General features: G+C 41.9%; 3 protein-coding genes across 3 annotated transcripts in view; all 3 read right to left on the bottom strand.

Annotated features, from left to right (window-relative positions):
- Window positions 1-10,447: 10,447 nt before the first annotated feature.
- On the bottom strand, window positions 10,448-27,690 carry WBP2 (WW domain binding protein 2). Its single transcript, XM_042453697.1, is given in 9 exon segments — window positions 10,448-12,816; window positions 13,607-13,683; window positions 15,616-15,738; window positions 16,743-16,880; window positions 17,586-17,678; window positions 21,458-21,593; window positions 22,614-22,646; window positions 22,648-22,723; window positions 27,535-27,690. Coding segments are annotated over 9 exon segments (789 nt in total). The 5' UTR covers window positions 27,594-27,690; the 3' UTR covers window positions 10,448-12,762.
- Window positions 27,691-31,010: 3,320 nt separating this feature from the next.
- On the bottom strand, window positions 31,011-65,118 carry TRIM47 (tripartite motif containing 47). Its single transcript, XM_042453700.1, is given in 7 exon segments — window positions 31,011-35,953; window positions 40,159-40,233; window positions 44,523-44,718; window positions 48,505-48,735; window positions 51,109-51,204; window positions 64,241-64,402; window positions 64,404-65,118. Coding segments are annotated over 7 exon segments (1,917 nt in total). The 5' UTR covers window positions 64,935-65,118; the 3' UTR covers window positions 31,011-35,327.
- A 2,793-nt stretch (window positions 65,119-67,911) lies between these two features.
- The window catches only part of TRIM65 (tripartite motif containing 65), a 16,381-nt gene continuing 13,410 nt past the window's right edge, over window positions 67,912-70,882 (bottom strand). The window contains exon 6 of the mRNA XM_042452376.1: window positions 67,912-69,476. Within this exon, the coding sequence (XP_042308310.1) occupies window positions 68,839-69,476 (638 nt within the window). The 3' untranslated portion in view covers window positions 67,912-68,838. The remainder of the gene's footprint in view (window positions 69,477-70,882) is intronic.

Genomic DNA, 70,882 nt, shown 5'->3' with positions numbered 1-70,882 from the left:
ATTTTTATTTATATACCGCCCTATGGCGAACCAATCCGGCCGGTTTACAACATTAAAATAACATACAGCATAATTAATACATCTCTTTTCTTCTTTAGTCATTCAAATTGTTGCCATCACTATGAGCTTATCTACATGTCAGCTTTTGCTACTCAAAGTAGATGGATCCTACAGTCAGGGTGACCATGTGTCATAACCACAAAGGAGGATAAGACACTACAAAATGTAGGACATTGAAAAACAAATGTCTGACATTGCCAAATAAAAGTTAGAAACATGATTACTAATTCATTTCATATGGTTTATTTGCAGCTGTATTACATATAGTGTGTTTTATTATGTACTCAACCATATTTTTCTGATGAACTTAGCTTCGTTAAAATGCGTTAGTGGCTTGGAATATACTTACAGAACTCTGAGCAAGACAAAGGCTTAAAATGGTACTTTCCTAACAACAATCCCTTGACTGAAACTACATTTAAATTATTCCTTTCATGTGTCCATTGTGCTGAAATTAAGGAAAAAACCTTTCGACATTTGCATTGTGCTGCTTAGTCATGCTCAAAATTGAAGACATTTGGGAATGCCTCCTGGACAGAAAGTTGAAATGTAGGCTGTGTACAGGAAAAGAAGGATGTCTGGTCACCCTTAACTATGAGCTGGGTAGAAGAGTAGTTCCTTTTAACTGTTCTGAATCACCCACTATTCAGTTTCACTTGCCTTTTTTCCCTTCCAAGCTAAAAAGCTCCAGTGATTGTCACCTTTCTCTAGGGAGTTGCTGCAGTCCCTCCATCATGTTGCTTCTCCCTTTTCTGCTGGGCAGTATGTACTGTCAAATGGCTGCTTCTCTCACAATGGAGAAAACTTTATTCATTCCCCCTCCCTTTGTCCAGCTGAAAACATTTAGCTGAAAGGAGAACCACTAAAATTACCATTCCTGTTGAATGGGAAGGAAAAAGACCTTTGAACAGAACTTGGTTTCACCACCCAAGAGGAAAGATGAGGATTTCCTCTTAATAGGGAATGAATCATGCCTAAATTCCAAATTATCTGATAACACAAAGAGCAATGGTGTCACCCCCCCCCCCCCCCGACTGACCTCCTCCCATTACCATACCATACAAAATCCTTAGTAATGTTTTTTGTACTAATGTTATTCATATATCATAATTCCCAAAAATCACTGAATGTAATGGTAATAGTTGTGACATAAACAGCTAGCAAAATTAAAACTATACCTTTAAATTACAATATCATTTAATAATAATAATAATAATAATAATAATAATAATAATATTTATTCATTCACTTATACCCCGCTCTTCAGCCAAAAGGCTATCAGAGCAGCATTAGGCATGCCTGAACACATTTACATATATATAGTTTCATGTGGTTACAATAAAAAATTGGTAATGTGATTTTTTATAGAAGTTTTAAAATAATATTTTTTAAAAAATAAAAAATTAAGAAAATTAAAATTCTGGCATTTGAATTTATTTTTTGTAAAAATTGGGGCCTCTCTTTTCTCCTCTCACTTTGTCTTGCTTCACTCAAACTATCTCTTACAGCATTTGAAATGGAAACAGGTGAATGCCACAGCCTATTCCTGCTGAAACATAGATATTTGAAGAACAGTGGTGTCACCCCTTTTAGTGTGTCACCTGGTGTGGGCTGCATCCCCCACACTCTGACACCACTGACAGAGAGCACTGCCATGATCAACAGAATATGATGGTCACCAACCATTATTGACATGGAGTGTGCATCAATGCTGCCCAAGGGGTTGGTTTGTTGATTGCAAGTTATTGGCTCTTGGTCCAAGAAAAGTTCCCAGGAAGAAAGAAACAATTGTAGTCACTGGGCACAAATATGATTCTGGTCACTAGCACATGGGAGGTGGGTGGGAAGTTGCTGGTTCCTCACATCAGCAAATTTAGGAATTATTGGTCTATAGAATTATATAAACAACTCAAACAGAACCATATCGTAGAACTGTTTCAATTTCAACCATATCGTAGAACTGTTTCTTTCTTCCAGGCCAGTATAAAGAAGCAGCAGTTCTCGCAATTTAGCTCTTTAGGTTTGCCAGGTTTTGCTGGTGGTTGTCGCCTCCATGAGTACATGTTCCATTCTTTTCAGGGGATGTTTGTAGCAATTCCTTTGAATCTGCATTAGGGCCTTTCAAATACAACTGGGATATGATTTGCTGAAGTGGTCATATGGTTGATGGGCAAATGTTCTCCTCTCTGAATTTAAAAAAAAAATACTGAATTATGGTGCATAATGCTTTTTCGCTATGACAAATACTTCCATCTCCTGAGACATTTGTCCCACATGGAGGAGCTCTTTGATGCAGAATATAAACTACTGTATATACTCGACTATAAGTCGACCTCATGTATAAGTCGAGGGCAGGTTTTGGGGCCAAAATTATGGATTTTGATATGACCCAAGGATAAGTCGAGGGTAAAATGTAGGGGCATGTAACAAAGGATGTAAAGGATGATGCAAAGGAAAATGATCCCAAAGAACTTAGAAAATTCTGGCAGGCATAACTGGATAGATGGGAAAGTAGAGGGGACCCATGCTTCTTTTTGGTGATACCAGGATGGACTAAGCTTTTGTCTTTTATTCAGAGAAAGGGGATGGCTCCTTTTTTATATATATAAGAGTTAAAGTGCAGTACTTACGTTGACTCATGAATAAGTCAACCCAGGTTTTTTGGGTCAATTTTTTGACTAAAACTTCTAGACTTATACATGAATATTTACAGTAGACAGCTTCTACAGACGCTTAAGAATGAAAGCCAAAGAGATGACTGTGGATGATCAGCATCCAGCCATTCCTTCCCTCCTTCTCCTTAGCTCCATGTCTCATATGCTCCAGCTTTCTCTTTTAGTACCCCAGGCAGCTTCATAAAAACAAATCCAGGGGGAAGCTACTATTTCCAAACAGAATAATGTATGCAAATAGAATAATTTTATACTGTCACCATTGTATAAATCAAGGGTGGGCAAAGAGTGGCCTATGGGCAGCATGTGGCTCCCGGAGCTCATTTGGGATCAATTTGTTTTGTTCCAAAATTCCTAAAAATGATATCTTGGGGATGTGATGGGCATTGCCATCATGTCTGGAGCCCCCCAGGTAACAAAATGAAATCTTGAATAAATATTTCCAACAAGAAATTGGCTCAATTTTGGGCCCCCAAAAACATGCCTTCATGATTTTAAAATGGGAGTTAAACATTTATTTTATTTTATTTTATTTTATTTTATTTTATTTTATTTTATTTTATTGTGGGAACAGGTGCAGTCAGAGGGTGCCGCCCTCCAAAGTCTACTGGAGGGCTAATGCACCACCTAGACTTCCACAGTTGCCCATCCCTGGTATAAATTCATCAGGTTGCACATTCCTAGGATGTAGTATAGAAAACTCTACATGCTATGTGCAGCTGAAGTAGGCTTGACATATATGCTGTCCACTGCAAGAAATGCTTATCTTCCAGTGTTTATCTTCAGAAGCCAATTATCATCACCATTGCAATTTCTGTCTTTACTCTGTGTTCTTTTGATGATAAAATAGCATTGTCAATATGTTTTCTTTCACCTTTTCTATTAGAACTCAATTAAGTAATCCTCTTATCACATAAATAAATATGTCATGGCTTAAATCCTATACAAACGTATCCAGGAGTAGCTACTAAATGCACATGGGCGGAACATTTGTTTTTAAACAAACATACACAAAACCATACTATTTGCATTAAGTAATTTGACTTGCAGAATACTGTATTCAAGTCCAAAGACTTACAGCAAGTAATAACTAATGTTGGCGGCTAAATATAGAGAAAAGGAGTGTTTGGTGTATCAGGAATATGATTTATTGACCACCTCACTTCTCTCCCCCCCCCCAATTGTTGTATACTTGTGTTCCTATACATTAAGTCAAAATACATATCATTTAGTTTTGGATTCTGGGTGAATAGTTGAAGGTTTCTTTATTTGGTTTAAAGGAGCCAGATCAGTTGTATAAAAGCAGTGAGGAATATACCACAGGTGTTCTGACTGAAATAAGACTGGTCCCACAATCTTCTAGGGAGCTAAGTCATCACAGAACCTATTTCAGGTAAAATATCTTACACCTGCAAATTTAACTTGGGGAAGCACAAAATATCCCTTTTATACCTGCAAACCATTTAGACCCTACACCTACCTACAGTCATTCAAGCCTTATTCAGCACAATGGGATGTACTCCCATGTAAACATGCAATAGGATTCCTCAGCCAGCCAGTCAGATTTAGCAGAATCAAAGAGACTAGGAAGTGGCAAAAGGTGTGTTTTTGTTTGTGGGTGAGGAAAGCTTTCAGAGCATTTTAATTAAAAAGCAAATAGAAGATTCCTTAGAGAAGAAAGAGGATTCCTGAATTAAGGAATAAACATGCTGGGGGACTCCCTAACCTGCATATAGCAGTGAATTCAGATGATTTTAAGCATTGTAGAAATCTGTGGTCTTATCTAACTAGCCATTATCACCTTGGGAAAAACAACATCTTTATTTCATGGCCCAGAGTAAGCTAAGACATAACAAACTCTGCAGAAAGCCACATGTAAACACACAGTCAGCCCTCTTTATTCATGGATCCTTTAGCCACAGATTGAAGCATCCACAGCTTGAAAATATTAAAAAAATATAAATTCCAAAAAACAAACCTTTTTACTATGGACTTTATCACATGGGGAAAATTGGGGGTTTAAACAGGCATTTTCCTGGGACAGTCGTGCGATTGTGGCAAAGACTTTCACATAACATTGTGATTAGGGAGGACCTATCCCAGAAATAATCAAGAATGTTCCAGCAACTCCCTTGAATGATTTGTTGCTGGATCATTCCTGGTTATTCCCGGGATAAGTCCGCTTTAATGTGTATATGAAAATCTTTGCCACAATCATGTGATTGTCCCAGGAAAATGCCTGTTTAAACCCCTGATTTTCTCCTGTGTGATAGTCTCCTATGCTGCTGTATTTAATGGGACTAGAACATCCATGGATTTTGGTATCCACAGGGGGTCTTGGAACCAAACCCCAGCAGATACCAAGGGTTCACTATACTTTAAAATGCTGCAACACTCTCCCTAGATATATATGCAATACCCAACATTAATTATGCAATGCAATTCTTTCCTAGATATATATATTTAGCACTTACCTAGGAAGACAACAGCAATGCTCCATCTGGCAACTGCTGGCAGTCTGATATACAAAACTAAATTTTGTCCCCACTGATTGTATTTCTCTCAGGGAGTCTGCTCTGTTGGTAGTGGTACCTCCCCATGAACGATATAATTTCATTCCACACAGAGAGGAAACATAAATCAATCTCTTATTTGATTATCTGTTGTGTATAGTAAAGCAGACAGTAACCCCGTCATTGCTGATAGGAAGTATGAGCTTTGGCCATGCCAGCTGCCTGTAGCTAATACCCGCATGTGCTCTTTCTCTGCTTTAATTGGGTGCTCTGCCCCCTTCTAATGAATTAATACAAATCACTAGATTTGCTTTTGGCTTTTTTTTGAGTCCCAATATGATGAAAGATAGGACAAGCCTGCCCCTGTGAGTTCAGCAAGACTGTTTATACAGTTCTAGGCAAAACAGCTCTGGTTTGCTTCCTGTATGAGCAAATGTTTTCAGAAGAGCCAAATCCCCAAAGAGCCATGAAACCCACTCGGTGACTTTGGGCAAGTCACACTCTCTCAGCCTCAGAGGAAGGCCATGGCAAATCCCCTCTGAAGAAACTTGCCAAGAAAACCCCATGATAGGTTTGCCTTAGGGTTGATGTAAGTCAGAAACGACTTGAAGGCACAACAGCAGCAGCAACAACAACAGCAGCAGCAGCAAAGGAGAGATGGAGAAAACTTCTGAGTTAAAAGTATGAACCTAAGAAAGGAGAGGTCCTTTTGCTTCCATGCAGATAAGCAAAATTAAGTTTTGGTTTTTCCCCCCAGTCTATGCCACAAATACTGAGAAATGTTGCTTAATTTTCCTAGGCCCCTTTCATCATGCTATGATTCCATTTTAACTACCATGGGCACATTCCTATAGAATCCTGAGATTTGCAGTTTAGCAAGAGGTATTTAGAATTCTCAGACAGAGAGCTCTTCTAGTTTTTCACCAAACTACAAATCCCAGCTATACAGCTATGGCAGGTACTGTGGAATCATAGTGCTATAATTGTATAGTATGAAAGGGCACTTGGGACTCTCCTTATACACAGGATAATTTTTTTCATTAGGAGTCTCATGGCTGCTGGCAGTATCATGATGTCCTAGAATTTCCAGAACTCTCAATTTAAAGAGAGAAGAACCTTCTTCTCCTGTGAAAGTACAGAAGCATTCTAGAAGTGACCTCCCTCAAGATATTGTTGGACTACAAGCGCCCAAATTCTTTACTATCGGCCATACAGGTTAGGGCTGTTGGGAATTGTATTTCAGTAACATCTGGACTATCACATAGTTCTCACATCTTTCTCCACAACTGAATTGCTGCACCCTCTCAGTCAAGAAACATGGGTCTGCAAAAATCAGAGAGCGACCTCTACGATAATAAAAATCCAACAGCCAGCCCATTAAAGCATAGGGATAATCTCTGCATTCATCGGGCAATCTAAAACATTAGACCATATTGGTGGAAATCTAATAATTTAACGTCAGTTACCTTCCACACACTGGCTGAGCTTTATTTCAACATTAATACTGAATAGGATCCTTCATCATATCTGTGGGCAACAGACTATTTGGGCAGGGGATGAGAGTGAAGACTACACTATGTGGGACACTGAGCTTTGTCTTCCAGTAGAAAAGGGTTGAGGAAGCATGGAATGAAAGAGCAGCAGTGCATCCTGACCCACCAAATTCTACGCTGGCACTAATCTTACCCCTTCCCCAGGTGTAGTCTTGGCTTGACAGGTACCATCAAGGTTTTGGTTTAACTCTACCAGCAATTTTAAAATTAAATTTCATTTATCCCAGTCATATTCACAAAAACCATTTACAGTCTAGTGTAAAATTCTCCTTCTCCCAGTGAAAAGAACTGCTGGAGCGCAAAAAGAATTTTCACAATCAGTAGTTGTTTCGATAACATTTTTTTGCTAAGGATCCTAAATATTTGAAGGGATGTCATATTGAGGATGGAACAAGCTTGTTTTCTGCTGCTCCAGAGAATAGCACCTGAAGTAAAGGATGCAAGATACAGGAAAAGAGATTCCACCCAAACATTAGGAGGAACTTCCTGACAGTAAGAACTGTTTGACAGTGGAACACATTCCCTTGGAGAGCAATGGAATCTCCTTCATTGGGGGTCTTTAAACAAAGGCTGGATGGCCATCTGTTGAGGGTGCTTTGATGGTGAGTTCTTGCATGGCAGGGGGTTGGAGTGGATGGCCCCTGTGGCCTCTTCCAACTCTATGATTCTATGATCAACAGAAGCACTCTCTCAAGGTCCCAATTATGATTCTTTCATGGTCCCTGGATGAACTAGAGAGCTCTTAGATGGGGAAATAGAAAGTCAATGTGGCACAGTGGTTTGATTAGAACTAGAACTTTGGGAAACCAAGATTCAAATGCCTGATTTACCCTGGAATACAAATACAAAGCTCTTTCCCAGTCTTTTCACAGTAATCACAGTAGCTACACTAACAATGCATGAACTCTAGTGTTTAATTCATTCTTTTCTACTTGTACTACTGCTACAAACTCCATCCTGAAATAAAGAACTTTGGACTGCATGTATGGGATGGGGATTGTGCATTAATCCGAAGGGAGAAGCGGGAGATATAAATAAAAAAAATTATTATTATTATTATTATTGAGCAAACTTTCTTTCCAATTTTAGTATATGTCCTGCCAAAGCGAGCACAGCAAGCATTCTGAGTAGTTTGCTGATTGTAAAATATCTTTGCAGGGTGCCTGTTAACAACCACAGTCTAGTCTGGGTTGTGTAAATGATTGGTGATGGTAGTTCTAACCTGTTGAAGATCATCAGGCATTGGGCAGGATAAGGCAACCCACCTCAGATTCAACTTTTGGAGCACCATTAAAAGCTTACAAAATATTATTATAACAGTGTCCCCCAGCCTGGTGACTTCTATGTGTCTTTGACTACAACAACCATCTTCCTCTTTCAATTGTCATATGGACTGGTATGATGGGAGTTGTAGTCAAACACTTTTGGGGGATGCCAGTTTAGCAGGGGCTGTTCCACTATATGGAAGGGCATAGTTTGGATTTCCAGCCTGAAGGAACCAAAATTGCCTGGGCTGTCTGTGATACCAACTTAAACTTCCCTTTCAGTTCAGCAATCTGACATACACTTGTCACGTTGAAACTTGTCCTGCCCACTGCTAGCTGTCTTGCATTCTTTCACACAAGAGGCATTTTCCCCTTTCAGATTTTTCAACCCATCCATTGTTTTCATTCTGCCAAAATGTGCAAAACTATCAAGCATATGTGCTGGTGGTTGTGGTGGGGAGCCCATGGCAGCAATAAAGAGAAGGCCATAACTCACCTTGGCCAGCATGTCGAATTTCTGTTTTACCTGTGCCTTTATCTCCGAGGCAGGGGAGTTTCACAGTTCTGTACTGACTCATTTTCTTGCAAAGGGATGGGCAAAAACTCTATCAGGCAGGACTCCACCAATCATAAAACCTAAGATTATTAAGAGGGCGGAGACATGTTTATGTTGTGTGTGTAAATACGATCTTTGGAACCCAGCAACATGAGACATTCAAAGCCCAAACTCTAAATTTTCTTAAGCTAGTTACAATGGGATTATTATGTGATCTATAGTTTTCTTGGCCAAGATGTTCCTTAATACTAGGTCCTATCAATATTGACACTGATGTCATCACCAGAAGGAAGGTCAGGTGGATGTCAGAACCCAAGTGTTGTTTCTACAGTTGTGCTCTACATGAGGTAGAAATACAGGGGGAAACAGTCTGAATTGTGCCAACTGTGACTTGGTTCAAGGAAGATGTGCCTGGATCCAAAGTATGGGACATGGCAAGCTATCTACATCTCTGGGTACTGGAGTCAAGTGTCACACAGCGAGTCAAACCAGGAAACAAAGTCCACTTGGTATATGACAAGCAATTTCATGTCAGGATGTAGTAACATACAAGGAAAAGTTCCACTGGATCGAACGTCCTTCAAAAATGTTGTTTGTATTTCAATTATTCCCTCATCGGAGAGTAAGAAATGGGAGCTCTTGCCTTCCTTTGAAGTAGACTTGATCACTTCATGAGTGCATGGAAGCTGCTGTGAAATCAGGTCACTGATATGGAAGCCTTCCATACGATTGAGCAACTAGTTCCTCATGTTATGGTCACTCTACAAAACTGTGATGTGGAAGTGTTACTAGCACTTTCCATGGGCTGGCTACCTGAATACTTGAAGCAGTCATGAGTTTTGAAGATGGAGGGAAAAGCTAGAGGGAATAAGGATAAAAACAAGCCATATTCTGTTAGGACTGTTAACACGAGAAGTCCAGCTCCTGTTGGGATGTCTACTTACCTTTAACTCTCATTGGCCTCAGTGGGGCTTACTGTCAGGTAAGCAGACACAGGACTGCAGCTTATGCCATTGAACGACTGAAAGCTTAGGCTGAGAACCTTTCCTCTTATCACAAGCAGACCAATAATTGCTTAGAGCAAAATATTTCCTTCAGTTGTATCCAAATGTCTTGACAACTCTTGAGAGCTGCCAGCAAGTTGCAGTAGGCATAGCTGGACAGAGCTATACCTGGGTTTTCCTGCGCATTAAAAACTCAGGTTGAGAACTCTGTCAAGCTGTATGGCAAACAAGTTGATGTTGACTTATGGTAACCCCATAAATAAAAGTCCTCTGAGTCACCCTGTCATCAACAGCCCTGCCCAGGTCTTGCAGACTCAGAGTCAAGGCTTCCTTAATTGTCCATCCATCTGTAATACTGTTTTCTCCTTTTTCTAGTGTCTTCTATCTTGTGAAGCATTATTATCTTTTCTATTCAGTCATGCTTTCTCATAATATAGCCAAAATACAACAGTCTCAGTTTCATCATCTTGTATTCTAGAGAGAATTCAGACTTGATTTGCTCTAGGACCTCTTTGTTTGTCTTTTTAGTAGTCCACAGTGTCCATAGAACTTTTCAAATGAGTTGATTTTCCTCCTATCCGCTTTCTTCACTGTCCAGTTTTCACAATAATATTTTTAACATTTAATGTTTTTTAATTTCATAAATGGTTTAATTGTTTTTAAATCTTATATACTTTTATTTATACTTTTGTATTATTTTAAACATGTTGTTAGCTGACTTGAGTAACATTATTGAGAGAAAGGTGGGATAAAAATGAATAGTAGTAGTAGCAGAAGAACTACAACAGCCCACCCAAAAATGTACATAAACTGAGCCAGAGAGATTTGATGTATGTTATCTTTACTTCACAGTCTCAGCAAATCAAAAGACAGCCTTGAAGTCAAATTAACCATTTCACATTCATAATATATTATTAGAATTTCTCCAAAATACATACCTATTTTTAAAATATGTTTCTTTACATCACTGCAGTTTAAAATGCAAATCGGGGGGGGGGGGGGGAATAGTGCACTAGACAGAGACGGGGTGTGCACCAGTATCAAGACCACTGGTCAGGTAGATAGCATTTGGGAAAACAAACTAAGGCCTTAGTGGGACCTTGCCTATCAGTAAAATGATACTTACACTGCTATTAGTACAGGGTTGTTTTAAAAGCTCCTGCTGGAAAAGCCTCTGCAGAGAAGTACGTGAACTGAATTTGCATGCTGCACAAATTCAAGGTCCTCACCTATTTGGCTGTCAATTGACCCTGCAGCAAAACAGCAAGGTGACTGCTACTGAGAATGCAAATGGAGATGTTTTTTCAGCAAACAAACCAGCTTGCACTTCCATCTCATGAAAATTCAGAAGGTCTATAATTTTACTTAAAATTAAATATAGTGATGGCAGGGAAGTAAAAATCAAGCATTGCAGAGGCATGCAGTTAAACTACCCCAATTCACCATGTTCTTGGCAACTGAACCTATCTGCATCTTTCCTTGGGATCTCTGCAACCACCACAGAAAAACGTTGACTTCCACTGCTGAGAAGAATGGAGTCATAATGTAGCCAAAGCTGGAATTAACTAGTGTTGCCTCAAACACTAGCAGGGACCTAGGTTCAAAGCAAATAAGAAAGGAGGTTGAAGCTTCCAGCGCTGGCTTCAAATGTTAACTTTCCAGAGAGCCCCAATTTCAAAAACAAACTTCAGGAACACATGGATTTCTGTACATATCAGACTTTCAATTTATTTGTATGTGACTCTGAAGCAATGCTAATGAAATAATGGATTTTCAATTTCTAGGCACACTGGAACACTCCAGCTATCTAAGTAAATATTGAATTTCAGGTGGGTTGTTGTAGAACTTTGGGGGCTGTGTGTGCTCATGCATGCCTAGGACTACTGGCATATACATGCAATTCCTATTATCTCTCATTGCTTCCTCTTCATATTTTGAGTCAAAAAACAAAAACAAAAGCACTATATTATAGTAGTTCTGTCGTGCATGGCATTTCACTGATGTTAATTCTTCTAGAGTGTGAGTAATGCAGTCCTCCTCCAGATATTAAGCTGCAGCTCCCAGGATCCTCACTACTGACTATGCTGCTTAGAACTGCTGGGAGCTGCAGACCAAAAACATCTGGAAAACCATACAATTCCCAACCCTTACCACAGGTTGGTGCAGGAACCTCCAAGAAGATGCAGGAATTCCCAAAAAGATTTTGCTTTTTGTCAGTTTAGACCCCATCTGAATAATCACTACTCTTGAAGATGATGCTTACCAAACATCTGAACATCATGCAACAAAAAGGGGAAGTGCCTTGCATCAGATTATGATATTCTAACACTAAAATCTGAGCAATAAATAAATAAATATAAACAAAAATAAATTAATATGTCAGCCATATTCCACAGAAATTTGTTTAGCTGCTAGAAATGAAAATTAGACAAATCAACTACCAAGTTAGCTGTGATGATACTATGCATCATGGGCCAGATCCATGCAGCCATTATTTTACTGTTGTACAAAATAAATTAAGAAAGATGCATAACCGGACAGGAATGTTTTAAAATCAATTCATGATGCATACATGCCACTGTATTACCTTCTGTAAAAGAAGTGGCAGAACATGCTAGTGTCCAAACAAAACCAAACTTCTAAGAATGTGCCATTAGATTTGTCAGAAGATCAGTGCATTTCCTTGGTCAAAACATGGCAGGGTTCATGCAATGAAGAATTGACTGAGAGATCACAATGCTGAACATCTTCCAAAGCTTTGCCACACACGACAGCTGGACATTAAGAGATCCACACCTACCAAATTCAACCTTCGTTTCTGTTTAAGGAGTCTTTGTTCAGGGAGGTATGTTCTCCAGGATGCTTCAAAGATGGGATGAGAGAAGAAGAAGAAAGCTTTTCCTTCATTTTATCATTGACAAGGAGAAAGAATAATATTGAAGAGAAAAATATATTCTTAAGTTAGGTGCATGTGATAATCCAGGAAAGTGTTAGATGCTTTTCTAATGAAACACGCATCTCCCCCTGCTGCCTGTGGGGGTTACGTGCACTGGAAGGAGATTAGACAGTCCTTATCATTGTCATATCGCTTATCAATATTAAACCGAATGGGAATAAAGAAGCAATGTGTGGTGACTCTCTATTGGGTTTTCTTATCCTCTGGAGGAAAATAGGGAGGTGGAGGTGGCTGATCCTAAAATGAGAAACAGAAAATGAGATAAAGAGAAAAAATTAACAATTTTACATTGACACACTTTAACTGCATAAGCAACCAAGTTTGCTAGATCAGATCCACTACAACAAGTATGTGAAACAACATTTTAAAACTCTCTTAAGAGTTGCTTCCTCGTTATTCACTTAGGCCCTTCTAATTAAGCTGGAACCTGGAAGCCAAAGTATTGCTCTATTATGAACTCACCTCCTTAGTTAAGCCACTAACTGTAAATGGGGATTACCTACATCACAAAGTGAATACTATGATGATGCTAGTAGATTTCTGCATCAGCAAGCACTTGTTTCAGTTACTCTTACATCATGCTCCTGAACTTACATCTTACTTACATCATGTATTCTTGCTTTTTGTCATCAGTATCTACTTTATAAAACAAAATTCTCATGCTATAGACTCTGTTTATTTCTTGCCTTCCTCTGCTGTTGGCCATACTAACAGCAATATGGCTTACTTATAAGCATTATTCTTCTAGTTGATATCATCTCGTAACATATGGATGTGAAAGATTTTGGAGAACATGCTGGAAGGCTATTTGTACCTTCCCCCCTTAATTTATAAGACTTTAGTGCCAAAGAAACCAGAAACAGAGTCTAAGGGTATATGATGCAGCCATCTTCATGACACAAAGAGGCTCTGGATCTAGTCAGTGCCTGAGTGAGAATCCCAAATAAGGCTCCTTCAATACTATAATGCAGGCAGGGAGGGGACCAATGCTATAAATACACTAAATACATAAATATTCAGAGCTTACCATTGGCATATAGACATTATGAGGGTTGCCAGGGTTGTAATAAGCACTTGCAGCAGCTTCTGCAGCCTTGGCTTCAGCTGTAGGGGGGGGGAAAGCAAGTTAAATAGGAACTGCTTTGGGAACTGCAGCATATTGATGGGATAAGTTCAAAGGGGGAAATGTGGCAAGGGGAGAGCAACTTCAGTCTTCACATTAAAAGAATAGACGAGCACAAACACAGTGTGTTGCAATCCTTTGTCAATTAATCCAGGAACAAGTTCTGGACCAGAATGCTTTCCACTAGCTCTCTTCTCATTGCTCGGATCTCTTTGAAACCTCTTTTCCATTACATCTGAAATTGGGTTTAATGTTGCTTTACAGTAAATCAGGAGCAAAGTAGGAATGAGAGCAATGATCCTAACACTGTTTAAATAAAGGCAAACAAAATGGAATTGCTTTTTCTAGGTGTCTATGACAAACGACACTGTATTTGCAGGTTTCTGCAAATATTTTCCCCTCTTAGTGCTTTTAAACATTTGCTTCTCTAACACTTTTAAAGAGGCTTGGAGAGAGAGCCTTCAACAACTGCACTACATGTGGATAAATACAGGTATATAACTACCCCCCCACACACACACACATCTAGCTAGCTGCTTTCTTAATGATATTCTGCCCCTTCTTGATAAATCACTCAGATGTCATAGAATTTTTCCAAGTTTCTTGTTAAAGGGGTTAAAAGAAAGGTAGCCAATGTTCCCCCACAATGGTCATCCTGGAAATATAATGGTAGACCTCATAGTTCTTATTCTAAGACTAGCCAACATCTTACATGCGACTACTGTTGTTCCTTTGTCCCATGACAATAGAATGCCTTTGGCATTCAGGTTATTTTGGCACCTAAGTAGAATGTATATAAACATATGACCTGTCCTTCATAATAAACAGGCAACAGCAGCAAAACAAAACAGGCTATTCAAAGCTCTCTCATATCAAAAACCTGCTGTCCATCTGCTTAAAGGTTATAGAGCTGGCCTTGTACATAAGATCAGGGCTGCCCTTTTCTCTCTGTTCTTGCTCACCTCCGGTAAAAACATAGAGCCATCCCATCACTTTTGCTACGCACTGTTCAATTTCATGGTTAGACATATTGTAGAGATCTGCTGCATGATTAGTGGGAATAACAGTTCTACATGAAAGATAAACTTAGACATTTCCAGAGGAATTCCTTTTAGAAAACTGGACCACTGCTCTAAACAGAAGCAGAGGAGTGCAATTTGATGTGGGGGACAGGCAGAACAGAGCACTAAAGTCTTCTCTAACAACCCTCTTTCCTAGTCAGGGTTCCAAAAGTGTTTCTAGCCCATCAGGGAAGAGTAAGCAAATAGGGGAGAGGGTGGAAGAAACTGCAAGAAAAATTCATTGGGTAGGGAAAAGATTAAATACTTGCTTTCTATCTTGACAAACAGGACCCTCTGCTGTTTTGCAACTGTTTGGGGCAATCCAGGTCTGTTGGCAAGCACCTAGTCACCCCTCAATAAGTGCTTATAGAACCTTCTCTTTCTGTAATTCTGTTCTATAAAATGAATTTAAACCAAGCAAATTGTCATCCCCATGGAAAACTTGCATGACTCGTTTCTTGAGGAACTGGAGTCTTCTTTTCTCTTTGCTGATTATGTAATGGAAGAAAATGTGTGTTTTGCTTTCTATATGAATTGCAATTGCAAAACTGGCAGTGAAGAAACAATTACTTCTTTGTAAATGAGTGAGTTAGCTTTGGAGCTAAGAAGAGATGATTTAATATGAACCTCAATAGTACCATTTTTAGAAACCTGCCTTCTCGGTTGAAACTGCACTACTGTGTTATGAGTTTCCAGAACACAAGTTTCACTAACAAAAGGCTAAATAATTACTGTCAAGATCTACTTAGATTTTCATGAATCCTGCTGAAAACAGAATAGACTCAAAGGCCTTGTTTAGTTCTACTGCATTTCAGAGTATTTGAGATTTGTCCCTCTGGCCTCAGCCATTACCTGCTGGAGTGGAGGGAAGATCTGGGCCAGCAGCAGGTGGCTCCATGGGCCCAGGATAGGGAGGAGGGGGAAGTTGCATGTACCCCATATCTCCATCCAGTGGTGGACCAGGATACAATTCAGCTGCAACAGAGAATGACAGAATAAAATATTGGAAAAACAAGACTTCCGGTTACGGTGGGAAGACGAGAGGACTAGTTGGGTCCCGAATCGCCCCCCCCCCCGGCGTTTGTGAGGCCAGGGTTGCCCTTGGCGGAGAGGAGTGAAGCGGAGCCGGCAACAACGCCAGTGGTTAGCGGTGAAGTTGGCCAGAGGAGAGGAGAAGACTGGGTTGCCAGGGTGAAGCGGAAAAGCAAGCGCTTCATGGGAGGAGTAGGAAGGGACCCAGAACAGACTGCAGACTGCCCCCACCACAATTTTGGTGCCTTAGGCTTTAGTCTTCAAGACAGCCCCTCTAATGTTTTACTGAAATATCTGCTTTTAAGATGACACAGTAGTTTTTTAAAAAATATGTTTTTTATTCAATTGAACTTTCTGCCTTTTGCTCTTCTCCTTTCTCCCCTCCCCAATTTGTTTATGGAGCAGACTTTGAGAGTTATAGAAGGAAGTGGAAATTTACCCCTATCTGGTTTACTGGCAGAAGCAGTTGCATCAGAAGAAAAACTTAACTGGATTTCATCCAGGATTTTTTGAGAGAATGAATGTATCATACTAAACCCCTCCGTCAAGTATAGTATTATGTTGCTTCTGGGAAGTTACAACAAATAAGATGCCAAGTTCTAAGCTACCTCAGAGATAACTACTTCTTGTCAATCCAACTGCTTATCAGTCTCCAGATTAGCTCCCATCTGATTTCATGGTAATAGGAAAAACTAATCATTGTCAAAGGATACATATTGAAAGGTACTGGAAAAAGAAACAACTGTTTGTCATGCTTTATTCTGAGGGAACTCTAGTTATTAAAAACAAAAATTAGCCTCTATTTAATAAGGGAGTTGACAGTTTGTTGACATCTGAAAGTGACTCACTGTCACAACAAAGCAAGTGAGGTTTTCCCTTCATTTTATATAACATTTTAAAATTAAAGAGGAATTTCAGGGTTTCCCTCTTTCACTTCCATAACTCACCAGGAGGTGGTGGTGGGTATGGGTATCCTGAAGGAGGTGCTGGGTACATTCCATTGGCAGCAAGGGGTGGAAAGGTATAACCCCCATTCGGCATGTATGAGTAACCATACGCTCCATTGGGGACCTCACCCCGTGAAGCTGTAAAACAAAGGGTCAGTACATTCTATCAAGCCAAGCAGATCCATTTCAGTAATACAAATATAGTCAGAACCACAACAGCACAACAATTCTAAAAGACTTGAAACCCCTTGCTTTAATAAGACCAAGCAAATCTGCAGCTGGTGAGATAAATAATTACAGGGTTCTTCACCATATCTTATAACACCATCATGCAACATTAATTGGTTCTGAGTGTTTCCTGTATGCTGTTCAGAGTTGGCAGAAGCACTGTGGGGTCTGGTGGAGTAGAAAAGGGGCCTGGTGTAGGAGAAAAGGGAAAAAACCCTTTAGTAGAATAATATATCTGGCTTGGTATCTAATTCCCCTGCAGCACACTGGCTGGGAATGTAGAAAGACAACATGTACAACTGCTTGAGGCCCAATGCTGAAAAAATAAGCTGGAGAAGGAGATATAAGAAACTGCAAAGGCTGCAAGGTGCCAATTAAAAGCTATAGCTTAGCCAAGTAATTTCACTCTAGGCTTCATGTCTAGTATCAGAAGACAACATTAATATTAAACGTTATTCAATTAACCAAATAAAAATGTTACTTTTTACTACAGACACTTACAATCCTTTAATACGTTAAGTCTTCTAGATGTTACAGTCTCATTACCCACAAAGTACCTACAGTTCCAGATCTGTCTCTGGCTGAATTAGCTTCCCTATGAAAAACTATCAGTACCTTGAGATGCTACTTGTAGCATACGCTGTCCAAATTCAATGGCACCTCCAGCTGAGAATGACATTTTGAATGTTGCAGATCCCTCCCAACCTCCTAGAAAGAAAATAAAAGATAATATGCATTGAGCTGGCCTACTATCAAACTCCATAAAAGGCTGTTGCTGAGTTCCAAAGATCCTGTGCAGATTTCCATGTGCTGTATTTCAAGGTTGCCATGTATGAAAGCACCTTGGAAAACAAAGAATAGACCTTTCACTATAAAAGAACATATCACAATGACTAGGGGTCAATATAGTTTGTATTACAAAAAACAGAGGTGCTTAATTCAGAACACCAATAAAACCTAGCTAGTTCAACTGATTACCATTAAATGTGAGAGAAGTGTGTAAAGTGAAATAGCAGAACAGAAATAGGAACTTAATGCTTCTCCCAGTTTAAAACTATATATTCTCTGAATAAAATAAAAAAGGACCACAGTGAAGTCAAAATAAAAAAACTTGCATGCATTTGCATATAAATAACATGGGATGATGGGAAATTTTTAAAAGTTTATTGTGAAAGCAGGATAAATGTAGCATCTTGTTTCTGCATCAGCTGTCATTTTTAAAAGCAGGTTTCTGGATCACATCAAAAAGCAGATACTAGGCTTCTGCATCATGCATAGTTCTGAATAGCCTCCAGCAATGTTTGCCTTCCATTCCTCATCCATCCACACTTTGACATACCTATTTGCTACAACAATCTGTTTACCAATCTGTAATTTGCATCAAACCAGAAGCACCATATTCTGATGCAAAAGACTAGCCTTTGTTCTATGTTAGTTCCTTTAAAAATGGAGTGAAAATACTTTGATTTCCCCTTATAGAGTGGCTAACAGCCAACCAAAAACAGTAAATTCTGTTTGCCAACCTCTGGCAGACTTAAATATCAAGAAGATTAGATTTGCTCTGAGTCAGCAAAGGCAAATTAAATTTTGCTAAAAAGTCTCAGTGATGCCCTTTAAAAGTTAGTCATAGATCAGTCTAAAAGAACAATCAATTTGATATGGAATTAAATGGTAACAAAGATAACCAAATTGAGGCTGTCATACTTTGGCCACCTCATGAGAAGGCGTGACTCACTACAAAAGGCAATAAAGCTAGGAAAGGTGGAGGGCAGAAAGAAGAGAGAAAGACTGCACACCCTCAATCAAGGAGGCCATGAGACTAGAGGACCTGAGGAGAGCAGATGATGATAGGGTGTCTCATTCACAGGGTCGGCACAAGTCTAAGAGGTTAAACAGACCGGCTAAAAGTGCTGACATTGGGATGGAGTGGGTGTGTGGCAACCTTACGCCAGATGCCCCAACTCTACCCCTAAGCTTCCAGGAAGCCGCTGGGCTGACCAGATAGCAGGCAGATCCATGTCGTTTCTTCGGCTGCACCAAAGAAACACAGTAAAAATGCTGCTGCTACGACAACAAGAGCTTTTTGCTGGCTCCAAAAGGAGCAGCTTTCTGCCACTTCTTTTGGAGCCAGCAAATTGCCAGATCGGGGGTCCAGCATGCAGTTGCTGCAGCCCCAATTCGGTGCTCAAAGGGGCGACAACAAGCCGCTCCTTTGGGGCCGCCTGTTTAGCCCCTAAGTTGACTCAAGGGCAGTTAACAAATTCTTATAATTCGGCTTAAGGAAGCTAACATGGGTTAGAGAAACAGCATTCTTAGTAACAAGAAGTTTGGAAACACACACAACAGCCTGTCATCTGTGTCACAGCAGAAAGAACAGAATATGCAGATATGAACCATCCATTAATGTGAGACCTGAGTGTGCATACAGACAATCACCCATTAAAAGGAACTATTCTAAGGACAATTCAAACCAGTTCTGTAACACATCTAAAAACATAAAAGCTTCTCTGTGCCAGAACTGCTCTATTTGATCCTTGAGGCATAGAAGAGCTTGACCTGCTGTTCAGTGCCTCTTAGAGACCTGGCTAATCCCACTTAATCCAACTAATAAGGATTTGAAAGCCAGTATTACCAAGTGTCCAGTGTTTGGGTGGCTTCATAGCTAAACCAAAACATGAGATTGTCAGGCTTTTGTCTCTATTCTTTCATTGCTAGCAGGTGATGGGAGAGTTTTTGTGGTCAATGATGGATGCTTAGAGCGCCTCTGATGAACAATGGAAAAGGAAGAGCAATAAGGGGTGTTCTAGTTAGGCTCTGAATGTCCGAAGTATTCCAGGGACTGGCTATTTAGCTGCTAAACCCCAGCTTTATTCACTAGCACAGTGCTTTAGACCATGCAGTAACAGCTGTGCACTTATCAGGACAATTCCTGCCCACTGCTGCAGGCTGGTCATTCTTCATGCTCACCAGAGGGTAGTAGTACATTTACCATGTCAGGGCACAGTGGACTATCTTTCTTCCTTTCAGGAAGAAGATTGGAGGAAGGCCTAAGCATTTAAACTTTTGATTCTTCAAAAAAACCAAAACAACCCTATACATAATAGAAGTCTTGTGTATTGTTTAGCACATATAAAATTATCCAGTTTTGTCTCTAGAAGCATAGCTATCTATGCCTATGATATCTTATTGGCTACATAGTAATTGTGGAGTGGGGAGTGGGTTGCCAATCCATAAAAGCTTATGCCAAATAAAACAGTCTTTAAGATGTCATTAGATTCATTATGTAACTTATTATGGCAGGTACTTTCACTGAATGACATAGGCTCCCACCTACTTCAGAACTGTAATGTACCTCTTGACCAGCCTATAGGAAGCACAAGATCTAGTTATTAATACATGCTTGACTCTTTGGCCATCTTCTAGGCATATACACTTTTCTGCTAATCTTCTCATCAGTCATTGTTCCAAAGAAAGACTGGTGAAGTATAAGAGAAGTATGTGTATTGCTAGGTGAGACTTAATGAAGTCAAAGCCACAGATAAAGAATTCTGGCACACAAGTGAGGATGATCAGACACCTCCAAAGCTGGTTTCTCCCAAAGGACCATGCTATGTTAGCACTACCAGAATGGAAGGTTGAAGTAAACCAATATGTAAAACCCTTTTCCAGAGATACATTGTTTTCTTTTTAATATATTTAAAATGTGTATATTTTAAAATTACACAAGTGGAGGAAGAAAAGGAGATCGCTGAAATATTGTCTGAAAATATTCATGCACCACAAAAGTAAACACTTTTCAAGTGCTTTCCAGTCAATTAATTCAAAAGTTTGCACTGAAGAAAGACTATTCATTGCTATTGCTATGTTACAACAATATTGCAACAAATATTGCTATTACAATTATTGCTAGCAATCAATAAAATTATTCTCACTCAGAATAGTCCAACTTGGGGACAGGAGATAAAATTTAATTACTTTGGTTTAGGATGAAGAAATGTGTGTGTGTGTGTGTGTGTGTGTCTGTTCATGTGCACGCATGAAAATGCATGATTCAGTTTAAAACAGAGGGTAAGTGTGGCTCCTGGGCTGCACACATTTCCCAGGGCCCTCACTGTGGCCTGTGAGACTTTGCCTGGGCTTGGCCCCACATAGCCGATACTCCCACAAGCATACTGGTGCACCGTTTTATCAAGATAGGTTTAGATACATTTACAGCTAAAAATTAAATTTACATGTTTTAAAGCAGGTTCTGGCATGTGTGACTCGCCATTGGTGGAGACCACTGCTAGGCTAAATGGACCTTTAACTGGATTTTGCACTTCATTTTTTCTGTTTTTAAAGAAAACTGTCTGCAACAGTTGGTGAGAAAAGCCTGTTTTATATTTACAAGAATCCAAATTCCATGCCAATTCCAGGGTGCTCTTCATTTTGCAGTACACTCACAAAATGGAAAGCATCGAACACAAAGGCTCTGCTATGGTACATACCTCCTGCTTCTGCTTTCACTGCACCTTTGATATAATTTGCTCCAAAAACTGGCTGCTTAATCTCACAATCTTTCATCAAATAAAAGGGCATCATGAAAGACTGCATTGGATCTTTTCCTTTGGACACAAAGATTATCTGCAAGCAAAAATAAAAAATATCTTTAACAATGAACATAGATAAAAGAAAACACTGGAGCTCACTACTACAGACTAGAATCTGAAAAGAGCCTAAATACCCTAAAGGCACCAGATCCTAGTCTGATCTTGGAAGCTAAGCAGAGTCAGCCCCGGTTAGTGCTTAGATGGGAGAACAATAAGGAATACCAGGTACTGTAGGCTACATTTCAGAGGAAAGAACTGGCAAAACCACCTTTGAGTATTCCTTGCCAAAGAAACCCTATGAAATTCATGATTTTTCCTCAAGTTGACAGGCAACTTGAAGGCATGAAAACACACAGAATCTGAAAAAATGAAGCCTTCTGAATCTTATGTTTCTGCATGTCATATATTCAATAGGAACAAACCATTAATTCAGTAGATACTATGAAGTAGCAATTCACTCTACAAACATATATTACCTGGTATTATTTATTATCTGCCTATTGATGATATGTTATATAAGTATTGCCAGCTCATGAAAACTCTGTCACAGTATTTCAAAGTTATTAAAAGTCCATCTAGTGCTGGCCTCCCTACATCAACTGACCTCCTCTTTTACTTGGCTCGCTAATAAAGGAATCCCACCCAGGTGGATCTGTATTATCTCTCTTCTAATTTTCAACAAACTACACTCATGAGTATACAGTTATGTGCAAAAATAATTTACATTATACATAAAATACAGCTATACATTAAGGTTAAAATAGGTTAAGTCAGTGTAGCGATTCAAAAAAGAACTGTGTTTGGACTCATGTCTCTTCACACTAGAATTATGGCTGAGATCCTCTTCCACACTTACATGGGCATCCTGTTCCAATAGCTGACATGGAGTGAAGAAAAACAGTGCAAGTATCCCCCTCTGCATTGCATATGAATAGAAAACAGCTTGCACAAGGGAGTACTGGATACCGTCTTATGCAAGCATGTAAAATGTTCAACTGCCAACATACCGTGGAGTTACATTGGTGAAATATAAAGTACCTGCTTGCCTACTTACTCGATATGGGGTCATGAAGACACTGCCTTTTTTTTGTTCCCTTGAAAGCATCTGGCATATGTTCCATATCATGGAATGTAACTTCAATGTGATCATAAGTCATCAAGATGCTATATAAAAACAGAAGACAAAACACTTGAATTAATTTCTTAGCAATCATTTAGTCACCCCTCCTTTTTCACAGGGGATCCATTCCAGACCCCCTCGCAAAAACAGAGTTTTGCCTATATTTAAGCCCCACTGGCTTGAATATAGGCACGGGCATGTGGGGGCATGGCCCATTCATCCCTCATGCACAAGTGAGGGACGCGGATTCCAAAATTGCAAGAACGGAGGGAGGACTGTATATATAGATACATACTATAGGGTTTTGAATGTCTCTTATTATCACACTGTAGGATTCCAAGTGTGTCGCATATATAAGACACATTGTGAGCTACAGTGACTGCAATCTGGGATAGCAGCAACCCGATGGGTTAAAAAAAAACCTGAATGGAAGTCATCACAAAAACAGAAGGCTCTATCAAGCGATACAGCAATACCAAAGCCAGTGTTCTTTGTGTGTCTAGAACTAGCTAGTCTGCAATGCCATAGCATGAGGTTCTCATTCAGTGTAGGAACAAAAGTCTTATCCAAAGGTTGTTGCAGCTTTGTAAATGAATTCCGCATGCCACATTCTGGGGACTATGCCTGCTATTTAGGAGCATTTAATTACTATAATATAAACACATTACTCTTCTCTGCTCACATTAGGCCTCTGTTCACATGGCTGACAGGAAATACTGTGATTACTGTATATGGACTAAAAGAGCCAACCAGTATTTTCTAGGGAGAACTCACTGAAGCTTTATTTATTAAAATTTTATTCCACCCCTCTCTCTCTCTCTCTCTCTCTCTCACACACACACACACACACACACACAGGGAGGGAGGGAGTCAATAAGGCTAACAATCAGACTGAACAAAAATATAATTAAAATTCAGAAAGAGTTTAAATATTAAAACACATCAGTAAAAAAAAAGCACCTAGTCAGTCAAAAGCCTGTTCCTGAGCAACATGACAGCTTTAAAAGCTTCACTTGAAAAGGTATATGGTTTCTGATGGGAAGACAAGAGATAGAGCCAACATAATCTACTTTAATGTAGGGTTCCAGAGTCTGCAAGCAGCCACCAAAAAAGCCCTCTTTCATGTCTGAAACCAAACATGCTGGTGAAAGTGGCAGGACCAAAATAAAGTTCCCCGTTGAAGTTTTCAAAGACTGTTCAACCTCATACAGGAGAATCAGACAGCCTATAGCCGTTTCATATAGTGCTTTAGAGATGATTATGAGGACTATGAATTGTGTCTAGAAACAGACACAACAGGGTCATATGCAGGTGATTTTTAAGCATCTGCTCTTGCAAACATGCACTAATTACATTGATTTTTTATACTTTGGCACCCTTATTTCAGCACATTTACAGTCTGCAACAAACTCTGTCAGTTGTTTCTAAATAACACAAAGAAATGCAGGAAATTGGTAACATATATTTGTATGTATGTGCTGCCATCTCCAGGGTACAGTATCTTTTACTGCCTCCAGTTGTCTTGAGGCAGGCAGTTGCTTCCCCATATCACTTTTCTACAAGCTAGATAGGAGCAGGAAGTGAGGAGACAGTAACATATGGATAAAGAGAGCATCAGGTGATGGTGGTGGGATAATGCCAGAAAATTTGCAACATTGCATGGCAGTAAGATGGTATTTGTATTTCACTTGCACTTGCAATCCCTTTTTTCTGCACCGTATCAATTTAAGTTACAGGCTTTTTAAAGCATAGACACAAAACAGAGACTCTCTATTACAGAAATAATGAGCACAGCACAGCAAAGGTGCCCTCAGTCTTCAGGTTATGCAAACTGGCACTAGCAAAAGCAGTTTTGGGACTTCATTTCTCATAGCATTATTTACATCCACATTTGATGCCTCCAGAAGATCAGCAAAGGCTGTGAAATCTTGTATGGAAAGTGACCTTGAAATGTGAAATCCTATATCAGGTGTAACCAAGAAACTTAGTTATAAAAGGATGGAACAAATCAGGAAACTGGATGGTAATTGTGATCCTTCTGACATATGTTCATATACTGGCACGTGTCCCCAATTACGACGCTATTCCACATATCCTGGTTCTGGCTCCTCTTGCATTTACTATTGGGCTGTACGCACTAGTTATTCTTGGACCATGTTCTTGTTTTTGCTTGATCTGTTTGCACAGTTGTTTACATATTTTTTCTTAACTACCTTCTCAGTTGCACCTGCTGGTATCCCATGCAACCTTTCCTAAGAGTGAATGTATATGATAGCCATATACATAGTACTTTTAGCTGGGTATGGCAAAGACCATATGGCAGAGGAATGAAAAAGAGAAAGCAATCTGAGACTGTTTACAGAATAAATAAAACTTAAAACCTCAATGTGAAAACTTAAAATGCTACATTTCAATACGAGGATGCTCAGGATAGACGAAAAGAAATACGTTTTAAATATCTAATACATATACACTGAATAAAAGGTAAAGGTATTCCCCGTTGACAAGGTTGTCAAGTCATGTCCGACCGTAGGGGGTGGTGCTCATCTCCATTACTAAGCCAAAGAGTCAGCATTGTCAGAGACTACTCTGTGATCACATGGACAGCATGACTGCTCAGAACACTGTTCATCTTCCCACTGAAGTGGTACCTATTTATCTACTTGCATTTGAATGCTTTCGAACTGCTAGGTTGGCAGAACTGGGACTAGTGATGGGAGCCCACCACATCATGCGGTACCCATGCCTCAAACTACTAACCTGCTGACCCTACATAATGTATATACAATCATACTTAAAATTCATTGAATTTATTGTCACAGATTGTTGGGAGTAAAGTGCTTCCTAAAACATTTCACATAAATTAATAGAGAATAAAACTGCCCTACAGCACAAGAATTAAGAACTGGAACCTTCATGATAAGAGACAAGATGCCTCCAAGTTCCAGAGGATTAGCTATTTTGCATTGGGGGGGGGGGCAAGCCAAGGCTTGTGGTACTTTAAAGACTAACAAATATACTCCTGTGTAAGTTTTTGTGGACTAGAGTCTACGTTATCTTATAACTTCAAATGCAGCCCTCTGCTGGAACGGGAAGAACCACGGAGTACTGAAGATACAGTGGTTTGGGTGTTGGACTAGACTCTGGAGGCCAGGGTTCAAATCCTGGCTTGGCCATGGAAACCCACTGGGTGACCTTGGGTGAGTCATGCTCTTTCAGGATGGCAAAGGCAAGCCCCCTCTGAACAAAGCTTGCCAAGAAAAACCCTTAGGGTTGCCATAAATTGGAAACAACTTGAAGGCACAGAACAACAAGCACAAACTTAAACAGCAACAAAGTAAAGAAAAACTGTTTTAAAAGGCCCAAGACACTGTCACTTTGGGCAGAAAGAAGGAGCTGAGAGAAAGAGTTCTGAGGTGGCAACAGCTGCAAACCCAAGTTTCTTCCTCTGCCCAAGAGGGCAGTAACAAAAGTGCTATCAAATTCAACCTGGGCACAGGACAGATCCAGGCTGGCATAGTGGTTTGGGCGTTGGATTTAGGACACTGGGAGACCATGGAAACCAAGCGGGGCAAGTCCCAGTCAGCCCTGGAGGATGGCCATGGCAAACCCTCTCTGAACAAACACATGCCAAGAAAACCCTGTGTCAGGTCCACCACCTTAGGGCCGCCACAAATCAGAAACGACTTGAAGGGCACCCAGCAACAACAAGCAACACAGAATGTGTTATATTACACACATTATAATAACATTATAGTGAGCATTGTATTTGTGATGATGTGTTAGAGTTGTATCTGTGATGACAGTGATAGTAATATATGTGATGATAGTGACATGCATTATCATCACGGACACAACTATCACTATCATGAGTGACATAACCGTCACTGTGAGGCTACCAGGTATAATGTAATGCTAACTGCCGCATCCTGTTTTTTGAGTGTTGCTGTGTGCCTTCTTCAAGTCATATCTGACTTATGGAAACCTTAAGGTGGTGAACCTATGGTGGGGTTTTCTTGGCCGGTTTCTTCAGAGGGATTTGCTGTGTCCAAGCCATTGGCATATGCAACAATGTGAAAGCACACAACAACAAACAACAATCACAGATACAATTATTGCTTCAACAAATATAACCCTCACCGCCACATGTATAACTCTCACCATCACAGATACATCACTGTCATAGGTATCATTACCACAGATATATCACTCCATCGCAGATACAACACTTACTATCAGATATACCACTATCATCATCATAGATATCACTCTTGTCACTATCACAGGTATGTCACTCTCACTCTCACAGATATAACTCCCGTGGTGACTACCCAGCTGTAGTGATCCGTGCCATTGCAGATACAACTCTCACTACGACTATCACAGATCTATCACTCTCACGCCTATCTCAAAGTGATTTTAATTTGCATTTGTAGCGCTGGCATTTTAGTGTAAAGCGAGGGATGAGCGACATGCAGTTTTAGTTATGTGCATGTTATGCATTGATTTATGCGTCCTGCTGTCCCCCGCCTTGATCCTTCTGGGGAGGTGGACGGAAATAAAAGCTATTATTATTATTATTGTTGTTGTTATTAATATCACAGATATGCTTTTTACTATCCCAAATATCTCACTCTCACTTTGACGGGTGTATCACTGTAACAACGACACTCATAATGTATGTATACCCCTCCCTTCATCCAAGGCTCTCATAATATCACTCTCTCAGAGAGAGACATCATTCTGAATATCGCAGACGTAGTATCTCTCCCTCTCACCAGAGCCATAACCCATAACCCTCTCCTGGGCGGAGCAGGAGGGCCCTCTTCTTCTCCTCTGTCCCCCCGTTGTTTACCTTTCGCTGTTGTTGACGATGACGCCGCCGCCCTCCGAGTGGTTCCTGTTCAGCGCCATGACGACTCCCGTCTCTCCTCTCCTCTCCTCCGGCCGAAATGAGGAGACTGAGCGAGCGACGCAACAAGCCCTGAGGGGTACTTCCGGCGTAGCCGCGCTCCCGGGGCAACGCAGGCACCGGAAGAGGATGGGAGAGCGGGGCATCACGGGAAGTGTAGTTCGGGGATGGCTGAAACCAGGCCGCCATTTTAGAGCGCCCGCTCTTCGGGAGGGGGAGGGGCCGCTGGTCCCTTGCGGCAGAGAATGAGAGAACGGCCGCCCTTGGAGATTGGGGCCTTTAAGTAGAAAGGGGCCTCCTTCGTGGGTCTGGCCCCGTTTTAGGAAAGGGGTGTATACACACACACACACCTAGACACATCAATAAACACACACACATATAAACATGCACATGCACACACACATAACACACACACACACACACACATATATATACACACACAGTAATAGTGCCACTGTATTCTGCTCTGGTCAGGCCCCACCTGGAATATTGTGTCCAGTTCTGGGCACCCCAATTCAAAAAAGACATTGAGAAACTGGAGCCATGTGTCCAAAGGAGGGCCACTAAAATGGTGAAGGGTCTGGAAACCATGAAGCCCTTTGAGGAACAACTTAGGGAGCTGGGGATGTTTAGCCTGGAGAAGAGACGGTTAAGAGGTGATATGACAGCCCTGTTCAAATATTTGAAGGGATGTCATATTGAGGAGGGAGCAAGCTTGTTTTCTGCTGCTCCAGAGAACAGGACCTGGAGCAATGGATGCAAGCTACAGGAGAAGAGATTCCAGCTCAACATTAGGAGGAACTTAGGAGGACAGTAAGGGCTGTTCGACAGTGGAACACACTCTTTCCTCGGAGTGTAGTGGAGTCTCCTTCCTTAGAGGTCTTTAAGCAGAGGCTGGATGGCCATCTGTCAATGGGGATGCTTTGATTGGGAGTTCCTGCATGGCAGAATAAAGGGGTTGGATTGGGTGGCCCTTGCGGTCTCTTCCAACTCTAGGATGCTACACACACATATAAAAAAAGTAAAGGTTTCCCCTTGACATTAATGTCTAGTTGTAACGGTCTGTAACGGGCAGTGCTCATCTCTGTTACTAAACCGAAGAGGCAGTGTTGTCTAAAGACAACTCTGGTGGTCATGTGGCCAGCATAACTGTATGGAACACTGTTACCTTCCCACCAAAGTAGTACTTATTTATCTACTTGCATCTGCATGCTTTCCAACTGCTAGGTTCCAGACCCCCATGAGTTCCAAATTTCATGCATATTCAAGCCCCATAGGCTTCAATGGGGTGTGTGCCCCATTAAGGTTAATGGTTAATGGCAGTTGCCCCTCTGTGGATTTCCAAGTCTGCAGATTTCAAGTTCATGGCCGTGGAAGAGTGACTGTTTACACATACATACACACACACACACACACACACACACACACATGAGTAGCCAGCAATTATGTAGCATTACTTCTACACTATGTTGAGAGCCCACATCCCGTAATTATTATAGTACCCAAATAGTTACATTGCAAAAGGACTAAAAGTATTCCTTATTTAACCACAAACATACTGTAGTTTCAAAGTTATTGCAGGAAGGAATTAACTAACAGTAACTAATTACTTGTAGCAAATGTTGTTAGTTAATTCCTTCCTGCAATAACTTTAAAACTACAGTATGCTTGCGGTTAAATAAGGAATACTGTTAGTCCTTTTGCAACTATTTGGGTACTATAATAATTACGGGATGTGGGCTCTCTTCATAGTATAGAAGTAATGCTACATAATTGCTGGCTACTCATGTTACTGAATGAAAAAAGTGTTCTTAAAGTTCAGTCCCTATATTGGGAGAAAGGCAGGATATAAGAAAATAAAATTTATTATTATTATTATTATTATTATTATTATTATTATTATTATTATTATTATTATTTCTGGAAAACGTGAGCATCACTTCTGAAAGTAGTAAGAGAAATTGGTTATTTGCTTCCTGGAACTTTGTTGTTGTTAGCTGCCCGCAAGTTGACCTTGACTCATTGGCCATCATTGAAACAAGGGGGGTGTATGCTGATTAAAACCATTCATACCACTGAAACACTTAGGGGCTGTGCATACTGGCCATAAAGGCTGGCCTGGGGGGGGGGGTTGGGACATGGCTTCCACATGATGCATGCCCCAACTCCGCCCCCAGGGCAGTGTGATACCATGCACCACTCCACAAGGTGCATGGCATCATGGTGCTCCTCTGGCGCTGCATCCACATGACACAGCCCCAAAGGAGTGCCTTAAAGCCACGGCACCACGGCTATCACGCCTTTTCCAGGGTGCTAAAAGGAGCCACTTTTTGCAGCTCCTTTTTGTGCCCTGGAAAGACCAGATGGGGCCACGGCGTATGCTTGCCGCAGCCACAATCCGGTGTAGTTGAAGGCAGCTGCAGGCCTGTTAGTGGCTCTGAATAGGGGATGAGAGCCGACGTAGTGTAGTTGTTTGAGTGTTGGACTATGACTGGAGACCAGGGTTTGATTTGCAGCTCAGCCATGAAACCCACTGGGTGACCATGGGCAAGTCGCATTTTCTGAACCTCAGGGGAAGGCAATGGCAAACCACCTCTGAACAAGAAAACACCAGTCTGAACAAGAAAACACCGTAAGTCGGAAATGACTTGAAGGCACACAACAGCAGCCTTGACTGTTGGGACACATCAGCAGTGGTGGGTGAGCCAGACAGACCATACAGTCCCATGCCCCCTCCCCATGTACAGTATTATTAATTCTAATAATTAGTCTTGAGTGGCAACAGGTACGAATGCTCATGATTTTGAATATACTTTTTGCAAATATCAAGCTTTTACACCACTGAAGGTTGTCAAGCATTTGGTGAATTTTGTATTTCTTGTTGCTAGCTGCCCTCGAATCAGTTCCAACTCATGGTGAGCCTGTGGATGAGACATCTCCAAGAATCCCTACCCTCCATTGCCCTGCCCAGACCCTGCAAGCCCTTGCCCATAACCCCCCCGATTGAGTCTATCCATCTGGTTTGTGGGTTTCCTCTCTTCTACCCTCTACCTTTCCTAGCATTATTGTTTTTTTCCAGTGACCCATGCCTTCTCATTATGCGGCCAAAGTATGATAGTCCCAACTTGAACATCTTTGCTTCCAATGAGAGCTCTGGTCTGATTTGTTCAAGAACCCATTTGTCTTCTTGGCTGTCCATGATATCCTAAGTACGTCAATATATCTTAATGCACAGTGCTTTGAACCCTATATGAATCAATTATTTAGTTATTGCTAACTAAAACTTAATAGATCCATGGGGCTTCATTATACCTAACTTTAAATTTGCATATGTCAGCACTAGGGCAAAACTAGTTCACAGACAACTTTATTATCTATTGGCACTCCTCTTACTTGATAGTAGATTTATCTCTTGCTTTATTTGGATGGTATGACAAGTATGACAAAAATCCATTACAATCACCTGGAGACCACTTAAAAAGAAAACGGCTGTCATATGTATCTACTACTAGCAGAACTTGGCTTTTTGTATTTTTGCAACAGGGAATATCTGAAATTTAGAAGCAGGTATTTAGCCATACATTTTTAAAAACCTTGGCATTTCTGTGGCTTCGCGTGCTATTTTTACCACAGTGCTAAGTTTATTATGGCTTGATGCCATGGGTTTTTTTGGGATGAATTTCCTAGCTGGCTCAGCGGTGGATAAAACATTCATTTTTCCAGGGGCTTTGGTCCAAATTAAGATGTTGTAAGCAAGAGCTGTATTTACACCCACAAATGAACTCCTATTAGCAGCCATGGTGGAGTTGCCTAGCCCTGTTAAGGAGAACAGAAGAGGTACAAGAAAACGGAAACAGATTTAAAAAAAAAAATTGGCCAGTTTGCAAGAAAGAAAATGTATGATAGGCTTAAACTGTAGCCTGCCTTACTCTACAATTTCAAAATGTACTGCATTCATACATGGTTTCATGCCTTGAAGGTTCATATTCTAATCTCAGCATGCAAGAGTGAGCCAAAGAACAAGCAATTACTAAGAAAAGAACAAACAGTATGTCCCAAATAAATCATAAATTTGTTCATATTGCCCTAGCTCTTGCCTATTCCTGATCCACCCAACTGCATCCTAGAGAGAATTTGGGGCCTCCCCTGGAAAAGTTGCATCTGCTAGAGGCCATTTCATCAGCCTGGCTTGGATCAATTGTCCTTTTGATTTTCACATTGTCCTTTAGAGATTCACATTGCACAACTGTTCCCTGCAATGACCATCCCACCTGGTTTTTTACCTGGACAACCACATTTTTAAAAATATCCTCTTCTTCCTTTCCTTTCATTTGAAGTCCTGTGTCTCTGATTTCAAGTCATTGTTTTGAACTGAAAATCACTTGAGTCTTCTGTTAGAAAAGGAGGTGTATAAAATGAAGTGAATGAATATTGACACAAAATTCTTGCTAGTCCTTAACATGACAATCCATTGAGATTTTTCCCAATCCACCCGCTTTTAATCTCTCCAACCCATTTTAAAAAATAGATACCGCACTTCCCATTCCAAGAGATCTCCCCACACTACCTCAACCTCCTCACAAATGCATTCCCTTTATACCTCTCCCTTAGTGCTCAATAGCCTGTTAGAGGATAAGCAGAAAGCAGAGTGGAATTCATTCTTAGTTTGAAAAGAACAACGGAGAATTCAGGATTGTGTTTGCATACTGTTTAATAGAAACTAAACTTCTTCACACACTTCAGAAGATATAGAAACTGTGTGTTTTGAGGTGGGAATCTCCAAAGCAAGGAGGTCTCTAGTACTCAAATATATATATATATCCGCTTTGGAAATGTAACAATTGCACAAGACTCTGTAAAAGACCAAACATACTGGCTTTAGCCTTTTGTGCAGAAGTAACAATGAATACAGCCAGTTAGTTCAGTGTAACAAATTATCATTCCAGTTAATCCCCAAAGGCTTGTTTAAATATCACAACACTACTAGCATAGTAGTCAATCAATAAGAATTGTGCTGTTATTTGTTGTGCTGCACTAGTGGAAGTAAAAAAAATCCAGCTATGGCGACATCACTGTTTCTTGTTGGTAGCCACAAAAATCTGAATAAAACCCAGACAGCAAAGACAAATGAACGCACACAATTAACCTTATGATTAATCTCATTAATAATAATGTTAATCCCATATACAATACCATAATAGTCTTTGTTTTATATCAAGACCAAGCCTTGGGAGGTAGACAATGTTTATATTAAACTGGAGTAAATTCCTCCAAATGTAGCCGTAATACTGAATCCCTGGAGCACACCAGCATTTAGTTATTATCTCTACAAGGAATGCATGAAGAGAAATCTTGGAATTAAAAAAAAAGTAGTGCCTCTAGACTAAACACTCCCCCCCTTCTCTTCCATGAGCATAACTTTATATTAATTTTAACAATCTGGAAGATATTACAGTTGCAATTGTATACCACTGTATCAAGTATAACATTAATTGCACATCAGATTGTATCAATCAATACTATATCCTAGAGACAGAAGAAATCCAATGGACCATCAATTCCAGCACCATTCCCTGTCCTTAAATAGAATAGTTTCATTTAAATCAGGTTTATTTTGACTCCTTAATGCTTACAGAAATTTTGTAACTCCTCACGGGTTAACTCAAACTACTCAACTATAAAGAAGTGGTTTTGCAACCTCTTAGAAGGTATGCTGGTTTCTGCTCCCCACCCCAAGGATTCTCTCAGCAGTATTATGTTGAGTGCAGTATTATAGTTTTCTTTGGGTTTTTCAGGCTATGTGGCCATGTTCTAGAAGAGTTTATTCCTAAATAAACTCTTCTAGAACATGGCCACATAGCCCCAAAACCCACAGAAAACTATGCATGCCGGCCATGAAAGCCTTTGACTTCAGAACGCAATATTGTTTACGGTGTCATTTTATGGGGAAGCTGTTTTGCTGGAGAAGGTTGATTTTATAGGTCAGTCTTTGGCACATGTACCAGATGTGTTGGCCTATAACTCCCATCATCCCCAACCATTGGTTATCATATAAGATGTCATCCAACATACCTGGAAGGCACCTATGGGCACTTCTAATTCTTGCTATGTGAAAATTAAAACCTCCGTCATCTGCCTCAGATCTGTGTATCTCTCCATCCCTGCTTACGGCCTGTTCTCAAGAGTTACCAACTGTATGGCTTCCAATAAAGCATATTTTTTAAGAACTCTGAGTCAGCAAGATATTAAGTGGGAAGTGGAAAACACAGCAATACATCCTCCTGCTTGTTTCCCCTTCTGCAGTAATTAACATATTAGAATCTCAAACCCAAGCAGTTTATCCTGTCTCCCTTTAAGCATCACGAGGAACCATGTCAATATTGTGCTACCACAAATTCAAATGATACTGCAACTCAGAGGTGCTTAATTTCACTTTAGAGTTATATCCTTAGGTTTTAGGCTGATATCCAAGAATCTAGTCTGAATCTATTCCTACACCCACCCAACAGTGCATTCCTTGCTACTGTGAGTTCAATGGAGAATGTGTTTCTTCAAGTATGATGGGCAACTACTACTGGTCAAATACAGTGATTGGTGAACAGTGTCACAATTGCTGCCTGCACAGCCATTTTGTTTGTTTATATTTAGGTGTCAGGGAGGGAGCTGTCTGCAGCATAGATAAACTCTTGTTGTCTATTAAGCATGCATGGCCTTTTGTGCTGCTGTGACTAGAAAATTGCTTACAGGCGCATTTAGCAGTGTTTTACAATTGTGTATGGTAATCTGTAACCACATGGAAAACCCCAGGTGGAAAGAATGTGGTCTGCCCGTTCCAACTGATGGGATGCCTGAATATCTACCACATCTACATGGGTGACAACTCAGATCAGATCTTAGTGTGGAAATGCCAGCTTGAGAACTGGCTGTCCAAAATAAAATCAAGAAAAGAATGAGATTCAGGAATAGAAAGGAGAAAACTCTGTACTGCTAACAATAGTCTCCTGGATCATTTTCCCAAACATCCTTCCCCAAGCTGCTGGACTCCAACACCCAGGAATGTCCTGCCAGCTCCAAATTGCAATCCAACTATCTGGAGGGCACCATATTGGAGGAGGCTGACATAATGTGTCATCCAGTACTTTGTCCAATCTGGATTTAAGTAACTGAATGGACAGTCAACTTTTTCTTGTGCAGAGAATACCCTGATCCAAAATATTTCTATAAGGGGGTGTCAATGATTGGTTCATGTCCTGTAATTATCCTCACTACCTCATCTACTGTGTTTTTAAAAAATGCAGACACTGGCATTCCAGTTCTGGTCATTCTGGATCAGGGACTAGAGCCAGGTCTATTGTACTGTACTTTGGTGTGTTGATTTTTAGTGCAAGTGTGTACTGTTGGTTTTTTTAACAATACCAATAGGTTTATACAGAAAGAGAAGTGCAACAATTCAAAACACGATGTGAAAGAAAAACAAGCTTAGGGTTTTGAATTAGGCCCAGCAGGCAGAAGCCCTAAAATGTGCTATCCCTGATTAAAAAACCAAGGAGAAGAAAAAGTGATCACAGCAAATGCCCTTCATGTTTAAAGCTACCTATCAAATTATTCAATGGTGGTAGTGACTAAGATAAGAACAAGGCTTTCAATTCTAAATCACTGAGGTGACATAATGCTCCAACACAGACTTCGTGTTAATCTTTCCTGAATCCTGTGTTCTCTCCCATATGTTAAGTGCATTAACGTCGTTTCAGCACAGAGACACAGTCTTTCTTTAAAGGCCCAAGTTGCATGTGGGCATCTACACTTTCAAGGAAAAAAGCTGGCTTGAGATTGTGGTTAAAGAGCATAGGAAACTGGTGGTTGATCTTATTCTGGAAGGGGTCAAAATGGCCTTGTTTGAAGCGAGCAACTTTGAACTGCTGTAGGCACGTTGTCTTGGCATCCTTCACTCCAAAGAAAGTCAGCACCTTCTCAGAGTACTCCAAGAACACCCCAATAGTGTGGAAGAAAGGCTGCTGTATCACACAGTCAAAACCCCCAAACCAGGCAATATAGTTCTGCCCATTCCATTGTAGACAGCAGGATTTCTCATTCCTGCCCAGACGGCCTGTGTCATATGACTCCTGCGGGTTGAAGTCTTCTGTGATGACCCCGATGCTCACCCAGCCATCGATGATCTCCACTTCCCAATAATAGTTGCCCCGGTTCATGATGTTCTCACCCAGCACCTGCTCACAGTTAATAAACCTGGTTGAGCTCTGAGGGTAGCCAATGGGATTCAGCACACGCTTGGCCCCCTTGGTGCCAAACAGCTGGAGAAACTTGTCAGCCGTATCGCTGTCCAAATCAATGATGAAAGCAACTGTATGAAAGGGAAATTATTTAAAAGCAGGAAAAGAATTAGCAAAGAAGGCCACATGGTATGATTCCATTTTCTTCTAGGACAACAAAACTGAAATGTAAAACAACTGAGGATTCTTTTGTTTCTTGACTCAGGCATTATGGGTTTAGCAAGGTTAGCAATTTTAGCTCTGTTTAATTATGTGACTGGAATACGCCAATGCTGCAACCAATACATATTCTGCAAAGCCTGGTATTGTCTAGGTTTTTTTTTTAAGTTAGACTTATTTTTTGTATGTCAGTTGTATATTTGCATGCATGCACACACATGTGTACTGAGAAGTGGGGAGAGATTGAAGGTTTGTGTTGTTCTGTATTGGATGAGAAGGTGTGCTGATGCAGCTTAACAGATCGTCAGCAGAAATAACAATGATAAAAACTAACACTGTATCAGTAGAGGTCTGCAAAAGGTCTCCCCACCCTACAACCTTCTGAAGCAGATTTTGAGGCTGAGCAAGAAGAATTGCCTCCTCCATGTTCTGCTGGTAGAATTAGTTCTTCCACCAGAAACACTCTATTACATTTCATCTAATGTTTTGTTTGTGGCCCTATGGTATGTTTACCTTAGGCCTGGAATGAAGAATACCTGTATTCTATGCTGAAGAACAGCAGCACCATGAGATACAGAAATGGAGGCAACAGTGGGAAACCAAAAGTGTTTTGCACTATCCATTGAATGTGCAACACTGAATGGGAGAGGTCTATGCTACCTATCTAGCAGTGGCAGGAATGATAACCTGAAGAACAGGAGGTGGCAGCACAGACTAGGTCAAATGAAAGGAAACCTAAAAAGTTCCAGAGCTTGGAAACATTTATTTATTTTGGATTGCAACACAGAATTCCCCAGCCAGCATGGAAGTGTCCAAACTTGGAAACATTATTTATTCTGGACTGCAACACTCAAAATCCCCCAACCAGCATGGAAGTGGCCAAGCTCACTGTGAAATGTTGTTGTACAATTAAGTACCTATTCCAATCCCTCTTTAAAATAAATACCAAATATAATAACTTAAGAGTGTCTACCAATGGCAAAGAAAGAAATCAAGAGGGATTTAAACATCATAATTTAGGAACAGTTTGGAAGCAAAGGGCTGGAAATGAGTTGACATTGATGAAATACTGCCATACGCTGACTAATAAGAGCCCTTCTGTTTCCTATTCATTTTAGCAAAAACTGCCCTCATGGTTTCAGGTTTTTCCCCTGCAATCATGAGGGCTTCATTTTAAACAATGAGAGCTCAGATTCTTGGGAGACTACACAAAAACATTTAAATTCCCAGACCTCCTGCTAAAAGTAGCAAGGCTGGTAAACAGTGAGGCACTGAACATACTTTCCTTAAAAAAAAAAAAAAGTACTTTTGACTATTTGCTTTGACTGCTTAATAAGAAGGAGGTTTATAGAGACTCGAAATGCTACTGTTGTTGTTGTCAGAGTATAATCTTAGCCTATATCACAAGATTCCAGGGTACAGTAAAATCAATTTTAAAACACTTTAGAATAAGTTAAATGTCAAATAACAGGGAATATTTTATATAGTTTCAAAGCATACTCATTTAACAGTTAAAAAAATAAAACAATTAAAAACATGGTCAGATTTGGGCAAAAATTGTTAGATCCCATTTTACCATGTTTTGGTAAAAGCCATGTTGTAACATGCTATTGGATAGAACCTGGCATCAGTATCCATCAGACATGTAAGAAGAGGGCATTCTACAGTCAAGGTACTACAGAAGAGAAGGCTCTCCACCACAGAAAGACTTCAGTCCTTGGGCAAGTGCAGTGTCAAGAGAGGCATTTCTTCAAGTACAATATTGGGATCCTTGGCTTCAAAAACATGTTAGCAGCCAGTGCAATTCCTTTAAAACCAGCTATATGGCTTTTATAAAATGTCCCTGTCAGCAATCTAGTGGCTGAATTTTCCACTAGCTGCAGCTTCTAAATCATTTCCAGTTGCAGCCCCACATACAATGAAATTACAACAGTCTTACTGAGAAGTTACTAGTTCATAGAATCATAGAATTGCAGAGTTGGAAGAGACTGCAAGGGCCATCTAGTCCAACCCCCTGCCATGCAAGAAATCTCAAGCAAAGCATCCCCGACAGATGGCCATGCAGCCTCTGCTTGAAGACCTCCAAAGAAGGAGATTCCACTACACTCCGAGGAAGTGCATTCCATTGTCGAACAGCCCTTACTGTCAGGAAGTTCTTCCTAATGTTGAGGTGGAATCTCTTTTCCTGCAGCTTGGATCCATTGTTCCGGGTCCTGTTCTCTGGAGCAGCAGAAAACAAGCTTGCTCCCTGCTCAATATGACATCCCTTCAAATGCTTAAACAGGGCTATCATATCACCCCTTAACCTTCTCTTTTCCAGGCTAAACATTCCCAGCTCCCTAAGTTGTTCCTCATAGGGCATAGTGAGTTGGAATAATACCTTGTATATATATTGAACAGCTATTTATCTTGTAAATCCAAACTTCAGATCTATTATTGGAGAGCCAGTTTAGAAGAAAAATGTCCATAGGTTTGAACAGAAGCCAGGTTTTGCATATTTATTTTCCTGAATCTGCTAAGATATTTTAGCACAGGGCCATATTAAAGAGAAGTTTCATTGCTAACTAGGCTTGATCTTTCCCCCTCCTATTCTAAATTCCATTGTTAGATTTTAATTCTCATGTTTACTGCTTCTCTTGGTGTGTTGTGTATGTATTTTTGTTCACAAACCCATTGATTGTATGTGAAGAATAGGAAATATGCAGAGATGCCTTCCTACAGTGTGGTATTGAGAAAAGGAAATCACCCAAAATGTTGGTGGATCTCTGTTCACTTTTAATTTACCCCTTTGCCAGCCACTTCTACTCTCCATTGTTTGGGAGGGTCTCTGAGTTCCTGAGACAGGCTCTTCAGGGCAGCTGAGGGGGCTGCAGGGCATGGAAGTATTGTTGTTAATTATCAAGTTGGTTTCAACTTATGACATCCCTATGAATGAAGGTGCTCCAAGACCCTCAGTACAAGGGCACAGTACAAGGTGTTGGTCAATACCTTTAAAGCCCTTCATAGCTTGGGCCCAACCTATTTAAGGAATTGCCTTCTTTCCGTACAATCCGCCCCATGCACTCAGATCCTCTGGAAGGAACCTGTTGCAGTCCATAAAGAACAGATTGACTGCGACCTCGCAGAAGTCTTTCTCCATAATCGCTCCAACCTTACAGAATGGCCTGCTGGACGAGATCCGTCAAATTACCAACCTAGATAACTTTAAGAAAGCTGTCAAGACGAATCTCTTCTGGAAGGCCTTCCCGGAATAGAACCCAGCCATATAGAGATCCTCCCATATACATATATATCTGATGATTCTGCCCACCGTTATTGTATTATTGTTTTTAGAGTTTATTATTTGTAATTTTAATTGTTAGAACTGTTTAATCCTTTTTTAAGGGATAGATTGTATATATTGTTGTATCATTTTAATGTTGTACGCTGCTTTGTTTTAACAAAAGCGGGATATAAATAAAGTTTTATTTATTTATTTTATTTCCAGACTATGAACTGTATGAGTTTATCATTTCCTTTACTTAGTTAAATTTACACCTTGTCTTTCTATGTGCTCAAGACAGTTTACATGGCTGTCTTTCTACCCACTGTATCCTCATAATCCTGTAAGATGTGTCAAGCAGAAATCTCTCTGAGCCAGGTCATGCAGTGAGTGTCATGGCTATCATGAAATGTAATAGACACTTGTAACTGTTGTGTGTGACTTCAAGTTGTTTCCAATTTATGGCAACCCTAATGCCATATTATGGTTTTGGAGCAAGATTTGTTCATAAGGGGTTGGCTGTTACCTTCCTCTGAGGCTCAGAGTGTGTGACTTGCCTAAATAGTGGCTCTCAATCACATACAGTCAAAATTAAGTACTTTTCACTCTTGCTGGTTTAAGTAGTGGGAAAGTAGTTCATATGTTTAATTTTCACATTTAGGTCAAGTAACTGAAAAGCATTTAATTTTGCCTGGCTCAGGTCCATAATTTTCATCTTTGATTTGTTTTGTCATGGAATCTATATTTTCATGACATCTATATATGTGTGCTATCCTGAACACTGTCCAAAGTTGCTCTGTTGACAAAAGAAAAGAAAAGCCAAGGAGTACAATACATAAAATGAAGTGGTCTTACATTTGAGAAAGTAGTCTCGTGACTCCAGAAAGGCAGAGTTGGTGTTTTTGTCAGAAATCTGGGGCCCCACAGTCACTGTAAAGAGAGGCATTTGTCATAAATTTCTATCAGCACATGAGTAGCAAAACTGAAGCAAAGAACACACAGTATTCCAGATAACCACTGGGTGGCACATCTTCCCTTTTAACCAGCTGTTTGCAGTAGCAGCAGAATTGCTGTGCTTAAGATTTTTAAACAATGAAATCACAACAGGAAAACTTGAAAGGTTGCTCTCCCGGGATCCAAGATCATATGCTTATTATGCAGATCTAAAGCATTAGCCAGCAAAGAGAGTTGCTCTTATCTTTGCTGTGGTCCTCTACTGATCCAAACACAGAGAGATGGAAATAGAGGAATGTCTGTTTTGTGGAGTTGTTGGGGAAGGCAACCTTCTCCTGCAAAGCCCTATTTCCTTTCTATTCACCTTCCTTCATGACTGTGTGTGTATTTGCAGAGAGAGATTTTTCACCTCTCATGGGTGTCATGCTTTTCCTTAAGTTGGATTTTACAATAATAGCCAGGGTGGGAGGAAACGATGACCTGGAAGCAGCTGGAGCAGTTATCCTGTGGCCCATTCACAGTACAGAATGATAGCACTATTACTATATATTGTTATTGTTATTTGGAATTTTGGCAACCCTAAGGCAACCCTATCAAAGGCTTTTTTGGGCAAGATTTGTTCAGAGGTGATTTGCTATTGCCTTTCCCTAAAACTGAGAGCATGTGACTTGGGTTTCATGGCCAAGCAGGATTTCAAACCCTGGTCTCCAGAGTCACAGTCCAACACTCAAACCACTGTGCCATGCTGGCTCTCATATACACTTGTGTATAAGTTGACCTCATGTATATGGAAAAGGCAGGTTTTGGCACCAAAATTATGGTATGGACCTGCGGATAAGTCAAAGGTAAAAGTTAGGGGGTGCTGTCATTTTTCTGCCCAAGCATTCAAAAAGGCCTTTTGCCACTCTACTTAAAAGAGGTGAGGATGGATTCTTTTTTTTGATAAAAGTAGAGAAGAAAAAAGATTAATTTTTTTGAGGGGGGGGGAAGAGATAAAAATTAAAGTACAGTACATGAGTTCCTGCTTTTCAACAACCCATTCTTTCATCTCTTCTAATTTACTACCCAGTATCATACATTTGACGCTTGGCCTGCTCTTTTGATCATGCGTTGTATTAATGGGTTCCAGTTACAATTTCTTTTTTTTTAATATAAAAACTTTATTTTTAATTTCAAGGTGTCAAAACAGTGGTTCTGGTGGAGAGATGGAGTGGGACTTCATTGGGTCTTTGGGCACAACCTGTACTTCAAGAGGGGTTGGAATGGGGTGAGAAGGGAGGGGAATATAAGAGGAAAGGAGTGGGGAGTTACCACTATGAGCACACAGTGTCTCAAGTTCCAAAGTGACACCATGGGAGGAAAAGATGAAAGAAGAGTGGCACTCATTCACAGCACACATGCACACACAAATACAAACATGCCAAGGGAGAAAAATATTTGACAGGAGGAGGCACTGCCACTGGGATGCTTCAGAAAGAGCTGCCAAGTGGAAGGGAGAATTTACAGATAACAACATGAGAGAGAGGAGAGAAAGAAGCCAGTGTCAAATAGGGTGGGTATTCTTCCACGGCTAGCTGCTTCTTAAACGAAGTGTGCAGCTTTCTCTCTCTCTCTCTCTCTCTCTCTCTCTCTCGTGTGTATACGAAAGTTAACAATTTTAAAAAAAATGTTGTTCCTACATGCATGCAGCTGTTTTTTTAATGTTAATTTTATATTGTTTTAATTAGATGATTTTAACTGTTTTAAAAATATTGCTGTAAAGTTTTTAAAAGTGTTTTTGTCTTGTGAGTCACCTTATGTCCCTTTCTGGTAGAAAGGCGGCATAAAAATGAAATGAATAAATAAAATAAAATGAATAAAATAAAATAAAATAAAATTAGCTGACCCCACAGACACAATCCCTGATGCCCCAAGTGAAGCTGACCATCTGCCCTCCAAATCTCACTCTGCTTCTCGCAACCAGCCTGTCAAGGTTGTTGTGGCCCTTTTAAATTATACGTGACCAGAACCCATTAGCTGACCTGTGGATAAGTTGACCAATGTTTTGGGGGCTCTTTTTTTCTTACTAGAATTTCTCAATTTATACATGAGTATATACAATATTCCACTTTAACTGCCATGGCAAAATCCTATAGAATCCTGGAATTGGCATTTGAGGGAAGGGCCTTTCGAATTGTCAGCTAGGACTTTCCTCTGGAGCCTCTGGCCAAACTACAAATCCCAGGATTCCACAGAATGCATTCCACTTTAACTGTAAAATCACAGTGCTACTAATTATGGTGTGTGAATGGGCCCCTGCACTTACTGAACATTCAGGAAATATTCCTCTTTTCAGCAGTGCAGAGGTAAATGTTGAAGTGCAAGTGCTTCCCATGACTGTCACGCTCCCATGAAAAGGTCTTTATACAGTTGTATTAACCCATATCTATGTGTATGTCTGTTTCTACCCACCTCTACCTCATGCATGTGGAGAGGAGAACTTGCAACAATATGCTACTGGAATTAACCATTCCCTCACTCACTGTGAGGGTTGTAATATAGAAGGAACAGGGAACCTTGGAATCAGGGAGAGCAGAAACATCACTAATTTCCAGGCCTATGAATACTACCTCCATTACAATACTGCGTTCTCTCTGCCCCACAGGGGTTTGAAACATGCCCACAACGGCAACAGCATACTAATGCAGACTACAACAGGAAGGAAGCCGAAGCTTCTTCAGTGAAAACTATCCATCATACTGTGATGGTTTCTTTGGGTAGCAGCTGGAGGTCATATTGGGGATGGGGAATGGCCCTAGTTACAAAGAACAGCAATGCTGGTCAAATGGAATAAGGGGAAAAACTAATATAAGGTTTTATACAGCTGTACAAGGAACATGCAAACAACTGGGAATTTTAAACAATGCAATTAGATGCTAGAGGAGAGCCAACTACCTTCTCTTGCAACTGAGCCAGCAACATCAGTTCTAGTTCTGGCAGGACAGGAAGTCTTGAAACTAAATCCTGGTAATTAAAGATGTCTTTTTCCTTGTGTTCTGACAGACAAGGCTCTATTTGAAGGGCCGCCAATTTGGAGATGCTCTCCAAACCACCACTGGCCACACCCGGTGATGTCTGTTTGTTGCCTACTGATTTATTTGAGTCATTTTGGAAACCTCATAAAACCTCAGGCATAAGGCATGAGGCCCAGAAACCTGAGGCCAAATTAGAAACTTGTTATTATGCAATTTTAGAGCGCCTGCACTCTTTGCAACACTTTTACATGTGGGCTATAGTGCACAATATCTTTTTCCTTTCCCTTTCAGGCTACTGGTACTTCACGTCCTCTCATGAGTCACAAATGCCAACTTGTAAAATGCTTGCGTACTCCTTATAAAACATCAGAGGTGTAAAGGATGACCTCCAATCCTATAAATCAGAGCTGGGCAAATGCAGCCGTTTTGGTCCCCCCTCCCACCAACAGTTCTCATCACCCCTAGTCAATGCAGCTAATGTTAAGGAATTATGGAATTTGCCATCTAAAAGCTATTATTATTATTATTATTATTATTATTATTATTATTATTATTATTAATTTAGTTATATAGCACCATCCAATGTACATGGCACTGTACAAAATTAAAAGGTGATGAATTAGGACAGTGGTACTCAGTGGTGATTCATGGACTGGTGCCAGTCCACATGCCATTCTCTGTCAATCTCTGGAAATTTCACACCAAAGAAAGAAGCAATTGCAGTCAATGGGCACAAAGACAGTACTAGTTCCTGGCACAATTGGCGGGGGGGGGGGGGATGCCAGTCTCCCTTTCTGATTGCCTAAGAAGAACTGAACAAGAGGATGAACTACAGCTTTCTGAAAGATATCAACAGATGGAAGATTTCAGAGCAATGGTAAAAAGAAGAACCTGAGAACTGGATGAAAGGAGAAAAAGCCATATGTTTTGTTACATCTAACCCATTCACAGTCACAGAGACTGCTACAGCTCCTAGAAATTTAGAGTTACAGTCTACCCTTCCCTTATGCGGGGGATCCGTTTCACCCCCCCTCCTGTGTAAGGGGAATTTTGCATATGCTCGAGCCCCATTTAAATGGTCTTCAAAATGTCTTAAGATTTCCCTGAAGTCCAAGCCAGCATGGCCAATGGTAAAGGTTTTTGGGAGCTGCAGTCAAAATCATCTGTGAGGTCAAGGGATCCTTCCTGATGTCACAATATGGTACAGGATTTTGTATAAAAAACAAGGGTGACATTATACCCACTACCAACCTTCTGGCATACCATAAGGAATGGATCCACCATCTCCTTTCCCTGAAAGCTGGTCCCATTGGTTCTTGCAAATGTTCACTAGTAACTCCTTGACAGTAAACACTGCCTGGCTTGATTTGATAAAATTCAGTTCTTTTGAGAAGCCTGTACATGGGAAGTTTTTCTCTTCGGCAGCTATTTGCAGTGCTTGGAACTCCTGGGCCAAAAAAAGAGAACACAGTTAATAGACAGAAAGTAGGACTTATTCACAGACCCACCTATGGCTGTAGCAGCTCATGATATGGAAATAGACATACCAGAGAAAGGGCGGGTGGGGAACACACAGCTATACTGGCTGTAGCTGTTGGCACAAAGAGTTCCTGGATCTACATTTGGAACAGAGATGAGTCCAAGAGAGCCTCCTCCCTATAGTGTCCCTTTTCCCAGCCTCTATAAATAAAACAGATGAGAACACATCACCCAGGAGAGACTTGGGCAGCATCCACACTGAAAAAATTAATCCAGTTTGACACCATGTTAACTGCCATAGCTCAATGCTATGGAATTCCAGGATCTGCAATTTTGTGAGATATTTAGTCTCCTCTGTCAGAGATCTCCAGTGGCACAAAAAACTACAGATCCCAGGATTCCATAGGATGGAGCCATGAGAGTTAAATTGGTGTCAAACTACATTAATTCTGCAGTGTGGCAGTACCCACAGACAGAATTAAGCACTATCACATCCTACTAATGAAAGCTATACCTATACAAGCTATGGAGCCCAGTGCAAGAAAGAAAACCCTGATGGATCTCTGTGCATGAAGATTCTCATGCAAAAAGATACCTGTCAGCCCATTCTCAAATGCACATGTTCACAATTTGTCTGCTAAAGCTGGAGAGCATAATGTGGGCCTTGGCTGCTCCCCATATAGTTCCCACAACTCCCCTCCCAACAACTTCCCATAGGATCATCTAGGGGAGAAAAATGTGATTCCCTCATTTCTGAGATCCCATCACTAGGAGAAGGAGGAACAACACAGGAATATCAGGAGGGATCCCAAAGGGAAAACGTTCATCACCAGTGCATCCCTAGATCTCAGTGGTTCTTGTCCCTGCATCCAAGAAGTGGAAGGATTAAGGCTGTGTGTGTGTGTAAGACAACACACACACACACACACACACACACACACACACAGAGAGAGAGAGAGAGCGAGAGAGCTTTTATACAGGAATAATTATTAGACATTTAAGATTAGCTACGACTTCTGTTGTGTGCATGGTTCATGACAAGGCCAATGCTACTGCTGAAGAATGCATGTGATACCCTCAGTGATTCTCTTTAACTGCCCTCGAACAAGGACGTAGCCGGGGGGGGGGGGGGGGGGGGTTTGTCCCCCCCCCTTCAGGCCCTGGGGGCATTCAAGCTCCTTCCTCCCCCCCCCCCTCCTCTCCATTAAAACCACGGAGCTCTGAGAGGGGAAGGGGGAAAGACACACCAAGCTCTTTCCCTTTCGTTTCCATAGGAGTCTGGCTTCCACTCCTCCTCCCTTGTGCTTTTGCCAAAATAAAAGTCTCTTCCAGGGAGGGAGGAAGAGTGGGAGGGTGTGTGAATCAAGGGGGCACTTTAAAACTCCTCCGTCCCCTCCATCAAACGCACGGAGCAGGTACTAGAGGGAAAAATTCACTGGGCAGGGAGGCTGAGCGAGAGAGAGAGAGCGGGAGGGGGGGGGGAGGGAGGGAGGAAGAATGGGAGGATGAGGCTCTCCTGCCGGCCCTGGCAAAGCCAGGAGGAGCCCAAGTGCCGCCCCTAAACTTCTGTTGCGGGGCCTGAGGGGAGGGGCCAAAAAGCCCTGGAGGAGAGGGAGCGAGGGAGGGACAGGAAGCTGCATCAGGCTGCATCCACACTCAAGAAATAACCAGGTTTGGCAGCGATTTAACTCTTTTGTGGCTCTTGGCTATGGAATTCTGGGAGTTAGCATGTTCTGGGGTCCAGATATCAAGGCTTGGCCCTTTTCTGCTCCTTCCAGCCTTGTTTTTTTTCTCATTTTTAAAAGAAAAATAAAATAAGATACACTTAGCTGGCCCCTTTTCAGCATATCAATGGGGATGCTCTGATGGAGAGTTCCTGCATGGCAGAATGGGGTTGGACTGGATGGCCATTCTTGGGGTCTCTTCCAACTCTAGGATTCTAGGATTAATTAATTAACCTAAGGATTCAGTCTAAAGATCTTGGCCTCTCTGCCCTCCTGCCTTGGAAGCAAAGTCCATTGGAAGACCTCTGGGTTTTACTTTGCAAGGAGTTTTTATTTTCCTTATTTTTGTCTTTTTAAAAGAGTTTCCCCAAAATTCTGCCAGAGGATGAATTGGAGCTCTGGAGTCCTATGGCTCTGCTCCAGGCAATGCTAGACTGCAGGGCCCATCATCCAGCAGCACCACAGACTGCTGGGAACTGCAGTCTAATAAGGTGCACACTGCAGAAATAATCCAGTTCGACACCACTTTAATGCTATGGAAAATCCTGGGATTTGTAGTATGTTGTGGCACCAGAGCTCTCTGACAAAGAATGCTAAATATCTCACAAAACTACAATACCCAGATGTTGTTGTTGTTATTATTTTCTTAAATCCCGCCTTTCTCCCAATATACAGACTCAAGGTAGTGATTTTCCATAGCATTAATCTATAGTATATCTTTCTACAATGTAGATGGACACCTCCATTACATAATTTGTTGAGGATGCTTTGACTGGGAGTTCCTGCATGGCAGAATGGGGTTGGACTGGATGGTCCTTCTAGGGGTCTCTTCTAACTCTATGATTCCATGATTCTGTAGCACTCTGAGCCTACTGTGATTTTAATTGTTTTTAAATGTATAACATTTTAAAGTTATAAAGTCTTATAATGCAAGCCATGCACTGATGGACTATTGCACAATAATTTTGTATTTATTGATTTTATACCCTGCCTTTCTCCCAAAATAGGATTCTCTTAAAGGGGTTTGTTTATTATAAAAAGAAAGGAACGTATAATGGCTTGGAATTAAAAATTATGATAGATAGATAGATAGATAGATAGATAGATAGATAAGTCTTGGAATTAAAAAGTGTGTGTGTGTGTGTGTGTGTGTCTTAAAATTAAAAATCCCTCTTGGAAGTGGGAATGAAATGTTGTGTGGATGCAGCCTGGGTTCTTAGCTCAGCTCAGAAGTTGGAATGCAGTGTCTCAAAGCATGAGCAGAGTGTCTCTGAGCATGAACAGAGTGGCTGCCGCTCATTGCTTGAACAGCTGCGCTTTGCTTTATCGAGCTGAATTTATCTGATGTAAACGCCTTCAGAGGAAGGACTCAGTTTGCATCTGCACTGAAAAAAATAATCCAGTTTGATGCCACTTTAGCTGCCCTTGGCACCATATTGTGGAATGCTGGGACTTGTAGTTTGTTGTGGCACCTGACAGAGAAGGCCAAACAGCTTCTCAAAACTACAAATCCCAAGATTCCATAGCAGCACGGAGCCATAACGGAAGTTCAAGTGGTGCCATTCTAATGTAAACGCTCAACCTCCTTTTTGTGTCGGGGGGGGGGGCTCTTAGCCTCTCAAAATGGTGGCACTTAGTCTGGGACCCCCCCTTCCCAAAATCCTGGCTATGTCCTCGAATCAAGTACAAACTAAAAATCTGCATCACTTAGAAGAGTTATATTTGTGGATAACAACTTGTAAAACCCCACCAGCCAGCATGGCCTTCGGCCATGAAAGGGTTTTAAGATGCCCATGTGCACTTGAAGTAAAACTATGGGCAAGACAGCAAAAATGGTCTTGCACTTACAAGTTGCTGCTGTATTTTTTTCCAAAGAGAGGAGTTGCAATATGTAGGCTGCAGTTTATCTACTATTACCAGCAGGGGAAGGGCAAGGCTGGGCAAAGATGCCTTTCGTTGGCTGCCCCCCCCCCCCCTGGACTTTCTCCTCCTGACTTATCCTCCACTGGAAAAATGCCTAGAGCACCCACCTGTATGAAAGAGATAGTGTCTGTGCAGGGGATCTTCTCCAGCTTCTGCCTACATTCATTCAGCGTGGTGTGTCTCTCTTCCTTCTGCCTCAGCTCCTCTTCTGCCCCACTCAGCATGGTTCTTTCACCATCATCAATGAATTCAAGAACTTCCTTCTGAAATGCTGCAAGGACCCGGGCTGTCTCAACAAAGAGTTTGATGACCTTTTCCTTCTCCTTCTGAGCAGTGCCCTAAACACACAGAGGTGGTTTTATGCCAATGCAGAATGCAGCTAATACACCATGGTACCCCCAAATATGTACAGTCTATGATCTTCTTTTGAAGGGAAATGGAAAGAACCACAAAAAGTATTCCAGAGACTTAAATTTGAGAAGTGCCAAACAGGATGCTAAATGTGTCATCAGAAAACAGGTCAATATTTTAAATAACAGATGAAGTAGCAGCAATAGACAGCGGTGTTCATCAGTGCTACATTACACAAAATGGAGGGGGGGGTCTAATCCTTTCTTCACGATCATGACAAAAACCCCAGCCCCACATACATGCTGCTATGAACTTAGCAATAGCAATAGCAAGTACATTTATATACCGCTTATCAGTACCACACTTCCTAAGCGGTTTACAAATTGTAAGCTAATTCCCCCCAACAATCTGGGTACTCATTTTAGCAACCTCAGAAGGATGCAAGCTTGAGTCGAGCTTCAGCCCTTTTGCTAGTATTGAACTCGCAATCTTATGGTTTGTGAATGAGTGGTTGCAGTACAGGCATTTAACCACTGCGCCACCAGGGCTGATAACATATGAGGAAAGACTCCTTTGGTGCAAAAGGAAGCTTTACCTAAGCCAACTGTCCATCATCATCATCAGTATCCCACTCTTTTCCCAGGACTGGGACTCAGACTGGCTTTGCAGCATTAAAAACAGTACAATTAAAACATTAAAAAGGAATTAAATTATTATGGTATTAAAACAGATAGTTATTAAAAGAATAAAACATATTTTAAAAAGATAAAACTATAAATAAGGGGGGAGGGGGGAACTGTAACAAATTTTTAAACTGGTCCAACATCCCAACCTGTCCTTATAGCAATTCCTGTGTGAACAGGTAGGTCTTCACCTGCCGGCGGAAGGCCATCAAGGAATGAGCCATTCTGATCACCCTGGGCAGGGAGTTCCAGAGTCCAGGGGCAGCTACCGAGAAGGCCCTCACTCGCGTCCCCACCAACTGTGTTTGTGATGGTGTTGGGATAAAGAGAAGAGCTTCTCCAGATGAGCTCAGAGTCCGGAGACCAAGACAGCCTCCTTGGATTGAGGTGGGAAGGAGTAGTAGAGTTGAGTGTCATCTGCATATTGATGACACCTTACCCCAAAACTCCAGACAACCTCTCCCAGTGGTTTCATGTATATGTTAAACAGCATAGGGGACAATACAGAACCCTAAGGGATTCAACAGGTCAATGGCCAGGGGGGGTCAAACAGGAGTCCCCCAGCACCACCTTCTGGGTTTGCCCCTCCATATATTAGGGGGACGTATTAATCAGGACTAAAGCTAGGGAAGCAAAGGTTTTGGCTCCCGTCAATGCATTACTGATGAAATTACCAGTTCATGTTGGACTGCAACTCCCATTGGCCCTAATCAGCATAGCTAACTGGAAGGGATAATCAGGAGTCTCCAGTTCAACAATATTCTAAGCATAACTTCTGGCCTGCTTTACATTGTCAACTGCAATTAGCACCATAGCTGTTCAAGATTTAACACTCAACCATGGTTTAATCTTTGAGCAGGAATCTGAAGCCAGCTAATACTGAAACAGTGGGAAGGATTTCTCATGAACCCCTAAACTACATGTTAATACCACTTTAACTGTCATGTTTTTTCATCCTACAGAATTCTGGGATTGATAGTTTGATGACGTACTTACAATTCCCTGCTAGTCCAGTTCCCTGAAGTACAGTGCTAAAGTTCTATAGCAGGAAATTTAAATTATTCCACCAAGCTAAAAATCACAGCATTCCATAGGGTGGAGCCATGGCACTTAAAAGTGTATTAATCAACTCTAAGAAATTGGGGAAAGTATTAAACGTGCATGGCAATTATAGGAATACTTTTTCCTGTCCTTTTTATATTTTCAGAAATTAGGAAGCCTCTCCCTGTGAATTCAGAAGAATTTGAATTATGCACTATGAAGAAGGCTCCTTTTGACCCCTACACCTTGATATGCTACATGTCTGTGGGAATGGAATCTCCACTTCCAATCATGGAACATTCAAATGTATGACCCTCCATCTGTAGTTTTCAAGAAGCACAATGTCATTCTGCTAAAAGTGCAGATGAACTCTTGTGATACTTGTGCATAGCAAAGTGTGTACAGGAAGGAGCATTTTCCATTTTTGTTTTCATGCTATTTAAAAGGAAACTTCACAACACTGTAGTAGAATGGGTAGGGTAACATCTCTTGCCTACAGTCATGAATCCTGTCTGCCATCAGAGGTGTGGCAAGGAATTCTCTGGAAAGTCAAAGCAAAACAGAAAACAGGGCATGGGGAAAGACTCAACATTCAGCTTTTACTCTTGGAATGAAATAAAAATGAAGTCATCTTACTTTGATAAGGTCGATTGTTCTCTTTGTCTGGGCAATAAGGACTCCAAGTTCATCCAGCTGATTCTCTACACTGCTCAAGATTTTTGGTCTTTGGGCCTTCCAGTTAAAAGAAAAATGGGAAGGGGGAGAGGGAAAAATCAGAATCTTAATTTGCACTTACATAAAGGACCTTTATGTTCTAATCATCATGACTAAGAATAAAACACAAGTAATTTGCTGTCCATTAAAAATATAATTATTACATTTCTATGAAGATGCAAAATCCATGGGAACCTGAATATAGAATCCAGGATACAGATGGTGGAACTTTATTTTGCATACATCCCATCTCTCCCACATATACGCCTATGTTCCCTGTCCACTAATTCAATTTATTTTTCAGTTAATAAATTTAGTTACAGGTCTACTCTGCTATCTTTCCTCCAAGGAGCTTAGGCAACATACCATGACACTTCTCCCCATTTTTATTGCTACAACAACCCTGTAAGATAGAGCAGGCTGACATACAAAGACAGGCCCAAGGCCATCAGTGTATGGGCATCTGAAACTCCTATAATCACTATAACATGATGACTTCCAAGATCAGACAGGATCAGGTGCCTTTAGGGCATTGTCTACAGGCCCTGTAAAGGAAATTGTGTTTCCTGCTCCCCCATCATCCAATATTTTCAGTTCTGACTGTGAACTTGCTAGAAAGAACAAAATGCTACTGTTACGGAGCTCCAAACTCTACTGAGGCAATCTGCTGGGATAAGATCAGACAAAGAGGCTTGCACTGAAAGGAACAATTATTGCACTAATCAGAAACAGAAACAGACACAGCCCAAACCATATCAACATCCTTGCCCACACCAGAAAGCAAGGAAATCAGAGTGACTTGAAGAGAGCTTATCTGGCAAAGCCATAATAGCCCACTGACCTATGAAAAGCAGACCCAGTGAAGGGAAGAAGAGATTACTCAATAAAGCAACCCAAAGTATTTAATAAAATGCCAGATATTTGTAAAAGGAGAGCCACTCCTTTTCCCAGTGTGGTGAGTGGTGATAACACACACACAAACACACACTCACACATGAACATGAACACACACACTTAAAAAAACCCCAATAAAATAAATACAATTATTTCATCTTAGCATTAAACAGACCTACAACAAACAAATTGGTGGTTAAGCCACCTTGAGTCCCAGTTTTGGTGAAAAGGTGGAGTATGAATACATTTAATAAGTTAACAGTAACCACAGAAAAAGTGGGGAAATGGGTACATCAGTTTGAGAATAGCCAGAAAAGTGGCAGACTCAGAAGCATATTTATTTGTTACATTTAAATCCACCTTTTCCGCTATGAGCTCAAAGCAATGTGCATGGCTCTCCTTTTATATAAAACCATAAAACTGTTCACATATATCCAGTTTCTTCTAAGACAGCTAGTGTAGTGTAGTGGTTTGATTGTTGGAGTAGGACACTGGAGGCCAGGGTTTGAATTCCTGCTCAGCTATGGAAACCCAGTGGGTGACCTTAGCTCAGCCCCGCTCTCTCATCCTCAGAGGAAGCCAATGGCAAAATTCCTCTCAACAAATTCTGCCAAGAAAACCCCATGATCAACATAAGTTGGAAATGACTTGAAGGCATACAACAACTTTCTGCTACTCCCAAGCATGTGCACATACACACATACCACAAAAAGTTTTTAAGAGTCTCCATGAAAATAAGCTGGGGTGGGAATAATGTGGCCCTGCAGATGAAATTGGACTGGAGCACCCAGCATTCCTCACCATTAGTTATGCCTGCTATGGCAGCTGGAAGCTGCAGTCTAACAAAATCTGGAGGGCTCTCCCAGACTGAATTGTATGGACGTATAAATAAAACTTATTTAAGCCTTTCCAAGTGTAGTAATCCTTGATACAGAGCCAAAAGCAATCTATTTTTGCCACACAGGAAGGCCTTTGGCCCCTCCTTTCCAACAGGAGTGATAACATGCTATTCCTGGGGAAAAGTAATTAATAGATGTGTTCCCTTCCGTTCATCAGCTACAGGGTGCTGTGTCTTCCTCACAGAACTGGGGTAAAACTTATGACTGCTTGGCAGAAGAAAGGAATCACAGTGCCTAGGGTACAATGCATCCCCTTATACCAGGGGTGGGCAGTATGTGCTCCTTCTCCAGATGTTACTGAATGCAACTCCTGTCAGCCGGCAGAGCCAATGGTGAGGGATGCTGGGGAGGCCAACAACATCTGGAGAGCCTCATTTTCCCCATCCATGCCTTTTATACAGATTATCCGTATGTCTGGTCCTTCCAATTTTGTAGTGTTTATTCTGATTGCTATGATCTCTCCAGAGCCTCGTGCTAAGTTCTCTCATGCCCTGCTATCCGTGTATGTATAAATGAAGGTACATGACCAGCAGGACATGAAAGACCTTAGTTAGGTTAAACAAATGGGCCCTTGAACAGATCGTGCCAGAACTCTCCCTGGATGCCAAGATGACAAAATTGAAGCTGTTGTACTTTGGCCACATCATGAGAAGGCATGAATCATTAGAAAAGATAATGATGCTGGGGAAGGTGGAGGGACGTAGAGAGGAAGACCACATGCTAGATGGATAGACTCAATCAGAGAGGTCATGGGCCTGAGTCTGAGCAGGGAGGTAGAAGGCAGCGGGGCTTGGAGACTTTTCATTCAAAGGTTGCCATGAGTAGACATCGAGTTGAAAGCAGCTAACATCACCACCACTGCCACTTAGTTACTGAAAGTAAGAGCATTAAGCTAAAATACATGTGTATTTTAGATTAATACTCTTATTTTTGCCCATCCTTCTGCCTCCATCTCCATTCACCATGGGATGTGGCCTTCAAAAACTTCTCTGAAACTGAACATGGTTCCCTGCCCTTACTCTGCATGGCGACAGCCCACAAGCAGGGTGACCTGTTCCCACTGTGAAAACCAAGTGGCCTTCATCCCTGCAATCACTTAGATCCAAAATAGCTTGTGATTTCATGCTAAGACCAACCAGTACTCCTAACTTTTCAATGCACTCTGCTTCCCAAATGAAGTACAATGTCAACATTCAAACGAATTGCACAGGCATCTGGGGATGTCAGGCACCTTACTGTGCCTTGACAGTAGAAACAAAAAAATGGTACCGTGGTGCAATGGGAACCTGTCTGCCCTGTGTGGTCTCTTAAGGATGCCTGACTGTGACCAATCACTGGTCAGTCTCCCCCCTTTCAAATGCTCCACTGGGAAACTTTTAAATGTAGTTGTTCAAGCACTGCTTACAAGCCTTTCCCAGTTTATCAACTGGCCAAAGAGAGGACAGAGTCAATGCACTTTCTGTAGATGGGGATTTCCTAAGTAACTCTGTAACTTTAGGATGAGCTAAACCGAAACTGACAGCTCAATTAAAAATGAGTGGGCGTAAATGTAGGTGAGTCAGTGCCATCTGGGAAGGGGAGTGATGGAAAAAAGTCTGGTCGTCAATGGAACACAAAAGACTAACGGAGCAAGGAGCAGAACCTGGGAGAGGAGCCAAACGAAATAAAGGAGCCGGTTTGAGCCACTGTGGGAAAGAGCTGCAAGAGGAAGGAATGAGCCTCTGGTACAGTACCAGTCTGAAGCCAAGGCTGTCCGATCAGGAACTGGCTGGGGCCTTGTTAACACCAGACGGAATTAATCATACCCCACCCCACACTTTTGTTTTCGCCTGCTTTCCAAATCCAAACGCAGCAGATTGTTTGCATATGTGTACTTTGGCAGCCAAGACAGAATCTACTAAAGTTCAGCTAAATGTTTGTCTTTACATTGGAAACATCTTGCTGATGGTTCTGGAACAGATCCCCCCTTTTCTCCTGGACAGAACATTAGGAGCTGGATGAGCACAGAATAGCATTGGAAGTATGTGCAGAAAACTGGAAATCCAGACATAACTAAAATTCTGCATAATTATATGCAGAGTTGAACAAGAAAGAGTCAGAAATGACAGGGCATTCCAATATGAATAGATTGCATCTTTACTGGGAAATTCTCTAGATTGCTTCACCTTGCTCCCAACCCCCTACTAGTTTCCCCCAGTCAAAGCATTCATCCTTGATACCAACCAGCTTTTCACATGCCTACATCTTCTGTTTTGATTACATACGTCACACAGCATTCATCTGTTTTTCCTTTTTAAAAACTCATCCTCTATCCACCCCCACTCAAGCCAGAAAGACTAGATGAAGAAGAAGACAATCCTCAAAGCCAAACTCAGGTCTAATGTACTCAGGCCCATACATCATTCAATAACTTCTGGATGAATGTGTAAACAGCTGTTGTGTGCTTTCAAGTCATTTCCAACTTATGGTGAGCCTAAGGCAATCTTATCATAGGGTTTCCTTGGTAGAGGGGGTTTGCCATTGCCATCCTCTGAGACTTAGAGAGTGTGACTTGCCCAAGGCCACCCAGTGGGTTTCCATGACTGAGCTGGGATTCGAACCTTGGTCTCCCAGTATCCTAGTCCAACACTCAAACCATTATACCATTGTGTACTATACAGCCTCCATTGAATATTATGGTCTTTAAAAAGAAATAACGAGAGGCAGTTAACTTCAGGGGTCTTTAGGGTTCCCATACTGAAAAACTGGGAAACGCTCTTTACTTTAAAGTTTGTGTAGAAAAAGGGCACTGCTTGTTATCTTGTTGTGTGAGTAGCAATGCCTGTCAAAATTCCCTCTTCTATACAACCATGGAGGAGCTCTCCAGTTTTCACTCTGACAAACCTACTTGTCACTCAACAGCCAGCGCTGATTTTCAGGTATTACTTTTTTTCCCCCCAGCAAGGTCTTCTAATTGAAAGGGCTTCTAATTTCCTTCCTCATTATTTGTTTTTCTATGTTGTTTTTTATATTGTCTTAAAATCTTTTTGTCTTTTAATTTTAATGATTTTATTCATATCATGGATCCATCTTGAGTCCCATACATAAGTGAGATAAATAAAATAAATAAAAAAGAATGCTTGGTATCCCTTGATTCTAGTGTCCATTTTGTCACAGATGGTTGGCTCAGCACATACTTAGGATATTTAACAGTAAGATACTGAATACAGTATCACGTCCACTTGCTGACTGCTACCTAGTTAAACTGCTAGGAGCATGGTATGCAGGAAAGGTGCACTCTAAGAGAATCTAAGAATTTTTGGTGGCCACTCCTACTGTACTCTCAGACTCCCTGCTGAGGAAGCCAATGTGGGATTCCTTCCCATTGTTCTTCTACTGACAGACCTTTGGCATATAATCTGGTCTGTTTTTGAACAGGGTTTTGCAGTTTGTCTTTTATCATTGGGTCTTTGATTGCAAATTATGTTGTGTTTCCATCGAGATCTTATTTTCAACTCTATTTTAATATTGCTGACCAGCTTGAGTTTTGCTTTGTTTTTGGCAGATGGAAAGGCCTGGGATGAAATTAAATAATTTTCTAATATCAGCTTCCCCAAGGTATACCCTGAATTGATTGATCCAGCGCCCGAGTGAGAAAATTCCCCACTCATGCAGCACCAACCGTACCAGTAAACACAATAAAGACAGGAAACTCAGTCCAATGTTTACACAAGATAGGAACCTCAGTGCAATGTTTACACATCAACTACAGCCTAGAACCTTTATATTGCTGCTCGCACATAACTCTTTAAATGATAAACGACTAACTCAGCATAGCTGTCTATTAGTTTTACATACAGATTGAGTCTCCCTTATCCGAAACGCTTGGGACCAGAAGTGCTTTGGATTTTTTTTTCTTTCAGATTTTGGAATACCTACATTTACATAATCAGATATCCTGGAAATGGGAGCTAAGTCTAAACATGACATTCATGTATGTTTCATATACACCTTATATGAAGGTAATTTTATACACAATAGTGTAAAATAATTTTGTGCATAAAACACGGTTTGTGTTCACTGAACCATCAGAAAGCAAAGGTGTCACTACCTCAGCCATCCAGGCAGACGGTTTGGGATTTTGGAGTATTTTGGGATTCTGGATAAGGGAGACTCAACTTGTATTAAACCAGGGACTGAGGGCCACCCCATCTCATTTTCAGCTCATCCTTCCAGCCATAATTTGGGAAGACAATAATTGACTTCTGGTCACCTTTGGATTGATCTAGCTATTTTCGGGTGCTGAGCCCTCTGACATAGCTCTCTGAAAAAATGCAGCCCTGCAAAGTGTCTTCTAGAAGGTTCTTTCCATCCACAGGTGCCTCAGGAGGATGGCAGAAACTACATGTGTGTTTATAATTCTACTGCCTAATAGGGAACGAGAGTGTTTGTTGCCTAACATCTTTCTAGTCAGTCCATCTTGAGGCAAGTTCTTTTTTCCCTTCAGCTCAGGGTATTTCTGTACTGCACAATTATAGAAGTTTGATATAACTTTAGGTGCTGTGGCTCCATCTTATGGAATCCTGGGATCTATAGTCTGGGGAGAGAATTCTCTACTGCAATGGCACTAGAACTCCCTGGTGAAGAATTCTAAATCTCTCACAAAACTCGTTTAGAGGATTCAGTGGAGAACTTAGTTTTTGTCTGAGGTGCTCCACAATTCAAGACCTAGAAGGAAAAAAAAAGATCTGCCTTTAGGTCCCCCTTAATGAATTCTACAACTACTTCAAATTTTTGATGAAGACCCTCCACAGACCCCTTTTCCTTTGAACCAGATCAATACATACATTTCAGTCTTATGTATTTCCCAGATTTGTGCCTGTGAAGTCCATTCTGTGCCTTGCCCCACCTAGCTTCATGGCATCTCCATTTCAAGGCGGCCCTGTTGCCTTCAGGCCTCCAACATCACCTGCAAGATTCCCAGCATCTTCCCCAGTCTATATGGCAACCATGGCTTTTTTGTTTCCATCTCCTCTTCTCTATTTATGTCCAGGCTCTGTCTAGTAAAATCAAGTCTTCAGCCACCTATTTGGCGTAAGCTTTCATCAATTATGCCCCCCAAGACTTCTGATACCTGGTTCATCCCACCCCAGAAGTTAACATCTATCCAGTGCAGAAGTGGGCATGCACCCATGGTCAGCAGACAATTTTTGACTCTGGCTGACCTTTGGTGGGCAAAAGTGATGTTCCTGGATGATGATGCTCCCAGTTTGTTACTTCTGAACAGATTTTTTCTGCACCCTTCTTTTGGAGTGTTTCAGAGTGCCCCCCAATAACAGAGCCAAAACCAAGATAGTGTTTTGGCAACTCACCCTGAAGTTTTTCAGCTGCAAAATGGTTCCAGAAATTCCTTCATGCCTGGGAAGAGGGGAGTCCCATCAAGGGCCACATGGCCCCTAGGGGTTTTTGCATAATTCTTACACTTGGTCTAATGTTACTGCTGGTGGTGAAGGCTCAACTGGATTAATCCAGCCAACATCTCCACTCTGACAGTAAAGTAATTTGGTAATTCACCTATTTTGCAATATTTTTTATTCAAGTCTTAAGCATATGTTCAACCACTAAGATTGATCTAAATGAAGACCATAGTCTCACCATGGCAGGAGTTGCCTCTAGGGCCACAATCTATAGGTTTTGATTGGTCACATGTGTACCCTTAAATGTTAGAATTCAGAATGTTAGAAATCAGCATGCAAAGGGATCTTGCAGCACCTCTGAGACTAACTGAAACATAGAAGTTGATACATTGAGATTTGTAGACTTGAGCCTACTTCCTCAGATGCACTAAATGTTGAGTGCAATATGTTAACAGGTGCACACATTTTTTCCCCTGCCAGTTTTTTGATTAATCCAGTTTTGCATCATTCTGAAGAGTACCTGGGAAAGCCAGGAATATCAACAAGGCTGCTGCAATGAACATGACTGTTTTAGACACATCTATGATGGTTCCCACAAGTATTTATCTCTTTCCACACTAAGCCAGTTTTGGAACCGTTTAGTAAATTGGCTGTTGAGTAGTGGATGGACATCTGTTTTTATTTTGTTTGGATTTTACTGTTATTAAGACACCCTGAGGGATATTTTTGGCAGACTGGAAGGAAATAAATTTAGTACACAGATATAATTACATGCCAATCCTATATATATCCTATACAGTTCAATCCTACTCCAAAATATATCCAACTGCATTTGACAAGACTTCTCACTTGATAAGCCAGTATAGGACTGCAGCTTTAATACTCTTTTAATAGGAAAGGAAAAGATGCAACTACTGTATTCTTTAGGAATAAAACTGAGTAGATCAAAATCTGCTAGCAATTTGCTCTGGTCAGTTTTACCACTTTCATTTACTTGTAGGGCTGCAGTTCAGAAAACATACAAAACATTTTTTTCAGTTTTTTTCTCTAACCATATTGTCCACATCCATTATCATGCTCATACATTTACTAAGTTACCAATTCTGTACAAGAAGTCATGCCATGGCATAAAGAATAGAAAATGATTATGCAAAAATAGCAGTAGTTTCTCTAGCCCTAGGCCATAGGTGAGCAATTGCAACAGCTTCCCTGGCTGAATCAATCCACCTGTAGTGTGGTCTCCTCTCCCTCTTTTCCTACTGCCTTCTACTTGACTGAGCATTATTGTCCTTTTCCAATGACTTTGACAACTACAGTTCAGTCATCTTGGCCTGTAGTGAAAGTACGGGCTTGATTTACTCTGCAACAAGGTACAGATATTCTTTAACTAACTGGATATCTTTATTCCCCACTTTAAATGAATTATGTAAATCACCTAATGTCATTATTTTTCTTCATCTTCATATTTAACTGTAATCCTGCTTTTGCACTTCCTTTATTAACTTTTTGCAATAGTTACTCCAAGACTTTACTGTTTTGTGCAAGCAACATGGTGTCATCTGCATATCTTAAATAGGTGATATTCCTTCCCCCAACCTTTTTACACCTCCATCCTCTAATATCAAATCCTGCTCTCTGCATAATATGTTCTACATATAAATTAAACAGGGTGATAAAATGCAGCCTTGTCTGACTTCTATATTCTGTTTTAACAGCGGCCTCTTGCCCTGAGTATAGTTACACATCCGATGCTGTGGCATTCCTATTTCTTTTAGAGTGATCATGATCTACACAAAGGCCTTGCTACAATCTATAAAACATGGGTTATTTTTTCTGGAGTTTTGGTGCATTCCATTATCCAGGAAATATTTGTTATAGATACAGGGGCAGATTTTCATACAGCTTCTACACCAGCGACAGGCTGCAATGCCCTGAAATTGGCAGATTTTTGCAATTTGAAGTTACTTCAAATTGCAACTTCTGATTTGTGGTGGGATTTTGGGGGATTGTTAAGAAGAGGAGTGAAATGTTTTGAGAAAATCCTGGAGCAGTGATTTTTTTGGGTACATTTTTGACACCTTTTCACTGAAAAGTTTTTTGGGGGAGCAGATGGGCTTGGTGGGTTGTTGGGGGCATAAAAATGGGAGTAGTAGACCCCACCTTCCCCGCTTTTGCTCTAGGCAGGTGCTATTTGGTATTTCTATAGCCCAAGAGACTGAACTTAATAAAGATCCCACAGGTTTTCAAGAATCTATTCTGGGACAGGGAATCTAACTCACTGCCCCAGATGCTGTTAAACACCAGTTTCCAGCTATTCCATCCAGTTTGCCCGAAGGGCAGGGATGATGGAAGCAAAAAAATGGAGGGCCACTTGTTTTTCACCTGTAGTCTGTGCAGTTCTTCTCAGTGCCCTCTGATCCACACATTCAGAATCTCCTCAAGCCAGTGATTATCTACTGTATTTCCACATACTGATGATATATGCTACTGCCTAGAGGTCTTCAGCTACTGTGGGACAGCTGGGCAGCGGTCTTTTCCAATCCTCTATGGCTCACTTGCCAAGATTCTGCTGTTCTTTTAGGACAGCTTTCTACAAAGTGGTCCCCCCTCAAGATAAACTGGACTCACAGTTCTAGCGGGCCATACATCTGGCCAGACACACAAGGGGGTATCTCATGTGTACTGAAGGTGAAACAGCCTGAGTGGAGGCATTGCTCTCAGTACACAAAATCCAGTTACCATAAACTGTTTCAAGCTCCAGACCAGCCTTACAAATTCCTTGGCAGACCCATTCTTTGGATTCCCCAGATATAGCCATGCCAGCGGTCCATCATGCCTCAGTCCAGGACTCCTCCTTCTATGCAAGGATTGTTCCATGCCACGCTAGCTATATTTTGTGCCTAAGCAACTTTAATGATTAATCACACTCAGATTTTCCACTTCTGATCAACCACACTTCTGCAAAGGCACTTGTTCTCTCCTTGTTCTGCAGCCCCTGTCATCCCATTCCTACTGACCCAGGAAGCTGCTGCACATCAAACTCCATCTCACCCAGTGCTGCCTATTCTGATGGTCATTAGCAATTTATGGTCACACCAGTTGGTAGGGACCTTACCCTGTGAGGTTGTTTTCACTAGACGTTTATTGTTCTGTTTTTTCAATTGGCTCTAATTTAGAGTGATACTTATCCTATTTTTTCTTCAATTTGTTCAGTAGGGGTTTGCTATTACTATTCTCTGCATCTTAGAGAGTATGACTTAGCCAGGATCCTCCAGTGAGTTTCCACAGCTGAGTGAGGATTCGAAGCCTGGTTTCCCAGAACCCTAGTAAGAACATTACATCATGCTGACTCCACTCAAACATCATACTTCCTATTAAAACTTCAGGAAGGTTACTTTTCTTGGACTTCAGCTCCCAGAATCCTTCAATTAGGATGGTCAGTGGCTTTTCCAAATCACAAAACTATACTCCATCCTTAACTTTGTGTGTGTGTGTGTGTGTGTGCGTGTGTGTGTATTTAGACCTCCGCTCCCATTCTGTCTACACCCACATCTGGTGCTACCCAGATCCTGTACTGTTTTTACTTCTTAAGTGTATCTACACTGTAGAAATAATGAAGTTTGGCATCACTTTAAGTGTTGTAGCATCATCCTATGGAATCCTGGAATCTGTAGTTTTACAAGGTCTTTAGCCTTCTCAGCCAAAGAGTGCTGTGCCTCACAAAACTACAAAACCCAGGAATCTGTAAGACAGAGCCATGGCAGGTAATGTGGAGTCAAACTGCATTATTTCTACAGTGTAAATGCACCCTCAATCTCATTTACTTTCCAGCCCATTTTAGGAATATGGTTTCCCCAAGACTGCAACCAATCCACAGGTGACACAAAAGATCTGTGACTGCTTCTCTCAACACTTCCAAATCAGCCTAAGAGAATCCAAACTGTAGCACAGCAGAATGTGGTGGAAAAGAAGAGTGTTCTCCCTCCCCATTGCTGTTTCTCTCCACCTACACATTATCCCTTGGAAGTTTCTGTTGGCTTCTACAGTATAGGGAAAGAATAAAGAGGGAAGGAGAAACTTTCCCCTGCACTGCCCACATCTGGGAGTCAGACTCACTGATTTCTAGGGAAGTTGCTTCTCAGTAGCCAGGAACAGGATTGCACTGGCTGTTGCTAAAATCACATCTGCAGCCGCCTACACCTGTTTGAAAGTTGGAGCTCTATCTAAACTATGGGTTTCTAAGTGGCTTGGCCCACAGCTCTGCCAAAAGCTCCTATTTTATTCCTAGGTTCCAGCTGTAGACACACAGTTCTTCTATCTAGAGCTTGAAAAGGATACTTTTTGGGTATAATCCCCAATCCTTAATATTTCCAAGGTCTGTGTAATGAAGAGAAGGGGCTGAGGATGCCTGCATCACCTTTGAGCAATCTATTTTAGCATCAGTTTTAATGGAGAAAGTTAGAAGTTAAAAGTGTGTGTGTGCATCATAAATCTGCAAAGTTCCTCCAATCTCACCAATGAGGATGATGTCCTTTCTACCCTTACAATATTCTGAAGACTTTCTGCCAATGATAAATGTATTTCAGCTTGTCTAAAACCAGTGGTTTCCATGTTGGACTATGACTCTGGAGACCAAGGTTAGATTCCCAGCTCAGCCATGAAACTAAGTGGGTGACTTTGGGCAAGTCACATGCTCTCAGCCTCAGGGGAAAGCAATGGTAAACCTCCACTGAACAAACCCTGCCAAGAATTCCCATGACAGGTTTGCCTTAGGGTTAGAAAAGACTTGGAAGGCACACAACACACCCACCCAGAAACCTACAATCCCTGTGGATAATACCTAACTCTGCCAGTGCCCCTTACCCCCTGCCACTAAACCAGTGGTCCCCAAGAGGGACAACATCCTTCCACCCCCATGGAGCCCAGTCTCCAAGGTGGGGATACTAGAGGAGGCTGCACCTTAAATGCCTCTCTTAAAAATAACACTCTAGAAATATGTCTCTGGGCAATTGTAGAAGGCTTTCCTCCCTCACTACACTCTAGAAGAGGCATTGGGGCATTTGGGAAGGAGGTTGTGAAGTATTAATAGCAGTAGTAGTAGTACTAGTACTAGTAATTAGCCTTTCACCACCTCCTCTGCTATCCCTCCTAACCAAATGCCCTTCCCCACATCCCCTGCTTTCCCAGCCAGGAGTTATTCTGGCCCCACAGGGGCTCCCAAACTCTGGTCCTCCAGGTGTTTTGGGCTTCAGCTGCCCAAAGCCCCAGCCTCCTTGGCCAATAATGGTCTGAGACCCTGGCAGCCCAAGCTCAAAAACACCGGGAAGGAAAGAGTTGGGGATCGCTGCTGGAACTGGCCACTGATGACCACAGCGGGAAGGCATGAGTCGGCTGGATAAACAAGCTACCATTCCCGGAAAGCCACCGCAGGCAGGAGCCAGGGCAGCTAAAGTGGGGTCAACCTGGATTATTTCTGCGGCGTGGATGCAGCTTCTGAGAAGCGTCACCGAGGGGGAAAGTGTGGGAGGAGGAGGAGGAGGAGGAGGAGGAGGAGGGAGGGCTCCCCAAAGTCCCCTTTGTCAAGCAGTGTTTCCCAGCAACCAGGAAATCTGGGATCTGAAGTCCAAAACATCTGGCGGATTGAAGTCTGGGAAGCACTGGGTCCAGATGTTTGGATAGCAGAATTCCTGGTCGTTGGTCCAACTTGGCAAAGGCGCCTGGGAGTTGGAGTCCCAAAGTTTGGGAAACTGTTTGGAGGATCAAAGTCTGGGAAACCCTGCATTCTGGAGAACTAAACTCTGGGAAACATTAAACTCCAGGGAACCAAAGTCTGGGGCTGAGCCTTTGGGAAGGGCCCGGGCTGACCTGGAGGTGCTGGCTCTGGTGCTGGAGGGCGACCATGGGGTGTCCCTGGTGCTCCTGGGCGGCGCAGAGCGGGCAGACGGGGGCCCGGTCCCGGCGGCAGAAGGCCTCGAGGGGCCGGAGGTGGAGCTTGCAGAGGCTCTCCTCGATGTGCCTCAGGGGGGGCCACCAGGCGGTGGGCCTGGAAGGCCGGGCTGCGCAGGTGGGGCTGCAGGTGGGGCCCGCAGAAGGAGGCCAGGCAGACCAGGCAGGACTGCGAGGCCAAGGCCCGCGAGTCCCCCGTGCAGAAGTCGCACAGCACCCCTGCCTCCTCCGCCTTGGAGCCGTCCTGCTCGGGCTGGGCTTCTCCTCCTCCTCCTCCATCTCCATCCTCCTCCCGGGGCTCCATCTGGGGGTTCGTGCGGAGCTGGAGGAGCTCGGCCAAGGCGTGGTTCTTGCGGAGCTGGAGCTGGGCCGGGAAGGGCTCCTGGCACAAGGGGCACCGCGAGGAGCCAGAGGAGGAGCCAGAGGACGAGGCGGCGGCGGCGGCGGAGGGGCTGCCCTGGTCTCCGGCGGCGGGGCAGAGGCGGTGGGCCTCCAGGCAGCGCAGGCAGAAGTTGTGGCCGCAGGGCAGCGTCACCGGGTCCCGCAGCGCCTCCAGGCAGATGGGGCACCCGAAGGCCGCCCAGGAGCAGCCACCACCGCCGACGCCCTCCATCCTGGAGGCAGCCCCGCAGCCAAGGAGGGCAGCGGCGATGGGGAGGGATGGGGCCAGGGCTGGACCAACTCCGCCCCGATGGAGGAGGGCCCCGGGCCGGAGGGAAGAAGGGGACTAGGCGCGGGAGGAGCTTTGTGGCCAGAAGGGCTTGGCACGGAAGGCAGGCAGGAGGATGCCCCAAAGGAAAGCTCCAAGCGCTTGCTACAAATGGAGTTCCAAGCATTGGTCCCAATGGAAATCCATGCTTCGTGAAGGTCAAGGGGGGAAATATGGAGGAGCTCCAAACGACACCAGGATAAACCCCTGCCTCCTCCCTCCTGAGGGAGGCAGGGAGGGCATAATGACCAAGCCATGTAAATCCACGCTCCTTAGTCCTGCTCAAAAGGGGGGAGGACCCTCGGGGATTCCTCCGAGACCGAGAAGGCAAGGCCAGCTCTAAACACTCCCAAAAACTGGGGGGGATTCTCTGAAGAAGATGCCCGCCCCAGATGCTGATGAAACGTCAGCAGGAGACTCTTCTAGGACATGGCCACAGAAAACTAGGGATGCCGGCCATGAAAGCCTTGGGCTCCACGCTGTTGGCAACTCTTGTTTGTGTGCAGCTTCAAGTCACTTCTGGTTTATGGCACCCCTAAAGGCGGGGTGACCTTGGGCAAAGCCACACTCTCTCAGCCTCAGGGGAAGGCAAGGGCAAACCTCCTCTGAACAAACCTTGGCAAGAAAACCCCAGGATAGGTTCTCCTTAAGGCCGCCATAAATGACTTGTACACACAACAACCACAACAACAAGACGAACCTATTACAGGGTTTGTTTTTTTTGACAGGATTTGTCCAGAGGAGGTTTGCCAAGGCCTTCCTCTGAGGCTGAGACAGTGTGACTTGCCCATGGTCGTCCAGTGGGTTTCATGGCTGAGGCAGGATTCAAACCCCGGTCTCCCAGAGACGTGGTCCGGCATTCAAAGCACTGTGCCCCCAGCACTTTTGTCTGGGAATCCTGCGTGCATTTTAATACAGCCGCCATTTTCTGGGGTCTTCCAAGGGCTGGTTTTCTCTGGAGTAAATCCCTAATGAATCATTAAGGGGACTTACTCCTTCGTCAGATGCATGGAGTCAAAGAGATCATGACTCCATAGGCATGACTCAGACAGCGCCCTCTAGTGGCAGTCAGGAAAAGCACGCTAAAAGTGGCGGGAAGTCAGAAATTTTGTGTCTTTGAACCAAGCGATCCTTTCTCCATTTGGAGACTCCAGTTCACAACAACAACAACAACAACATTTGAATCTGATTCTAAAGGCAAGAACCTAGTGGTGTTTCCTCAGAAGTAGCTCAAACCACAACACCCCAAAGGGGTTTGCCTTTTTCTGAAGCTGAGAGAGTGTGACTTGCTCAAGGCCACCTAGTCAGTATCCTGGCTGAGCAGGGATTCCAACTCTGTACTCCAGAGGCATAGTGCAATGCTCAAACCACTACATCACAATGACCCATAGAATCACAGAATTGGGATACACCTCAAGGGCCTTGCTGCAGTCCAGCTCCATTCTGCCATGCAGGAACTCCCAATCAAAGCATCCCCAACAGATGGCCATCCAGCCTCTGCTTAAGGACCCCCAAAGAAGGAGACTCCACTACACTCCGGGGGAGTTTGTTCCACTGTCGAACTGCCCTTACTCTCAGGAAGTTCCTCCTAATGTTGAGGTGGAATCTTTTTTCCTGGAGCTTGCATCCATTGTTCCGGGTCCTAGTCTCTGGAGCAGCAGAAAACAAGCTTGCTCCCTCCTCAATATAACATCCCTTCAAATATTTAAACAGGGCTATCATATCACCTCTTAACCTTCTCTTCTCCAGGCTAAACATCCCCAGCTCCCTAAGTCGTTCCTCATAGGGCAAGGTTTCCAGACCCTTCACCATTTTAGTCGCCCTCCTTTGGACACGCTCCAGTTTCTCAATGTCTTTTTTGAATTGTGGTGCCCAGAACTGAACACAATATTCCAGGTGGGGCCTGACCAGAGCAGAATAGAGTGGCACTATGACTTCCCTGGATCTAGACACTATACTTCTATTGATGCAGCCTAAAATTGCATTGGCCTTTTTAGCTGCTGCATCACACTGTTGACTCATGTTCAATTTGTGGTCTACTTGGACTCCTAGATCCCTTTCACACATAGTTTCATTCAGCCAGGTGTCCCCCATCCTATATCTCTGCATTTCATTTTTTTCCTGCCTAACTGCAGTACCTTACATTTCTCTATGTTGAAAATCATTTAGTTTATTTTGGCCAAGTTTTCTAGTCTAGTAGGTCATTTTGAATGTTGATCCCTTCCTCTGGGGTATCAGCTAGCCCTCCTAATTTGGTGTCATCTGCAAATTTGATAAGTATGCCCCCAATTCTGTCATCCAAGTCATTGATAAAGATGTTGAATAGCACTGGGCCCAGGACAGAGCCCTGTGGGACCCCACTGGTCACTTCTCTCCAGGATAAAGAGGGGCCATTGCTTAGCACCCTTTGGGTTTGTCCAATCAACAACAAATCCACCTAACGGTTGCCTTCTCTAACCCACATTTTACTAGCTTTGATCTTGTCAAAAGCCTTTTACATCCACAGCATTCCCCTCATCTACCAAGCTTGTAACTCTGTGGGAAAAAAAGAGAGATAAAATTAGTCTGGTATGACTTGTTTTAGAGAAACCCATGTTGACTTACACTGATCACTGCATTCTTTTCTTGAATGCTTTGACTCTTTCATGATCTGCTCTAGAATCTTTTCAGGATTCACAGATAGTTTACCTCAATTTTCTAAAACTGATTTGATTTGCAGAACAAACTCATTGTTCTGTTTCCAGTGCTGTGCAACCTGACATGGTGCAAACCTTTTTGGTTCATTTCTGAGAATAAGTCTGGCTCTTTCTGGGAGAGACCTCCTTCCCATGGGTCTAGGGGGTCATGTTGCCTAGATTACAAGCAAAGCAGGGAAGCATAATAAAAGAAATAACTTTAATTAGAAAGCTAACTTTAAAACTACACAGGAAAACAAATGGCAATGAGCTTGGCAGGTTTAGTTCCAGGTTCACATTCTCTGATAAGAAAATATATATATAAAATAGAATTTGTAATGCCAGCTGTAAAATGCCACAGTACAGAAAAGTCAAAGTTAACTCTCTTTTTAAAAAAGTTTGACACAACATGGGTATCCTTCTGCAGTATGCAAACCAAGGAGTGTTGCTATCCAGTTTTCTGAATGGGACGTTACAGAGCAATTTTGGTTTCAGGATAAAGCTACCCTGAGAATTTGAACTCACCTTAAATTGTCAGCCACTATTGTGCCAAGTGCTTTCTGTCAATTTGTTTGTGCTTCAGATCTCTACTACAAAAGTTATTTCATTACTTTCCTGATCCACTTTCACTTCCTGCTTAGTTTCTAAATACAGTATGAGATGAGAATTTCAGAATGCTGCACTTTGCTCCAGGCTGTTACACCAAGAAGTAGATAGTTGTGTACATGCGTTGTTTGCCTTCAAGTCATTTCTGAGTCATGGGAAACCTAAGGTGAATCTATCAAAGGGTTTTCTTGCATTTCCTCAGAAAAGGTTTATCATCCTCTGAGGCTGTGTGATTGTGACTTGTCCTATGTCACCCAGTGGGTTTTCATGGCCAAGTGGGGATTCAAACCCTGCTCTTCAGAGTGGTAGTCCAATGCTCAAATCACTACACCACGCTGGCTAGGATAGGTAAAGCTCCGTGCCTGGGTACCTAATTAGTATCCTTGAAGAATTAATCACCTTGTGCATTAGCTGCAAATGTAGTTGCGAGGGGCAAGGATAGATTTGTATTTCTGTAGGGATGAGCTTACAAAGGGGAAAAACACACAGCTCACTATAAACTTGAGCATCTTGAGAACTCAAGAGACTCACTGTTTTGGAGCAACCTGCATATCCCCTTGACTCTCCATTGTGGTGGCGGCAGCAGCAGCCATTTGTAAATCAATAGACGTCCCATCGGTTGCCCCTTGACCTTCTGTCTTTTGGCAAAGGGTGACAGCCGTGCCTTCACAAAGCCAAAAAATGGGGACAAGAGGCTCTGTAAAGATGGTGTCGAATGAATGAAGGTGCTTCATATTGTCATCTATGCCATAAAAGGACAGGACTCCATGGTCGTAGTTCAAGAAGACTCCAATGAATTTGCACAAGGGCTCTTTGATCTTAATGGATTTGCCATTGTGCCAAGCCACGTAGCAGTCTTCTTGGATGTGCAGGCCCCAGGAGAGCTGATCCAGCCCAATGGTGAAATTGCGTCCTGCACGTTTCTTCCTTGTGATTCTTTCATAAGCTACCCCAACTATGGCAGAATGGGCAGATAACCTGGCTTCCCAGTAGTTACTGCCCTGGCTGAATTTCTGGACACACATGACCTGCCAGGGCTCAAACCTCTGTGGTTCATTTGGCCTTTTGCTATGAAAACCTTGAGGATGGGTGGCCTTCCGGTTGAGATGAGACATCTGTAGGTATTTGTTTGCTGTGCTTGGATCAAAGGTCAGGTTCTGCTGATCTGTGTGAGAAGCGTGTGAGAAGAAAAAACAAGAGTGTGAGCATGTGAGAAGAAAAAACAAAAAACCATCCTAGTCTTTACTGATTCATCCCTCTCTCCTAGATCTATTTCATGCAGGAAGTCCACTAAACAGGAATGTGTTGTGGCAGGGTACAACTGTGATACACAAGGCCTGAGATTACGGTGTTATTGTGTCACCTCTGCTTCTTGGTTTCTCATTTTTAAGCCCTATCTGGTGAGATCATGAAATGGGCATTTTAAGACTGCCATCAAAGAAAGATGGAGAAAGTTTCACTACAAATGTGAAAAAATACTGGGAATAGTTGTAAGGGGTGCCCAGAGAAATAAGTGCCTTACCCTTTCTTTGGCATAAGCCACATCTGCCTTATATAATATCATTTTTAGTTGCACAGCTCATAATTGCCTATGTGAAAACCCTGCTGTGCGCCATGGTGACGATAAAGTGTGTATATTTGTTGCCAGCAACTTGGCACTCCTTTGATCAGTTTTCTGCCTAAATAAGGTTAATGAGGTAATTATTTCCCTCAGGGACACAAACCAGAAGCCTAAGCATAGAAAGCATACAGACATATATCCAAGTATATACACACTTGTTCACTGGCTGTTGTCCATAGTTACTGGAAACGGTTAGTACTTTCCTCTTTGATCATGTTCCACCCTTGTCAGAGAACATGAGCTGCTTCATATATTTTAATGGGAAAACTATGCCCCTTGTAAATCAAGGAAATACCTAGTTAATAGCTTCCTGGTTTCATACTTATCTAAGCCCTACAATTATCTTTTGCAAAACCAGGAAAGGTTTAAAAATATTATTTTCTTTCTTTTTTATAGAATGGCAAGGATTAGGGGATTAGGGAATCTGTTTACTGGCCCCAAAAGAATAGATGTGAAAGCTGCTTGGCCTGGACTGATGGCACAATTGCCTTTATCCATCATGGAGGGTGGGAGGGAGGCCAGTATAGGGTTAGTCTCAGTGTAGTGGTTGTGAATGCGTGCAACCACTGCCCAGTAAAGAAACTTGGGCAGAACTAACTTTGACGTCTACTCTTCACTTGAAATCAAGCAAAGGTACTGATGTTTTACATAGATATATCATGATTGCAAAACTACACACAGGAGTAAATCAGGCAGTCATTCTATTCCTACGAACTGGAATCTGGCAAACAGATTTTAGGACGCAATGGGCCCGTTTCAGGGCCGATGCGATAAACTTCTGTATCTGTGTCTCCCCTCTCCTTATTGTAGAATTTACACAGATGGTGAAACTGGATTTTCTCAAAGCATAACTTGAATATTTGGGGCCTGAGAATATGTACTGTCCTATTTTTACCATGATTACATTCTGCTTGAATACCAGAAGGACAAATGGACGGAAGGGATGTAGG

This window comes from Sceloporus undulatus, chromosome 2, assembly GCF_019175285.1.
Source record: "Sceloporus undulatus isolate JIND9_A2432 ecotype Alabama chromosome 2, SceUnd_v1.1, whole genome shotgun sequence".
Classification (NCBI taxonomy): Eukaryota; Metazoa; Chordata; class Lepidosauria; order Squamata; family Phrynosomatidae; genus Sceloporus; species Sceloporus undulatus.
This window is presented reverse-complemented; position numbering and strand designations above follow the sequence as displayed.